Here is a 72,089-nt window from a genome sequence, read left to right as displayed (position 1 = left end):
GCCTGCTCTGGGGTCTGCTTGAGATTCTGTGTCTGGTTGATGTTTTCATGCCATCAGGCTACTTTAGATTTTGTGGGTTAGCAATACTTTACTAACACTTGGGTATTATTTCTCCCTAAAAAATCTCATTATTAGCGACTCTCCCTGTCTATCTCCCTGTAAAAAATGAAATAAAAGCTATTTTACATTTGATTTGGTGGGCTGATTTTTACCAAGACTGATAAAATTTTGTGCTCTTTCTAAAGATTACGTTTTTCTAAGATATAGGATATGTTTCTGGTTTCATGCTTCCAGAAGAGTTTATGGTAAATTCCCTCCTTTTATCTACTTAGGGAACTTTACGGCTGCTTACTTTGGTTTCCCACATATCTTTACTGGGCAACTATGAATCTACTAATATAAAGTTAATAGGGATAGACATGAAGCTTTGAAGGTAAGTCTTCTAGTCACATTTTTTCTCCATTTGTAACAGACTGCAACAGTTCGCTTTTCTTTCTTTTGTGTTGTTTTGTTTATGAAAACACATTATTACTTGATTGGTGCCACAATGGACAATTGAGCCTGGAAATTATTTCAAGATGCTTTTATTCTCTTATCCTCTGCCTATCAACCAATTAGAATTTTTCAAAAGGCAGCATAAAAGCCAAAGGCAGACTGAGTAAACTACTAAAGATATATTCATATTCTTTCACATTGAAAAGTCCATTATATGCTTAACCAAAGAAAGGAAAGCTAATCAGAGATGCCTGGTCCTTCTGTTCCCAGTTCCACATGTAAAAACTGATAACATTGAAACAAAGATGCTGGCTGACTTCAGGGTGTGCTTAAGGATCCCTCACAGTAGAGGAGCCAATAATAAGTAAGCTGCCAAGAAGCAGTTTGTTTTCTGCAGCTAAAATGAGCGAGACAGAGCAAATAGCCCCCTCTCCACTTCATCAAGACGTTGAAGATGGGTAAGAAAAAGAGAACGGGAAAAAAGGCAATTTTCTAGCATGTTTCTAAACCTGGTTCCATCCCTGGAACCACATGATTAGCCAAATATTGTCAAACAAAATTCCCAAGCACGGACTTAGTAGTAGCTCCCAGCACTGCCAGTTATGGCACATATCCCGCCTCAGGGATGTGATGAACAAGTGTTGTATAATGTCAACCAGAGGCGATGAAAAGAAAAAGAGGAAGCCAATGCTTCAGTGGTTTGCTAGTCTCTTGAGTTCTGAATATATCATAAGACAATTTACCAACTAAGAAACACACTGTGTTTTTAATATTTGCCTATGTGATATTTGTAGCTACTTGCAAGCTTCTAAATTACCCTAAAAGAATCATCCCCTAGTCTCTGGAGTTCATTTTGGGCTATTTAGAGACAAGCCCTCATCTTTTTGAGTTTTATATTTTCAGTTTCCTTGATATTGCTGATATCACCCCTGTTGTTTCTGAGCCTCTCAATTCCCCTTAGTCGTGTCTTAGTCATTTTATTGAAGACTTTCCAGGTAGGCTTAAGATGAAGGACAATTATCTGATTTCCAATACTTGTTAAAAGGAAACAAATTGCATGGTAGTATCGTTCTTCTAAAGTTTCCCCATTTCCAATGCATGGCTCTTTTATGTGGTCACCAGGAGAAATAAGGATTTGATGATCTATATAGCTGAATCTTCCCACATGATCTTCACCTCTATGCAGCCTTGTTTCTTTTCTTGAAATTGTATTTTCCTATCACTTAAACCATAGTGATCTCATTTTACATAAACCATATTTTCTAGATAATTCTTATCTCTCTTCACATTTTTTCAATCAATTACTCTAGTTCTTTATGTTTTTTTTTTCATAAGTTTCATAATTGAGTCTACTTTCGATTTAATAGAATACTGGACTATAGCTCAAAATTCTTAATCTTCTCATCTTCAACCATCAAGCTTGAGTATCTACTCTCATCAAATCTGTGAAGCACAATTCAGTGAGTAGAAAGAGGGTGAAGGAAGCGAGTAGAATGAATTGTAAGGGACCAATGTCAAACCATAGTGTTTTCCACCATAACATTTGGTTATCCATTTCATTAAAGACACACTTCATCCTCTGATTTAAAGGTGACACTTTATTCTTTCATTATACAACAAATGGGATTAATACTTTCCTCAGACTGGTGGAATTGGCCAAATAAGTTTGTGAAATATCTTAGGGAATTTTTTTTTATCATGGTTCAGAGTTCAGAACTAATACGGTGTTTTATTGAGAACATAATTATTTCTCTGTTTATTCACTAAACACACATTTTATTGCATGCTCTTTCCTGGGAAGCGGTTAGCCTTGTATCTGATTTTTTCACCCTAATTTCTGTAGAAATATTTGCACTATAAAACTTTGAATCAAAGGTGATGTTACAAAACACTAGTTCTTTAAATTATTGTGCAAATTTCAGCAAAGCAGTACTTATGGACTATTGTATCACAGATTAATAATATTGTAACTTGCGGGGCCAGAGAGATAGCATGAATTTTTGCTGTCATTGATGAGCCACTTGATTCATTGTGCAGGCTAGAGAAGAGTCCCATTTTTAGCACTGATATAATTTCTTAAGTGTGATGTTCTGATTGAGGCATTGGCAGGAGCTTCCAGGTTTATTAAGCCAGGCTGGGCTAAAGTCTGTACCTGGTGGAATAGTCATAGTCACAGGCAGTGAATTGCTCAATACAGCAGAGTGGTAGAAGTGGTACTCCTGTGTGAAGGCAGCAAACAATTGCAAAATGTCAGGACCCAAAGGGCAGCTAAATTTCCTGTCACGTCTACAGGGTCTGAGAGATCTCTAAGTCAAACAGATAATCTGGCTCTCAATTCTGTCTGCAAAGGAATCTCTCTCTCTGAGAGCTTAGAGAAAATATTGATTCCTGATTCTGCCCCCACACCACTTTGTATCAGCATCTCTCGGGTTGATTCTATATTTTTAACTGATTAATCTTACCTTAGTATCAGAAAGTAATTAAACTTGAGTAGAAGACCTTGTATTTCTCACTTGTTACAATAATTTCTCATTTGGTACTGTGGTATCCTTCCTGGCAAACACTAAGGACAGCTAGAGTTTTCAAAGCAAAAGAAAATTCTGCTATGAAATGCCATAATATTTTCTTGTAGATCTCTTTATCTTCCTCTTTCTGGACATCCTTGCTGATATTGTCTCTGAGTTGATGAAAACCACCATGATAGAAAGTTATTTAGGGGCCAGGTCAATAGTACACCTACAAAATTCTCTTGCCTTGTGCACCACTGACTCTGGTTCAATCTCTGGTGCCCCATATGCTTTTCTAAGCACCAAAGGAGTGATTCTTGGTTCCATAGATAGGTATAATCCCTGAGTCATCTAAATTTGGCCCCAAAATAAAACAAGGCTTTTTTATGTATAAGAAATTAATGTCTTTGGATGTGTTCAAATGTTTCTTAGATTGTTAAGGAAACCTCAATATCAGACATTTTAAAGCAGAGCTGCCATTAACTGAGAACATCTTCTGCTTCCACCTCTTCTATTAAAAGAGGGTCAAGTTTATTCCTCACAACATGCATGTTCTTTGAGTTTTATTTGCCCATGTCATGTTGCAACATACAACTCAATACCAAGGCAAATTATGTTTTGATCCCATCAAGCCAATTACATCATGATGTCATGATGTGAACTCATGACTCCAGCTCCAAAATCTACTCTGCCTCTGTTATTCATTTGTTTTAGACCTTTAAATTTTGCTCACTTCTGCTTTCTTTTTTAGCTTTATTTTACAAATGATTTTATTTTGCATTGCTTAAGAATTTATTGTTAATTAAATCCTTATTATGGATTTTTCTTTGTTATCTTCTAGTAATCTGAAATTTTTATTAATAATTTTTATTTTGACCAAAGTGGATTACAAGTTATTCACAGCAGTATTTTAGGTACATAATGATATTGAATCAGGGGCATTCCCACCACCAATGTTGTCCTCCCTCCACTCCTATAACAGCATGCATCCCATATCGCCCATCTTTTGCCACCCAAGCTGCTAGTATAAGTGGTCCCTTCTGAGTCTACCTTGTTGTAGATTGGGTATCGATTCTGCTGTAGTTGGCTTTGGATTTCCTGTTTATGTCTGATCATTTTTTAATTTATACTCGATGTCCATACAACTGTTTGGTCTTGGTGCCCTCCATTATTTCCCCCTCAATTTGCGAGGCAGAACAAGATGGTTCAAGTTATGTGGTTCTGTTTGAAGGTAAGAAAAAAAAAAGAAAAAAAAGGAAAAAAAAGGGAGGGGCAAAAATTCAAACAAGCAAAAGAATGGGAGGAGTCCCATTCTAGAGACTATAAGAATCAGTTAAAGAAAAGAAAGGGGAAACGAAAGGAAAACATAAAAGTAATACATAATAAAGCAAACCAAAAAAACCTCAAAAAAACAAAAACAAACAAACAAAAAGCCTGAAGAGCACCACAGCAATAAAGACAACAACCAAACATTAACTACAGCCCCGAAATAAAGATGAATCAAAGCACAGGGGGAAAAAAGGTTCCAAGATGTATGTTTGGGCCTCTATGCCAAAATGCATAATCTATTTTCTATAAAGGATCTAGTGCTTGAAAAAGATAAGAATGAGACTCCAGAACCACAGAATTTCCGAGTCCTTAAACATTTTTCTTTGATCCTTATCACTTCATAGTATCCACTGAGATAAACCTAAATAGAAGGAATGAAGAGAGGCAAGGAGAGGAGAGGAACAGAGAGGGTTAGAGAGAGCAGGGAGGAATCCCAATAACCAAGAGGGAATGAGTCAAGAATCTCTTCAGAGTGTTTAGAGATGAATTCTGATAAATGTTGATTAATGAGAACAGCTTATCATGCATATGGCAATGACTGGGTATGAGGTGATTTGTACAACATTCCTTTAAAACTCTTTATAACTCTAAATAAATTATTCTTCATATTCTCTATTTGCAATGAGGACACTGAAGTACTGTATATTGTAGCTTAGATTTGCAGGGCTAATGATGAAGGGACACAGATAGGAATCAGGCTAAGTTCTGAATCACCCAAGCAAGAAGGCGTGCTCTAAATTATCTCTATGATGCATCTGTCTAGCTATAAAAATAACTTTTATATGGTGAAAATGATATTGCAGTATTCAAATCCTGCATTCACTCACTAAGTTAGAAAAAGTCTCATCAATGTGTGTTTGTTTATGTATTTCTTAAAACATTCTACCAAGTCACATTTCTCATAGACACTCCATGAGAAATAGATTTCTGTCGTGAATAACATCTATGACAACTGTATGTTACATCATCTTGTGGGCTTTCATTATGCAAGTATACCTATTTCAGATTCTAAAATGTCCTTATGATATATGCATCTTCATATATGTGAAACCCCATGTTTAATAATTGTGCCGTATTACTTTAAACTTAGTACTTCCCACATTTGTTGAACAATGGAAGGCCCCTACCCAGTTACATTTTAATTCTGCTCAACTTGTTTTCAGTGAATTAACATGGAGAGATTCTGATTTAAATCATTCAGCCATTTAAACAATTTAATTATAAATTGAACAGCAGCCAAAGAGTACAGCTGAGAGTAGTTAAAAATCAAAGTATTATGTTTAATACATTTATCTTGAACCTTCCCCTCAATGCCCCTCCAAAAAAAAACCTTAAAAAAACTCATCTTTTGTATTTTCAGATCACATTGTGACTGACTACAATAGAAGGAGATTGCTGTAAACCCCTGGCTCTCACCTCCTCCAGTGACTTGCCACTAAGGAAAATATCTTCAGTGGCCCTAAAACTACTTGTACATTATATTCCCTATTTCTTGTTGCTCAACAAACCAATGACCCAAGCATCACATGAGAATTCAGCACTCTCAATGAGCACACATTTCCAACAGGCTTCTCTCAGAGAACCACTATAATATAAAGGTAGATGTATTTCTGCAAGTTGTCCAGCTCCTCTGAAGTGGGTTTGTTCCCCTCCCCAGGCCTCAGCAAATCACATTTAAAATTTTCCCAAAATCTGAGATCTCTATATGTCCGTCTACCCTTATCTTGATGTCTACTCCTAAGAGATTAGATAATAGCTGAATATAATGCTTTGGATAGTCCCAAAATTATTCCCTAATATGCAATCACAGCAAAGTCTTTACTTAACGAATTCCACCTTGGCATATGATTTTGATATAGGCATTTAAATGGTTGGCATTTAAACTATTAGTGTTCTTTGTTTTTGTTTTTGGGCCACAGTCAGTGGTGCTCAGGAGCTACTCCAGGATCTGCACTCAGGGATCATCTCTGGCAGTGTTTGAGGAAACATATGGTATGCCAGGAATCAAACCAGGGTTCACTACATGCCATTGTGCTCTTGCTCCTGTCCCTATTATTGTTTTCTTTTCTACACTGAATATCTGAGTTTATTTTGAAAAAGAAAGCAAAAGTAATGATTAGAGAAGAAATAAGTGAAATAGGGATGATTAAATATATAAATATTCATAAGACTCAGTGTTGGCTTTTAGAAAAATTTGACATACCTAAGCCAGTTTAACAATTTAAAAAGAGAAGATGAATTAAACAAAATAAGAATTGAAATAGGGACTCCTGCAACAGATACTACAGTACTAAGAAAGATATTAAATATGAGAGCCAGAAGAACCAGCTCACAATATGAAGCTGACCACAAAGAGTGGTAAGAGCAGTTAGAGAAATAACTACACTAATAACTACCATGACAAAGTTAATCAGTGAGAGAAGTAGAATGTCTATCTCAAATACAAGCAGGGGGAGCAAGGAAGGAGATGGGGGCATTGGTGGTGGGAATGTTGCACAGGTGAAGTGGGTGTTCTTTTTATGACTGAAACCAAACTACAATCATGTTTGTGATCATGGTATTTAAATAAAGATATTATTAAAAATTAAAACAATATTAAAAAGAAGGATCTTAAATAATGACCATGAACAAACACAAACAAAATGACATATAAAAAGAAGGACATTAAATAATGACATGAACAAACACATACACATATATTGTAGAACCAAACACTACAGCTGTCATGGTAAATGTACATGATATCAGAACTGAAGCAAGAAAAAATAAAGTCAGAAAAAATTAAGGGGTGGTGGTGCTGTAGCAATGATAGTACAGTGGATAGGATGTTTGCCTTGCATGTGGTTAACCCTGATTTGAGTTTCAGCATTCCATATTGCTCCTTGAGATATATATATATGTAAATATATATATATAATGGTGTTTAATTAGCAAAATTAGCAAACAGAGCCTACTGACCAAAACAATCAAACGAATAAACAAAACCCAGGTCAAGATGGATTTAGAAGTGGATTTTCTAAATATATGAAAAAGGATTGATAACCTTATTCAACTTCTCTCAAAATATTGAAGAGAAATTCTTTCAACTCTTTATAATGCTAGTATAACTCTGGTACAAAAGTCAAATGTAACAAAAGCGAACTATAGGCCAATATCCATGATGAATATTAAAAATTCTTTTCAAGATACTGGCAAACTGAATTTAACAGTACATGAAATGTTTTATATTAGGATTGTATTGAATTTATCTTTTGAGTGGCAGGAGCATTCCACATGTGAAAAATCAGGAAATGTGATATAGCATATTTACATAACAAGAAAAACAAATCACAATATCATCTTGTTAGGGAAAAACAAGTGAGAAGTTTACCATATTGAATGAGAAGAATACTTAAAAAAGTAGACTTCAAAGAAGTTCACACTCGAAATAGCATGTGTGACAAACCCACTGTTAATCAGAAGCTCTGAAACTACAAAATCGGAGAACAATATATATATAGAAAAACATTCTTGGATTGTATTTTGTTTGATCATTTATTTGTCTTTGTTGTGGACCATCCCCAGTGACGCTCATGGGTTACTCTTGACTTTGCACTCAGAATTCCTCATGGTGATACTCAGAAGACCACCTGGGGTGCCAATGATTGAATCCAGGTTAGCCACTTATAAGGCAAGCACACTAACTGAAGTACTATGGCTCCAGCCTATTTAACATAGGTTTTGTTAATAATTTCTTAGCTATAATTTAAAGATCAAAGGTAAAATAAATGAATGAATATGGGCAACATCCCATTAAATTAAAGTTTTGTAGAGTAAAGAGAATAATGGCTAAGAGAAAAAGACAACTCAGGCAATAGTAGAAAACATTTGGAAAACATGCACTTGATAAAGGATTAATATCAAAAGTTATTAAAATTTCTTTAAATTTTAAAACCCAGAATTACCCCCCTTTAAAATGCTAAAATATCTGAGGACATTTCTCAAAATGAAACACTAAAGACCACATATATATGAAAAGTTGTTCAACATCACTAATTATGATAATGAAAATCAGGGCAGAATAATATATACTCTCACACATCACAGGATGATAATACACTTTAAAAGGAAAAATTATGGTATGGGAGAAAGGTACCTGCCTTGGATGTGACTGGTCCAGATTCAATATTACTTACTCTATAGGTTTAGTTCCCTGAGCACTGTCAGGTTTGATCACTGAGTGAAAAGCCAAGGGTAGGTGTGTCCCAGATAAGGAAAAATTATAATTCTAATGAAAGTGCAAAAGATATGGCATTGACAAAGATTAGAGAAAAGGGAATATTTATGCAATATTAGTGAGAATAAAATATGTTTTGTCATTGTGCTAAGCAGAATAGATTTGACCAAAATTAAATAGAAAATTATATGTTATAAAAATCCTTCTGGGTAGATATCCAAATGAATTAAAGTCAGCACATTAAAAATATCTCTGTATAAGATGGTAAACAAAACAACGATGAGGGATAGAATGACCAGTCTGTGGTAGAAAGCTTGCTCCAAAGAGGGAGGGAGGGAGGGAGTGCACTTAGGGCATAAATGAGTCCACTATGATAATGATAGTTGGAAAAATCACTCTGAACACAAACAAGGAGCTGAAAGAAGATGGAGTAATATGCATGATACCCTTTTCCAGCAATATTGCAAATCATGGTGTCTAAAAGGAATCAAGGATGAGTGACAGAGACAGAAAGGGAAAATGTCTGCCACAGAGGTGGGAAGAAAGAAGGTCATGAAATGGACTGGAGACACTGGTGCTGAGAAATATGCACCATGAAGATTGTGGTACATTGTATAACTGAAATTGAATTAGGAAAAACTTTTTAAAAGTGTATTTAACAGGGCCCGGAGATATAGCACAGTGGTGTTTGCCTTGCAAGCAGCCGATCCAGGACATAAGGTGGTTGGTTCGAATCCGGTGTCCCATATGGTCCCCCATGCCTGCCAGGAGCTATTTCTGAGCAGACAGCCAGGAGTAACCCCTGAGCAATGCCGGTTGTGGCCCAAAAACCAAAAAAAAAAGTGTATTTAACAATGATTTAATTAAATAATTTATTTATAAATTTAAAAAAACTTAATTTATTAAAGGAAAAAATATAAAAAGCAACAGGGGGCAGGGAACAAGGTGATTCAGATACATTGTGGTGTTAGAGAATAATAGACCTAAATACTCAAAGCACAGAGTCAACAGCACTGAAATCATGAGACTACAAGTTTAAGAACAAAACTTAAAAACGAGCCTTCCAAGATGATTGGCTGGGAGAGGAGAGGTATGGAATTGACCCTGGGCAAATTGTAGGAGGGACGCTGACACTGATGTTGCAATCAGTGCTTTGACCTTTTATGTCTAAAACCCAACTATAAATAACTTGGCAAATCACGGTGCCTTAAAAATATTATTGTAAAAACCTCTGCATTCCACACTTATGGATTCATCAGTCACAATTGGCACAGCAGGAATCCATTTAAGAGTCCCTCAGTAGATCAGAAGATGTGATTCACAGGCATACTTAATAATTTTATTGGATTTCACTTTATGCATCTTCACAAGTATTGTGTTCTTTTTACCCAGTTGACCATCTTCATAAAATTATGGATTATTGAAGGCTCAGGTGAAGATTATTATTTTGTAGCAATAAAGATTTTGAGTCTACATTGTTTTTCTAAGGCATGTTAATATTGCACACATTATTATCATAATATAATAGTACAATATGCAATATTAGACTACATAACAGTATGAAAATCAATATTATACATATCAAAAAGCTGAATGTTGTGTGATTCACTTTATCATGATACTCATTTAATTTTTCAGTGTTATAAAACTGAACCAGCAGTATCTTTGAATGCTCCCTGTATAGATTTAATGGGATAGTATTATTCTTCAAAGGTAAGGAAATCTTGCCATTTGCAACAACATAATTGAACTTCGAGAGCATTACATTAAGTGAAATTATTCAAACATGGAATGAGTGCTACAAAATTCCAACCATAGAAAACAGTACGAGGGGAGGAGAGATAGCACAGCGGTGTTTGCCTTGCAAGCAGCCGATCCAGGACCTAACATGGTTGGTTCAAATCCGGTGCCCCATATGGTCCCCTGTGCCTGCCAGGAGCTATTTCTGAGCAGATAGCCAGGAGTAACCCCTGAGCGCTGCCGGGTGTGGCCCAAAAACCAAAAACAAAAAAAGAAAGAAAGAAAGAAAACAGTACTAGCTTTACTTTACTTACAAGAAGAATTAATGAAGACTCAGCAATGAGACACAGCTAAGAGAATTCTATTGCTTGGGGTGAGGCATAAGGTTGAAAACAATGAAACTCAGAGACCAATAAAAATAACAGTTGAAGGGATGTTAATAGATCCAGGCTATCAAACGACAAAAAGTTTGGTGTGGAGTGACACACAGAGTATGGTCTAAGACAAAGAGAATTTCAGCCATGCCAGCCTCACCAAAGGCTTTGGGTGTTGGAAGGTGGAGAGTAGATATGGGCAAATAATCAATTGACAAACCTGGTATTTGGGAGCCAAAAAAATGTAAAACAGCAGGATGCTAACAGAGCAGTAGCTCATCCAATATCTCCCATTGGCACCTATAACAGCCAAAGACCCAAAAGGAATTTAAAAACATATAGAAGGTCATAGTTGCTTGCCAGAAAACCAAAACATAAGAAACTCAATTCAATGTTAACCTATATTTACAGTAAACAAGTCAAGAACAAAAGGAAAGATTTACAAATGTGCAGATAGAAGAATGTATTAGTAGGAAGTAGACATCAAGATAATTAGAACACCCAGCTGCCTATGTCCCCCATCCGACAGACAGCCACCTCCAAAGCCAGTAAGCTCTACTGGGAACAACACCCCCCCCCGGAGCCCCTCGCAAGCCCAGACACTCCAACCTTGCAGAATCCACATTTGGGTGGTGAGGGGAAGTAAGGAAAAGATTTAAAGGTGGACCACTTATTTTATTTTTAGGTGGACCACTTATAAGTAGCACCTTCCCTCATGATACTCACTGTGTCTCAACCACACTAGTCAGAAGCTCATATCCTGATCTGGACATATCAGTGGGATCTGTATGTACACACTCAAGCCATAGTCCCCTTACCCCCCAAACCCTGCTGATACCTCGGTCTATACCAGACAATCCTAGGCAGTCCTTGTCCATATTCTTTTTCACTTAGAAAATATATAGCCCCCAAACCAAAAGAAAAACCCATCAAAATACATTGTAACATTTTTATCATACTTGATGAATCTTGCATACCTAGAATAAATAAACCCTAAAGTAGATCTACCAACACCCTGAAACTCCAGCATTTCAAACTACCCCATAAAAAGCCCAATGGTGAAACTAAGGACAACACCAGCAGTTGTGGATATAGAGAGGAATCTGAACAGATTTCCAAGCCCTCCAAAAAGCATGAACTTCATAGATAAGGACCTAAGATCCCCATTTAATGTCTTAGCAATGGAATTCAAAGAATCACTAACCAAAGAAATGAAGAAATTCATAGATGAACAATTCAACCAACTCAAAGAGGAACTCTATCAGATGATGAGAGAGTTTATATAAATGGAACTAAGGGTACTAAAAATCAAGCTAGCAAGCCACAGTAGCAGAATTACACATAGTGAAAGGACACCCTCTCAGCCCCTCATCTTTCACTGTAGCAAGAAGCTGGGACCACCACTGCTGCTGACTCAATCCATGTGGCCCTCTTTCTCCCACCTCATCCCCTCAATGTAGACTACTGCTTAATATATGACTCAGCTCTGTTCCCAGCTTGAGAACACTACTAGATCCCTTGGCTGCAAACCATTTCTCAGACTTAATAATACCACATTATGGGACAAAACTGTGCCCTAGATTTCATCACCCCAAAAACTATCTCAAAAGACTTAATGGGGATAGCTATATTTTCCTTGTATGTTTAATTTCTTAATAGAATACCTATTAATGTGTTTATTTCCAAATGTAAATGTATTCTCCTCCATATCTTTTTTTAATTCTAATTTTTATTTTTGCTTGTTTTGGTTCTGTTTAGTATGAAATTCTATTACATAGTCTTGTTTGGGATAAAAGCTCAGGTCAGAAGCAGGGCACAATGATTGTATAGCTTATCATTTTTACCCCCAAATGCACCCCAACAATATAATATGGCACTGTTCTTTTTTGTTTAGGCACATTAAAATGGAAAAGTATTATATAAAAAAACAAGCTCTTATCTACTAAGGATTAAGAACTCATAAATTTTATAATACAGGTTTGCTTTCCACTCTGAACATAAGTTATGGGGACTCCAATTAGACCTTATGTGATTGATCATTTACCATACAACCCTGAACCCCAGATCCCAACCTTAGAATTGTCACAGTTCCCTGCAGCAGCATCAGGAAGTAAACTCTGCTCTGGGAAGTCCCTAATACTGCTCTGGTACCAACTTGCCCAGGGTAGGTTCATACAGCATCCTATTGATGAGGAAACAACAATAACTTTATCTAATGGCAGGCTGCCCTACCTCATCACCTACAGTAAAATGATATCAGAAGACACTCTATCCTTTGATCTGTGAAAAAAACAAGATCAATAAATACAGAAGACTGACTGCAAGTATGACTGAACAGAACATCTGGAACCATAAAGAAAGACTCTATCCTAGACTTCATCCTAGAATCTTTGCAAACATCAAGATCTCTAATTACAGAGGACTGACTTTGACAACCACAACGAAGAGAACATTTTCTGGAACCACAAAGAAAAACTTTGGGGTTCGACAATGAACAAATCTGGAGCTGGAAGTTGGGCTCATGACAGTATGATTCAATGATGCAGACATCCTGTATCTTTTAGGTCAAGGGAATTTCCTTTCTAATTTCCCCAATACTTGATGTGCCTATACAAAAAAACCCCAAAACAAACAAAAAAAAAAAACACACACAAAAAACTCCTACCAAAAAAAAAAAAACAAAAATACCTCATCATACCATCTCCCCTTTTCTTCTTTTTATTTTTTTAAAAAATTGAAAATTGATAGTTATAGCTTCTAGTTAGGGGTTCCAACCCACTTCCTTTTTATAAATCAGAACCATAGAACATAAATCAATCATCTTATTCTGCCTCATATTTCTATGTCTTCCTACAAGTTGAGAAAAATAAAGTGGATGGTATCAGGGCCAATGTAGTCTCAAGAGCATTGAGTGTAAAAAAAATTATGAGACTTGAAGACTATTACACATGTATTTATCTTAATGCTTGAGTGGGAAGGGCCCACTTCCTAATTCAGTCATGTTGATGTTAGCATAATTTATCTACCCAAGTGGTGTAGAGCAAAAGTTCATGCTAAGAAAGCCACTGGCTATAGGATTTTCTCAGGTCTTATCTGTAAGGGCTTTTCTATAGAGCATCTTACAGTATGGCAGAGTCTTCTCTTAGGCAGTGGTCCTCAAAATATGGCCCGCGGGCCACATATTGTATTTGTATCTGTTTTGTTTCTTCATTGCAAAGTAAGATATATGCAGTGTGCATAAGAATTCGTTCATAAGTTTTGTTTTTACTATAGTCAGACCCTCTAATGGTCTGAGGGACAGTGAACTGGCCCCCTGTTTAAAAAGTTTGAGGACCCCTTAGAGTATGAAGAGAAAGTAAAGCAGGGCAATTATCCCAGTCTCTTATATACTATTACAGAACAATACTTCTGTATTCAATTCATTAGATACAATTTTCTGTATTTAATTTATTAGAATGTATTGCAGTTCTTTATTCATGAATCTGACCCACCTTCAATGAGAGATGATCATATGAAAGCATTGGTACCAGGAGGTGGGTGGGGGTCACTTGATGCCAGGTAGAAAGTGCTAATCACAATTAACTTACTGCAAGTTTTGTTGTCTTTCCCAAGAACTTTAGACTCCTGGATGGAGCTACTACTTTATACATATGTGCTTAATAAATATTTATTGACTAAAAATAAAATAAGGACAACACAGAAAGAGAATGACAGTTCTCTAGAAACTATACCTAAATACACAGCAGTTTATGACCTAAGGCACTAAGCATTTAAATCAGCTCTCATGATAGAGCTCAGAAGTAAACTAACAAAGGCCATCAAGTGAGCTCAAGAATAAAATTAACGAGTAAGAGATAGAAAGGGAAGCAATGACTGAAAAACTATCTGAGATTTCTGACTGTGAACAATGCAATAAATAGTTCCAAGGATGCTATCCAAATCTGTGGACAGAGATTAGACCTAATGTTAGAACAAATCATTCATCCTGAGAGAGAAATCTACAAATGACTCAGAAAGGAAAAGAACAAAATTAGTGAAGAGACGATTTGACAGTTTAGGGAAAGCAGCATTAATATCCTGTATATCTCAGTATATGAATAGAGAGAGAAAGGAAGAGTTTTGTCAAAGAAATATATTTCATAACTTGTTAAACTTGAAGAAAAAATGAATGCACATGTTTATAAAGTTAAAAGTATACCTGGTTATCTAACTGCAAATAGCATGACACATTATCACTAAAGCAACAAAGAAATAGTAAATGTAGCAAAGCAAAATAAAGTGAATTTATAAAAGTTGCTTCATTCATACTTTCATTAGACTTCTCAATAGAAGCTCTACAGGCTAGGGGAGTGAAATGGCATATTCCCAAAATTCAGTATTCATACATTACCAGCCAAGAATACTATACCGTGAAAAATTATCTTTCAGTTGTAATGGAGAAATGAAAACTTTTCTTGACCAAAATAAACTGGAGTTCAACACCAAGTACTAACTTCCCCAGGACTGTTGAAAGCAGTATAAAAGCAAGCCCAGGGTGGAATACCAATATAGCAGATAGATCACTTACCTTGGCTGCTTATAATATGATTTCAATTCTCCCTCCCCTATCAGCAGCATCCTATATGACCCCCTAACCTACCAGGAGTAGTCTCAGAACTCAGAACAGGTTAAGATAAACATTAACCATCAATGGTTGTGGCCCTCAAACAAAACATAAAAACAACAACAAACTTGACCACATAGAATTATCAGGTCAACAAATAAAATTACAATTGAGTAAACAAGAGAGTCTTGGGACATGGCTCAGCTATAGAGCATATGGTTTGCATGAGTGAGGTCCTGGGTTTAATTTTCAACACTAGACAGGAAAAAAACAAAACAGAAAAGAAAATATGAAAATGTCACAGCAAACATACATAATTTTGGGGGGATTAAAGACATAACCACCTGTGTTCAGTGATTACTCCTGGTTCTACACTCAGAAAATCATTCCTGGTAGTCTGTAGGGACCATATGGGATGCCAGGGGATCAAACCTGGTTCTGTCCCAGGTCAGCATCTTGCAAGGCAAAACGTGCTACTACTGTGCTATCTCTCCAGACCCAAGCCCATATAATTCAATAAGAATTTTAAGCAAAAATGGAGAGTGAAAGTACCAATCAAAAGGCCCATGCTTATTTATTGCCAGTATTTGAAAAATGGGAAAGGCGAGAGGTGTTGTTCAAAGGCTAAGAAATATAAATTGTGAAATATAAATAAGTCCATGGATTTTTTTAAATATGTATTGTGTACGATGAACAATACTTTAGTATGTACTTAAATGTTTGCTTTTTGGGTAAATATCCTTTACATATTCTTACTGGAAAGATAAAATGAGATATTTTTTGTGATGATGAGTTTACTTCTGACATTGATTTTGGTGAAGATTTCATGGTCCTATACTGATTGTCAAATTCATAAAGTTGCATGAAGTAAATGTGCACAAGCTTGTATGTCAACCATAATCTAAAGAAGTGTGTTCTTTTTTAGTTTAAGAAGAAACAAACCAGAAAATAGAAGGAAGAAGGTAAGGAACAAAAGAAAAATAAATTTTATTGACATGTAAACTTGATCTCTTTGCATACTCTAAATTTAGAGTCTAAAATGATATCAACAATAACTGCTACACCCCCTGTGTTAACAAATCCTGAAATCTAGGAAGGCACTAAGTTTATAAAGGCCCTAATTGCCAAAGGGAATTTTTTTTAAAGCTGTCTGCTATTACATAAACTTTTTCAAAGCAGTCTGTACTCACAGAGAGGACATCTGAAAATATTAGCACCTGTAAGAAAAGATACTTGAAAAAATAACCTGTACTCACAGCCATTAGAGCTTTGAAAAAATCTTGGTTGTCTGTCCATGATACATTCAGAAAATAAAGGGATGTAGCATAAATATTAGTTGAGACATACCTTCAGCTGTCATTCTAAGATTACTCAGATTTAATATTTATATGGATTCAAATATTCTTTACCTAATAATTATTACTCACTTTTCTTAGAGCCTCTCTTAAAAATTACTCAGGTATATAAATATACCTTATGAGGAACATTTGCATAGATTAAAACATTTTATTTAGTCTTAAAGAATTATTACTCACCTTCAAATCTAACTTTGCTTTTAACATATGTGCAGCCATAGTAAGAGTTAACATTTCGGGGCCGGCGAGGTGGCACTAGAGGTAAGGTGTCTGCCTTGCAAGCGCTAGCCAAGGAAAGATCGCGACCGTAATTCGATCCCCCGGCGTCCCATATGGTCCCCCCAAGCCAGGGGCAATTTCTGAGCTCTTAGCCAGGACTAACCCCTGAGTATCAAACGGGTGTGGTCCGAAAAACCAAAAAAAAAAAAAAGAGTTAACATTTCAGGCCCCAGTTCAGTGTGCATAAAAACAAAACAATTCTCAAGTGACCTTGCTACTGAGAAACTATTGATAGCAAGAAGCAACCTCAAAAGTGAAACTATCCTGCGTCAGAAATATGCTTTGAACAATTTGCCCCTATGCCTTTTTTGGTAAATTAGCCTTATGATCTGTCAAGAAATTGAGTATAAGTATTCTACTTTGTGCCTCGAATAAATGGAACAGAGCTTGAACTCAACTTGACTCCTTGGCCTCTGTTACCCATTATCCTACTCTGGTACATACCTTTCAAGGGACCTCAGAATATTGCTTTATGTCAAGACCAACCAGTCTGTTGAGCATTAAATAAACTTTGATAATATGAAATCATTTTCCATTTGCCTACTCAATGGTGCTCTCTAAACCAATTTTTATTCGTTCAATGGCAAATATTTACTGAATCATATGTCTCAAACTTTGTTTGGGTGCAGGAAGAAATACAGAACTTTTAAAAGTACATAACTAAATGACCTGGTCACCAGTATAGATACAGATTTATTGTAGGACAGTTATGGGTGGTGTTCAGTGTACCCTAACTGTATCTACATCTTGTTGTGTGAGGGTGTAAAACGTTGGATTTATAGAGGATGTGATACCTGAACCGAACTGACTTGAAGAGTCAATAAAAGTCAGTGAGATAAATATGTGATATGAGCTTTCTAGCAGAAACAAAAGAAGGGAGAAAGAGGAGACAAATCAGTGGGGGAAAGTAAAGTCAGCATTGCATATTTGGAAAGTTCTAGAGCTGTGTTGAATTAGGACATAGGAATGCGATAGGGGGTAGGGGAAAACACTATCTCTATATGTCAAATTTAAGCATAGAATATAAAATGTTGGCCTCGGATAATAGTACACTAGGTAGGGCACTTACCTTTTACACAATTGACATGGATTTGATACCCAGCACCCAATATGACCAATAGAGACAAAAAGGGGGGACAAGAAGGAAATTATCATGGGAAACTAGAGTCAGCATTGCATATTCAGAAAATTCAAATCTCTGTTGAACTAGATGAACAACTCCTAATCTTGCTAGTACTGATTTCTAAGATCATATCCAAGAGTATACTCAGGGCACCAAACAAGCTCCCAATAAATCAATAAAGTATAAGTATAATAGAATAGAATATAAATAATAATATAAGTTTACAATCAAATAGAAATAGAAATACTTAACAAGTGTTCACATAATATGTACATGATGTTCAGCTTTGTGAAACCAACCTGAAGACTATAAGTAATTAGTTTCTATTATTCTTTTCCTGTTTTTGATTTGATTTCTCTGGAAATGGGAGGGTAGTGAGTTCAAATAAAATTGATTTGACAATATTTAGAGAGTGACAAGATGGCACTGAGAAATAGAGCATTTGATGTGTGTATGCGATTAGGATTTACCATTATCCACACCAAATAGTTTTAACCAACTAGAATAACAGGAAAGCAGTCAGTAGTGGTGATAGGTAATCCAGATTATTGGGACTCAATAAACAACGTTCACCAAAAAATTGTGCCAAATAATAATTATTTGCTTTCTACTTATCACTCATTCAAAGTACACATGATTTTTTTTCATTTTGAAGATAAAGAGCCCTATTTTTTTTAAATGCCTCTGTTTGAGATGCTACCTCTAAATGGCATAAAATACCTGTTCACAAAGATGAGACCAAACAGTACCACATTACTTAAAATGGCCGGAAGTGAACAAACAGCTTGTACAAAGCCAGTTGGAGAAGGTTTAGCTTGACAAAAAAATGTCAAGTTGCCATAGAGCAAAGAGCATAACAGAAGAGCTTTTAATTTAAAACAAAATATTTTATTGTTTGTTTTTTGTGCATGTTTTTATAATTTTTATTTTCAAATTCAGCTAAGAAACTTAGAACCTTTTAGGGATGGAAAAACCTTCCTTCTGCCATGTCCATTTAGAAATTTATAACATCCTTTAAATTGGGGAGGCACACGACCACAAATTTTCAGGTGTTATTCCTGGTTCTGAACTTCTGGAAGTGTCTGAGGGACAGAATGAATGTCAGGGATCAAACTCAGTTCAGCTGCATGCAAAGCCTGTGCCCTATCCACCCATAATTCTATTGCTCCTCACCAGAAATATATAAATCCATTTGTGGGTCAAACAATATATTCAAAAGGTCAGGTCATAGGTCACAGGACAAAGCTAAAGAGAAGCATATATAGGGCCAGAATGATAGTGTAGCAGGAAAAGCATTTAATTACCACTAGAACATTTTATCCCACTTCTTTACCCCCCCAAAAGGGAAGGATATGTGTCTGTCAAGTCATGGATTAGAGACAAGTAATATCCAAGGCCTTCTGTGCCCTAAAGGCACATCCCAATTTTATCTTTTGTTGAAAGGATATAGGAAAACATATCCTAGAAATATATAAATATCTGTTATTTAATATTTTATTTGTTATTTGATATTTTATGAAATAAGCTTCTAAATGTTTCTGAATGACTAATGATAATTCTAGGCTTAAATAAATGATCATATTTTGGATATTCTAAAAACAAAGAAAAATTGTTTTTGTTCTTTAGGAACCATACCAGAATTTGCTCACGGCTTACTCTTTAACCTGTGCTCAGAAATCACTTCTGGTTGTGTTCCAGGGAAGACATGTGATTTTGTTTGGTCACATATGGGACAAGTGTCCTTCCAGCTGTACTATCTCATGGATCCAAACAAAGAGGAATTGTTATGTATGGTAAAATATTGAAAGTGCTGTATGATATGGCTCAACATCTAAAAGTGTACAGTGTGGAATTACAAAGAACAACCCAACTTACACTATAATAAAAGGAGCTGACCAGGAAGAACACCATCTTCTTGGGCAGAGCTAGATGACTCTTTTTAAAGTAAGTAGTCTAGCTTCAAAGTCAAATAGTTCTCTTTTTTTGGTTCTATTTGTTTTGCTTTGGGGCCACATCTGGAGGTGTCCAGGCTTACTTCTGGCTCTGCCCTCAGAGATACTCCCAGAAGGCTTATATGAGAAGCTGGGAGTGAACAAGGCCATTTGTGGACAAGGTAAGCATCCTGCCTCTTGTCCCATTGCTCACCATCCCCCAGAGGAGGTATTTTTTCAATGGTAGAATATGATGCAATATATATATATTTTTTTATTTAAACACCTTGATTATATACACGATTGTGTTTGAGTTTTAGTCATGTAAAGAACACCACCCATCACCAGTGCAACATTCCCATCACCAATGTCCCAAATCTCCCTCCTCCCCACCAAACCCCGCCTGTACTCTAGACAGGCTTTCTGTTTCCCTCATACATGATGTAAATTGCTGATTATTTTTGGGGTGGAGGGGTGCACACTCAGAGGTGCTCAGGAGCTTTCTCGCTCTATGCTCAAGAGCGACCTCTGGTGGTACGCGGGAGATTATGACCTTCTTTGGTGCTAGGGGTCAAACATCGTTAGAGGATGCATGGAAAGGAAGCACTTTGTACTTTATCCCAAGCTCCAGAAATAGCATTGATATTTTTTTCTTTTTGATTATATTCTTTAATTTTCCTCCAATATGTTTATTTTGAAAATGGGGAGCAATATTCAGAGTGAAGGAATATAGAATGTTGTACCTAAGAAAAATCTGCCATATGACATGGCAAAATCAAATCTAAAATATACAAGACAAAAAATAATTTTTGTAAGGGTGGTTACCAAACCCAGAAAACAATATTCAACTTTCTTTTCTAAGTTTTCCATTTTGTTTAGCATTATTCATATACATATAAAGATATATAGACATGCATGATAATGTTTAAAACTTTACTTAAACACCATGATTCACAAATTGGTTCATATTACAGTCATTTTAAGTTCTCAATGTTCCAACAACTATCTCTTGGCTATCATGACCGTTCCTCCAACAAGGTTCTGCTACACACCCCACACACTCTCCCCTTAGTTGGAACAAAATAGTTTCTACTACTTGTTACAACATTTATCTCAAAATGGAGTTACTGAAGTCTTAGTCTGAGGATATACTAAGATGTTCTGTGTTAGTTAAGCCTTCTGTGGACGGTAGTTATTTCACTCATTAAACAAGTGGGATTCTATAAAACTTCCCCATCAGATTTTCTGTCCTCCTAATAGGCTGTTAGTACTATAAAATTTGGAGATGTCATAAGGCCATGTATATGGCAGTGAGCTCCAGGAGAATCTGTAGAACTGGGATGATTCAGCAGCATGGTGTCTTCATACACCATTTGTATGACAGAGGCAGTTGACTATAGGTGGAGTTCAGGATCCTTTGGTAGGGCAGGAACTCTGTCCAACCTTATCTCAAGAAGGTTCAAGAGATCTTGGTCTAGATACAGGGTCTACCTGAGCAGATTCAGCTTTATGTCTCTCCAAAATTAGTCATGAAACTGAGTCCTATGTATTGCAGGGGAAGTTAGGTGCTGAGCTTTTTTTTTTTTTTTCATTTTTTTTGGGGGGGGGGCACACCCATTTGATGCTCAGGGGTTACTCCTGGCTAAACGCTCAGAAATTGCCCCTGGCTTGGGGGGACCATATGGGACACCGGGGGATCGAACCACGGTCCTTCCTTGGCTAGCGCTTGCAAGGCAGGCACCTTACCTCTAGCGCCACCTCACAGGCCCCAGGGGTGCTGAAATTTTTAACAGAATGGGGTGATTCATATATTGTCCATTATATTCATTAGAATTAAACTGCAACACATTCATTTTAAGGGGATTATGTGTTACATATTTCTTTCAACGGACCTTAATCCCTTTCTCTCTCTCTATCTCATAGTTCTGCAAGTTAAATTAACACACGACATGCTAAGTTTAATTATTTCTAAACATTCATATATATGTATATTAATATATAAACATATAGTTAAGTTAATTTAGTCAGAATTGTATAACTAGAGGGCTCCTAAATAAATGGGATTATTTAAATCATTGCTTGTTTTTATATTTCCTATGATAGCTATTATTTTTTCAAGTATCATTTAAAAATATTTGGTTTCTAAAAATAAGGAAGGAAACTCAAAGGAAACTCAAAGAAATCCTTGAAAGCAAAGCTATAAAGCCACTCTTCTCAGTCAGTTAAGAAATATAAACTATACATAAAGTTGTCTGTGCATTATTTTCATAATTTGGGGCAACATTTGTTGCAGAGGTGATTTACCTACTGTAACTTGTCTACTTCTATACAATATGTTGAATACAGTGTCAATGGATGGTTTTTGTTGGAAGAAAGAATTAGTTTTTTTCTTATGGTTTTGAAGTTTGAGAGTGCAAAAATGTTAAAAATATGACTGAGGTGATTTTGAATTCAGATTCGCTTAGCTGGGAAATCTGTTCACTTGACAAAGATTTTGATATATCATCTCTATAGCGCTCCTCATTTTCTCTTAAGGTCAGTTTGGATATGAAATTTGAACATGCATATCAGGAAAACCTCAATGGTTATAAGTGTTCCTTTATTAAAGACACTTCACCTTTCTTCATCAATCAATATAAAACTTTTGGCAACACTTTATATTCTGGTACATATGAACATTGTATGCCAGATCTCCTGAGATTTCAGGAGTATCTTTGAATGTCAGATTCTCAGCCTAAATAGTCCTAACTATCCTATTAACATTGTCCCATACACTTATTCCGATCCAACTCTCTCAGCTCTTTCTACTGATTTGTCTAGGTAAAAATAGAGCTGTGCCTACTTAAATTTCAGAGGATATGAGATGAAAATAAGAGAAAACTAAAAATATACCCCATTTCTATCAAAACAGAGATAGCACCCCTAACAAAGACAGTTTCTTTTTTACTGGGACCTGCAGAATCTTCTAGGTCTCTTGTATATTTAGCAAAGGAGAAGGATGAACATGTATTTAAGCCCTGTTTCCATCTTATTCAAAATAAAGTATTTTTGTCTAATTGACTTGGGGAGATTCTTTTGAATATTAAAAGGACTTATCTATTAAAAGTATAAAAGAGAGAACATTAAAACATCAAAAGCTACAAGTATGGTGAGATAAACATTGTATTCAGTGGTAGACTATGAAGGTGATAAAACATTATAGTTAGGAATATTTACTAAAAGAATCTGTAATGCTCATCAGCAAGTTTGATGGAGTTAGATCTTACTGCTGTATTTTGCAAATGTCATAGAATAGAACTTATGAATGTAATGAATTTCTCATGTTATACAATTCACAGTTTGGAATCCGAGATAAATCAAGGGTTATAATATTTCCCTGCATTGAGCCAATGTAGAGTCAATTCCTGGCACTGCATATGGTTTCTGAGCAAAAAAACCAGGAGTAATTCAGGAACATACTTGGTGTGGCCTTCAAAATAAAAAGTAAAAGCCACATGCTAAAGGGAGAAATTTTTGGAGGGGTCACACCCGGTGGCTCTTGGGGTTTCTCCTGGCTCTGCACTCCAGAAGTCACTCCTGGCAGGTTCAGAGGACTATATGGGATGCTGGCGATTGTACTTGAGTTCGCCCTGGATTGGTGGCATGCAAGGCAAACCCCCTACCACTGTGCTATCACTCCAGCACCAAAGGGAAATATCTTACACAAGCACACAGGCATTGATTTCTATAGTTATTGAGGTGGGAAGTTTTAATTTGGCTTCTACTTAGTTTCTATGTAATTTGATTCCTATTAAGGATCCTTTTCCTGGTTAACTAAATTACAGAGAACTATAGGGAGGAAGAAAAGAGAGAGACAGTTTAGTGTGTGTATATATATACATATATATGTATATATATATATATATATAGAGAGAGAGAGAGAGAGCCCAAGCATTTTTATCATGCTTACTTTAATCTATCTTTAGTATGTGATCTATCCTGGAGCATATTTCACTTAGAGTAAAGAAGAATGTACTCAGCTTCTTGGGGGTGAAGAACTTTATATTTGTTCAATAATGCTAGGCTTTTACTTGTGCGACTTTATAACAAAGTAGACACATGGTCAAATACAAATACAAAAGTTTACTGGTGAGGTGCTTTAGCTACGAATAAGTACAAATTAGAGACACTTTGACATTAGAGATAATGGATTTAAGAGAGCCATTGTGACCAATCCTGAGAATGATAATGTGGATCTTCTTGACATCAGCTGGTAATATAATAGAAAATTGGAAGCATCATTATGAACACAGTGAAATAGCACGTATTTATGGTCTTTTATATTTTTTATTGTATTTTCACCTTTTGTCTCTATGTCATTTGCAATCTTTTAATGAACTAAAATATATTCAGCCAAAAATTTTAGCAGCAAGAAATTCATTCTCAAAATGTAAGGTGTCTTATAGAACTTTTCCCTCTTTTGAAAATTTACATAATTTTCTACATATATGCACCCTTTTAAGTATTTATGATTTTTAAAATCCATTATTGCCATACTAGCTCAGAATGACAAGTATATCTTCCTACATATTTTCTCTCCTCCAGTGTGTTATTCATATTTCTTAATTTTAGAAAACTAACTATAATAGAATAATATTTATTGACAAAATGAGTTTATTTGGAGAATAGATTTTCATAAAATAGTGTGAAATAAGTGATGCCTACGGTGTTGGTGCATTCAACTATTTTCCCTCATACCATTAGCCAAGCAAATGGCATAGATTTCAACTTAACATTTCAATAAAAATCATCAGCATGTATTGTTATATGTAAACTACCATGCTAGATTTGGGGAAAGAGTAAAATTCATGAATCCAATAGTAAACTGTCTTAAATAAGATGTACAATACATACTTAGTTTATAAAAATATGGAATGAAGATATTGTAGAAAATATGGGCCTAGGACCTGCATCTTTCAAAATAGATGGAGTTAGTTTATTCCTCATTGTTTTTATCTTAAAGGAGCAAAATACATAAAGACATAAAATTTGTAAGTCTCTCAACTTTTTTTTTGGGTCACAGCCAGAGGTGCACAGGGGTTATTCCTGGCTGTCTGCTCAGAAATAGCTCCTGGCAGGCACAGGGGACCATATGGGACACTGGGATTCGAACCAACCACCTTTGGTCCTGGATCGGCTGCTTGCAAGGCAATCACCGCTATGCTATCTCTCCGGGCCCCATCTCTCTCAACTTTTAAAGAGAAGAAATGCCTCTTCCCTCCAATAGTGTTCAAGTACAATAGAGGAAAGACAGGAGGGTTGAGAACTTATATTCTATGATATTTTTATGAGCATTTGGCCACATATACAAACGTGGTTCTGACCCCATGACTGTGATCTTAATATTATCCCTGTAAACTAAGGACAAATAGGGATTTAAAATAATTATAGAATCAAGACTTAATGTTTTAGAAACTAAAAATACAACGAAACACCCTCTCATGACTGATTCTAGTGCATTCTCAGCACATCAAACATAGGTTAAAGAAAACTCTCAAAAGACAATGTCCAACCCCAGTCTTTCAGAGCTAGGTGTATCCACTATGAACCAATTTGACTTTGTATAGGATCAATTTGATAGGAAAATATGTTAAAATAAAGATAACTGAAAGATATCTGTATTGTTTTTACTCATTAGAAACATATTCAAGTAATTATGTAGAAGTTGACCTAGTTAATAAAGGAATTTCAAAGTGTTAAATTGTTCTTGATGTGACCTTTATTACATGATCTTTACATTATAGCGTTTGATAATTTCTCAAATCAAACTCAAACACTGAAGTCAAACACTGCCTCCTCAAGTGAACTTTAGTAACTGCTTGAAGTAATGAAAATTACCTCTAGTCATCTAGGACTTTACCTCTATGTGTCTAAGAAGCATTCATTGCATCATTGAGTGTGCCTCAGGTTATATACTATCAATACAAAACCTCTGGGTTCTAATACACCAGTAAATGGTTTCATCGCCCTCCGGGACCACTAAAACTTCTTACCAAATTTCCAGTGGACATAGAATGCAATAAGCTTTGGGGCTAAGATAAAGAAGATTGATGTCTGAAATGAGCCATCACCAAGTTGAAATAGTCAAATCTGTTTGCTTCTTACAACAAGATGAGGCACATAACAGGAACTTTAGTGAGATATAATGAGGTTTAACTGGTTCTCTCCAATTTTCTTTTGGGTAGATTTCTTTGCTCTGAACAATGCTGCCAGGATGCTGGGGATTCAGCATTGCATTTCATAATACATTAGCCTACAAAACTATCTGCAGAGTGTTTGGAGTTTGAGTGATAAATGGAGAAATATAATCATAGGTATGCCTTTAATATTGTCCTAATCCCAGTATCTGATTTAAGAACACTAAGTGCAGCATTATCCAATGTATATAATTATATCCTCCCTATTATATATCTGATCATATTTTTTGCTATTGATTTCCTAAGTATTCATTAGAATCTGTTCCCCCCCACTAACACTCCTTTGTTATAATGGTGTTTTTCATTTATTAGTTGTTTAGAAGGTGTGTTCACAATTCAATATGCCTTATTTTGCTCATATTTTATACTATACTCATTCATCCATAACTCTATAAACAAACATTTTTATGAATTATCATTCAACTTCATTTCTAGCTTCACATGGAAGAACTATCCTATTCCAGTAGGAAATAACACAATGAACTTCCCCAAGATGATGTTTTTTAATATGATAAATATTGACTTTGTCAGACTGATTTAGCCATGAAGATGAAAATTATGCTTCATACATTAATATTCCTTTCCTTTTGTCCATCACTTATCTCGATTGTGTTATCAATGATAAAATGTGGTACAAGAAATCCAGAGTGCACCTCTCTGTAAGGAAAAATAATCTATGTGCCAGTTTCCCAGGAGTCACATTAGGTTTGAAGTAGTCAGATTTGATATCGTGGCAATGGTTTCTTGTCACCAGCTGGAATTAGGAGGCCACATTATATGACAAACAATATTACACTTCTTCTGGTTAACTACAACACCATATAAGCATCCATGTAAGTATTTTCTAATAGAAACAATGAATTTATGACAGGAGAAACAAGACAGGGAAAAAAGATATCAGAGAAAGAACATGGAAAGGAGTTAACTAACTTCAAATTAAATAACAACATTCTTTTTTTTCTATTTTCAGATATAAAATTTTGTGCCAATTGCTTTTTTCTGACAGTTATTATGGAGTAGATCTGGTCGTTGCCAATTTTTTTTGTTGAAATGAGATAGTACATTATTGTGGAAGAAAGCATCCACCTGGGCCACCCTGTGGGAAGAGTAATTACGCATCAATGATTCATGGCAGGATTAAACAATACGTTTATATTATGCCAGCTCAATAAACCTTCCCTGTCTATAAAATCAGACCAAATATCAAAATTAAAAAATATTTTTTCCAACATAAAATTACACTTTGATTTAAATTAAATTTCCTGGACATGTGTCAGTAACTATGTCTATACCAAAGTTGTATTAAACTTTATGACAATATAATACAGCCACTCACTGGGATAAACTGAACACTGTTTCTTACTATACTCCTATGACTATAAACTGTATTTGGCATAACTCTATCTCACTTGTTCCTTCTTTCACAAATATTTACTCTCAACTACCAGTCATGTACTTACTATTCTAGGGTCATGAGGTACATAAGTGAGTATAGTAGATGAAACCTTTACTTTTGAGGGTTGCAGAAAGAGATAGACAGTAAATATACAATACAGTGTTGAATGGTGAAAGTAAAAATGCAATGGAAGGAGGGACTGAAAACTTTAACACTGGGGGATAAACTAATTTAAGATCATGAGAATAACTTCATAGGACTTATCCCTCTGAGTATACAGAAGTAATGTAAGCAGAGAAAGGGAAGTGCAAAGATTAAGACAGGAGATATTCTGGCATGCTAATTAAAAGCAGCTATAGAGAGTCATTGAAGAATGTTGAAGCTGAGATCAAGAGTTGATGAATGAAGGAATGGGCAGCATATACAAAAAGACCTTGGGTCAACTCTCATGAGATGTGATGAGAAACATTAAAATAATTTGTGTAATAAGACCACAATTCTCATTATGCTAATATCACTGAGGTACCTGGACTCCAACATGATGCCCACTGATCCCTGCTTCCTAGCACCAGGAACATATGAACCCTCCCCACATTGTATCAAGGTTTCATGTATAACTAACTAACTAACATAAAACAGGTGTATTGCATGTTTTCATGGTTGTGAATTTTAAGACAGACTAGGTTACTTTGGCTTCTGTTTTCCTTTTCTTCATAGTTTTCTTTATGCATTTCTTTGGTTACTTTTGTTTTGTTTTGGGGCCACATTCAACAGTGCTTTGGTGCTCAAAGGACCAGATTCAGTGGTGAGAATTTGAGTCACATTTGGCCACATACAAGGTTAGCACCTTGCCTTTCTCTTGCTTTGGCCACTTACTCTGAGGAAAAGCAGCAACCGCACTCTTTGTCTGTTATGATTTGTAAGTTTTCCCAGTGAAATATTCCTGTTTGGAAGATATAAGAGCAATTCATTTAAGTCATATAAAATTGGTTAGAAATATGAATTTCTATTTTAGGTAAAAATGGACAAATGTTGTCTTTTCTTTTTTTTGGTTTTGTTTTGTTTTTCAGGCCACACCCATTTGATGCTCAGGGGTTACTCCTGGCTAAGTGCTCAGAAATTTCCCCTGGCTTGGGGGGACCATAGGGGATGCAGGGGGATCCAACCGTGTTCCTTCCTTGACTAGCGCTTGCAAGGCAGACACCTTACCTCTAGTGCCACCTCGCCGGCCCCAAATGTCTTCTTTTCTTGATTTTTATATATTATATTTATTAGGATGAGGTTTACAGTCATCACTCTAACTTGATATATCATAACGGAATAAAAATTATTGAAGTCACAGGGCTGGAGCGATAGCACAGCGGTAGAGTGTTTGCCTTGCACAGGACTAACCCCAGACAGACCACGGTTCAATCTTTGGAGTCCCACATGGTCCCCCAAGCCAGGAGTGATTTCTGAGAGCATAGCCAGAAATAACCCCTGAGCATCACCAGGTGTGGCCCAAAATAACAAAAACAAAAATTAATGAAGTCTGGTGTGCAAGTTGAAACATTGAAATTCAAGGTTGATTTGATAGCTAGAATATTAGCTTAATAAGAAATCTGTCTTAGAACAAATCATCATGAACCTAATGATTCTGACAGACACAGATTTAAAAAAATATTTTAACAGCATTCTCAGTCTTGTTCTTAACATTTAGATTCTGATACTGCTAGAACTTTGATTGGTAGTAATTTTTATATAGTGCATTAATTCAACATATGCTTTTAACCAAATGCTATGTATTAGGATCTGGTACAACATTTACATTGGTTTAGATTACTAAACCAAACTGATTTTAAAAATCTGTTTCTTCCTGGAACATGCGTTCTGGTTGGAAGAGATAAGTACTAAAAATTTTATTATATTTGGAGTTCATAATTACTATTAGTCATAGAAATATAGAAAATGGGTACCAACATTGTTACCAGATTTATTTTTATTTTATTTTATTTCATTTTATTTTATTTTATTATTATTTTTATTTCAACACCTTGATTACATACATGATTGTGTTTGGGTTTCAGTCATGTAAAGAACACCACCCATCACCAGTGCAACATTCCCATCACCAATGTCCCAAGTCTCCCTCCTCCCCACCCGACCCCTGCCTGTACTCTAAACAGGTTCTCCATTTCCCTCATACATTCTCATTATTAGGACAGTTCAAAATGTAGTTTTTTCTCTAACTAAATTCATCATTTTTTGTGGTGAGCTTCCTGAGGTGAGCTGGAACTTCCAGCACTTTTCTCTTTTGTGTCTGAAAATTATTATTGCAATAATGTCTTTCATTTTTCTTAAAACCCATAGACCAGATTTATATTGGATAGATGGTCAAGTATTCAGGGAAGAACTAACTGTTGCCATATAGGCACAGGATTAGTGGAAGTATAGAACAAGCTATTTAATTATCAAGGAGAGTGATTTTTAAAGTCCCCAAAGTACCTTTAACAGGTATAGAGCATTTTTAAAAAACAGGAAAAAGGTTAATGTGACTAGAATAGAGTAAGCAGAAAAGAACAGAAAGAACAAAGATTATTTCCATAAGAGAAGTCCCTGTCTTACTGCCATGTAGCCATTACAAGGATTCAACAGTCACATTGATCTAGAAGACCTCAGTGCAATGTTCTAAACAATACTTTGAAAAATCACTGAGGCCAAAGTGTTGAGAGCAGACTAAAGAGGACAAGGTTGGGAACATTTATGTGACAATAAATCCAGTAGTAATCCAAGTTTGAGTTAATTGGGATTTAGATTACACTGGTTTCAATGGAGGTGGTAAGAAGTGATAGTTGCAATTGGAATGTGAACTAATCCACCTTGGTCGAAGTGGCCTGTATACAATGAGAAAAAATGATGTTCCTAGAGAAAATTAAGAGGAACAATAAGTAGTCAAGGGTATTTCTTTTAGAACTAGACTATCTTTCTTTTGAAAAAAAAAATAGACTAGAAAAATAGACTATTTTTCATTTAAGTTGAAAAATTTGTTTTCAATGTTGTGGACTGTATCTTCAAATTCTTATACTCTTCATTGTGTTTTCAAAAGTATTTCCACAGCACAATACCACCTCCAGGGTGTGTATTTACCTGCTAATAAACTCGTACCCAAGCCTGTACTGATTGGCATATGAGCCCTTACCCTGGGGTGTGTTATTGCTTGCATAATTAGCCATCAATTATCGCCAGTTACGTTTGCACCTGTTCCATGTGTGAATCTCTGGAATTTCAAGCTTGTCCAATTAGCATGTTCTGAACATTTTCCCACTTGTGAGAAAGTGGGATGGATAATAGTTCCTTATTTGGGAACCTCTCCAGCAGCAGCAGCAGCAGCAGCAGCAGCAAAAAAAAAAAATGGAATGTTTAGCCAATCACTTTGAAGTTACTCGTGAAGATGTTAGTCTGTCAAAAAGCAATAAATCTATTTTGTTTACAGTCATTTTTAAAAAGGAGTTTGAAAGGGCTCTTGATATTACTTTCTTTTATGGATGAAGAGAGTAAGCCCTGAGAAATGAATATGCCTTTTTTCCATATCAAGTGCCATATTATTGGCAAAGCCAGGGCCAGAGCCTAGTTAATTCTAGCTGAATAAAACTCACCTTTTATTCTAACTCAATTCGAGCCCTCTTGTTTTAAGACATATAATGTATGGAACTATCCAGCATATTGGTAATTATCCCTTTCTTTTTTAGCTACATCAATTGCTGGTTATACTAAATTTAGAATAAATGATCTCCCACAAGTATGATATTCTCTTTATTATGAAAATTTGGTAGTTACATATATATGGAAATATTGTAGCAATAACACCAAGCTTCTCTTGAGTCTTCAAAGCCAGGGTGTACTTTCACATTTTTCCCTTTGGTTCATTCTTGAATGTAATTTATGGAACCAGTTCTTTCTAAGGAGTCTTATTTTGATTTTTCAAGGAATAGTTTTTTTCTAGTCACACTGATAGATAAGGTGAACTTGATTGCTAAAATTCACAAGAATTAATATAAGTGTGTGTTAATTGTACTAGAAAAATAGTCAGAAAAATTGTACTTCTGATTTTTGTATTTCACTACATCTGCAAAGAAGGCTTCAGAATTTTTGGATTACAGATCGTGACACCCATTCATTTTATGAATCCTTAAGAGCTGACATTTTTTTTGCAATTTTTGTAAAGGTATTTTGAAACAGTTCACTCTCCAAAGGGCACATCTGCATGAAATGTGCTTGGTAGTACAGTTAGTTTAAGATTCTTCCGCAGAACACTCTCTGTATAAAATTTAGTTACAGTTGTTACAATAAGTAATCATGATTAAATTCTATGGAGAACTATTTTGAGTTTTAAACTATTAACTTTTAGTTCAATAATTGTGAGGGACACAATCACAAATGTGCTCATGATTGTTTCAGTCCTACAATGTTTCAACATCATTCTCACTGCACATTTCCTGCCACCAATGTCCCGAATTACAATGTCATCCATCCCCCTGAATTTTTGGAAGACTTTTTCTTTTATTTCATTATTTCTTTGTTTCTTCCTTTCTTTCTCTTTTCTTCTTTCTTCTTCCTTTCTTCCTTTCTTTCTCTTTTCTTCTTTCTCTTCCTTTCTTCCTTTCTTTTTCTTTCTTTTTCTTTCTTCTTTCTTTCTTCTTTTTCTTTCTTCTTTCTTTCTTTCTTTCTTTCTTTTCTTTCTTTCTTTCTTTCTTTCTTCTTTCTTTCTTTTTCTTCTCTTTCTTTCTTCTTTCTTTCTTTCTTTCTTTCTTTCTTTCTTTATTTCTTTCTTTCTTTCTTTATCTCTCTTTCTCTTCTCTTTCTTCTTCCTTCTTTCTTTCTTCTTTCTTTCTTTCTTCTTTTCTTTCTTTTCTCTTTCTTTCTTTCTTTCTTCCTTTCTTTCTTTCTTCTTTCTTTCTTTCTCTTTCTTTCTTTCTTTCTTTCTTTCTTTCTTTCTTTCTTTCTTTCTTTCTTTCTTTCCTTCTTTATCTTTCTCTCTTTCTCTGTCTCTTTCTTCCTTCCTTTCTTTTCTTTCCTTCTTTCTTTCTTTCTTTTTCTTTCTTTCTTTCTTTCTTTCTTTCTTTCTTCTTCTTCTTTTTCTTTCTTTCTTTCTTCTTCTTTTCTCTTTCTTTCTCTTCTTCTTTTCTTTCTTTCTTTCTTTCTTTTCTCTTTCTTTCTTTCTTTCCTTCTTTATCTCTCTTTCTCTTCTCTTTCTTCCTTCCTTCTTTCTTCCTTCTTTCTTTCTTTCTTTCTTCTTTCTTTTTTCTTTTTTTCTTCTCTTTCCTTTCTTTTTTCTTCTTTCTTCTTCTTTCTTTCTTCTTTCTTTCTTTTTCCTTCCTTCCTTCCTTCCTTCCTTCCTTCCTTCCTTCCTTCCTTCCTTCCTTCCTTCCTTCCTTCCTTCCTTCCTTCCTTTCTTTCTTTCTTTCTCTTTCTTTCTTTCTTTCTTTCTTCTTTCTTTCTTCTTCCTTGCTCTTTTTATCTCTCACACCTTTTAACCTTTTGGGCACTGAGGTTCACAATACAGTTACTAAGTAACATGCATATCATTTTATCTTCTTTCAGCACCTAGTTTTGTACAGAGTGATAATTTCCAACTCTCATTGTCCTAGTGGTCTCTTTTCTTCTCACCTATTCTTTGTGACAAGCTTACAGCCATGGGCTGGTCCTCCTGGGCCTTAACTTTATTGTCTTTGGGCATTATTACCATTCTATTTTTTAAATCTCAAAAATAAATGTGATCATACTATGCCTATACTTCTTCTGATTCATTTCAATGATAATCACTAATAATGTCCATACTCATGTACAAGCATGTTTGATTTTTTCTAGTAAATGTAGTAACTGTATAGTAATCCATTGTGTAGATATTTCTTTATCCACTCATCTGTCCTTGGGAACTTAGGTTATTTCTAGATTCTACCTATTATGAATACTGCTGCAATGAACATAGGAGTGCAGAAGAATTTCCTGCATTTCATTTTTGTGCCCCTAGGTTGTATTTCTAGGAATGGTAGTGCTGAGTCAGAGTGCTCAATTTCTAGTTTTATAAAGAATGTCCATGTTTTATTTCCAAAAAGGTTGGACCAGTCCAATTTCCATCAGCAATGAGAGGACCTTTCTCCCTGTATCCACACCAGAACTGGTTGTTCTCTTTCTTTGTGCTATGTTCCAGTCTCTGTGGTATGAGATAATGTTTAACTGTATTTTTGACTTGTATTTCCCTGATGAATAATGTTGTACAACATTTTATTTGGGGGTTTGGCCACACTCGGTGACGCTCAGGGGTTACTCCTGGCTATTTGCTCAGAAATCGCTTCTGTCTTGGGAGAGCATATGGGATGCTGAGGGATCAAACCATAGTCCATCCTAGGTTAGCACGTGCAAGGGAGTTACCATACTGCTCTTGCCAACGCTCTCACACCATTGTACAACTTTTTTACATGTGCCTTTCTTCTTTGAGGAATTTTCTGTTTATCTCTTCTTTCCATTTTTCATGGTGTTGGATGCACATTTTTGTAAATTTCAACTACTGCCTTATATATATTTGATATTAATCCCTAACAGAGGAGTGGCTGATAAATAATTTCTCCTAAGCCATGGGAAGTTGTACTTTCCTGGCTCTCATGTCCTTTGAGATACAGAAAGTTAATTAAATAAGTTAGTGTAGTCCCACTTGTTTATCTTTGCTTTTATTTGCTTAGTCAGTGGAGTTTCATCCTTGAAGATGCCTTTAGATTCAGTGTAATGAATTGATTTGCCTTTGTTTTCCTCTATGCACCTTACGAATGCAGATGTTATTGATGGATGTCTTCAATTCATTTTGACTTGACTTTGTGTATGGTAATAAAGAGTGAACTGAGTTATTTATTTATTTATTTTGAATGTAGCATACTTGAGACAGAATTGAAAGCAAAAAAGGAGGGGACTGTCAGTCTCCCCCTCCCCATCCAACACAGTGTCCCTAGAAACAAGAGAGATAGCATCAGGTCCCTCATTATGACTCAGAAGCATCATTTCTCCCCTTGGTCAGCACGTCTCAGAAGGCCTGGTTACACAATATGTCTCTTCTTGTCACTCAACTATACAAAAACATACAAGAAACACCTCTACAGAAAATATTTTTGTTTGCAAAGCACTGATCTCAAAGGAAACTATAGGCAAAGATTGATGGGAATGTTGCACTGGTGATGGGTGGTGTTCTTTACATGACTGAACCCCAAACACAATCATGTATGTAATCAAGGTGTTTAAAAAAAAGATTTAAACTTATTAATGAAGTTTAAATTAATATTCCAAATATTAGTAATTTGGTGTTAAATTGGTGCTATAATTATTTGTAAATAAATTGAACCAGAGAGGCAATTAGTAGAATTAAGATAAATATAAATTTACAAATATATTGAAAATATAATATATAATAATGTATATTAATAAAATCATGCATAATTACATATAATATATTAATGTGTATTAATCAATATATTAATTATATACAATATTATTGCATGATTAATACATATATTATCATATTATATAAGATGTGATATGATTGTATACTTATGGTTATATACAAAATCTATTATCAATTGTGTATAATATAATAAACTAAATATAAATAAATTGATAGGAAATAAATTGTACCAAAAGATGGATATGGAAAGTATTATGCTGAGTGAAAGGAGTTAGAGAAAAAAGGATAGACAGATAATCTCATTCATTTGTGGAATATAAAAATAAAGACTGTATGGTAATAATATCCAGAGATAAAAGAGGTGACGGCCAGGAGAACCAGTCTAGGTGGGAAGCTTGCCACAAAGAGTCAGGGAATGCAGCTAAGCAGAGAAGAAATCACTATGACAACGAGAGGTGGAAATGATCACTCTGGAAAAAGAATTAGGTGCTGAAAGGGGATAAAGTGATACGCATGGTACCTCTTGTTTAACAAGAGTGCCTAAAGGAAAATAATAAGAAAAGAGAGAGAGAAAAAACTAAAATATGTGCCCCCGAGTCAGACAGGGAGGAGGGTAACAGAAAAACTGGGGTTATTGGTGGCAGGAAATGTGCACTGGTGTACAATGGGTGACTGAAACTCAGTCATAAACAACTTTGTTACTGTGTAAAAAATATGTGAACTTAAAAAAATATAAAGAGTTCTACTACTTACAGGCTGATTTTCTGTGTCAATTGGAAATTCAGTTGTGAGCTTGCTTTGAGAATGAAGCCAACCTTTCACTAATTTAGGATGTTGTCTTGTACCAACTGTTTAATCCTTTTAAGCTTTAGCGTGTTCATCTGTAAAATGAGAAATTATTTGATTGCAAGGTTTGCTGTATTAGATAGTTTGTGCAAGTATTACCTGACTTAGGAATTACTATTAATTCCATGAGTATCCAAGAAAAGAAGCATGAGATTAAATTCAGAGTGTGTTGAATGAGGAATGAAGCAAAAGAGAATTTGTCAATTTAAGAACATCTTCCTTTTGCTAAGATATAGGAGGGGAGTGCTGCTGGAAAAGATTCCAGAAAACAGAAGAAAAATTCTGCTCTAAGAACTGAGGTTAAAATCCCAGAATTGCAATAATCAAAATTAATATAAAGTTTAAATAGCTTAAAGATATAGACATTGTAGATATACCATAAATATCCGGAATGTTCCTCAACATGGTTACATATCTCTGGCATATATGTATCATATATCAAAGTAATGAGAATACACCAATAAATGTGACACTAGAATCCTATAAGCTTAGCTAGTTATATATTTATATATATATATATATATATATATATATATATATATATATATATATATATCTCAAGTTTTATGAATAGCATTGCAGTTCTTGTGAAATAAGAAGGGAAGTAATTAATTTGGGGGGTTGATATTACCAGGACTTTTTGGATCAAGTTTAGACACCCTAGTCCTGTATCTTCCTTGTTCTGGGAAGCCTGGCAGCTATAATCACAGCCACAAAAGTAGTTGCCATGGGGCCGGGTAGGTGGCGCTGGAGGTAAGGTGTCTGCCTTGCAAGCGCTAGCCAAGGAAGGACCGTGGTTCGATCCCCCGGCGTCCCATATGGTCCCCCCCAAGCCAGGGGCGATTTCTGAGCACATAGCCAGGAGTAACCCCTGAGCGTCAACCGGGTGTGGCCCAAAAACCAAAAAAAAAAAAAAAAAGTAGTTGCCATGTTTGAACCAGGTCAGCTATATAGACTCACACTTTTCACCACTGAGATGTAAACCAAGCTACAGAAAATCGTAAGTATACTAGCCAAGCAGTAGAAAGCTTGATCTCAGGAGAGATGGGTCAGGCTTCCATCATGCCAAAGCTATGCCTGCTATATCCATCACCCAGAACCACCATTTTGCCAATGCCCCACATTTCTAAGATTCTCTTCCAGCACACCAATCTAACCAAACTTCAGGTATAACCTATTTTGGGCTGATATCACCAGGACGTCTAAAAATGAGTGCAATCACCCTATCCCAGCATTCTGCTTTATCCAAGAGAGCACACAGGTAAGAAGACCACGTCCCATGACAATATAACTCAAGGGTGGAAAATCCCTGTATCTCTTAGGCCAAGGGAATTCCTTTTCGAATGACCCCTATATTTACTGTGCATGTGCAGGAGGGAAGAAAAAAAGGCAAAAAGCACAAAACAATTTTTTTATTTATTTATCTAGTTTTTGTCAATTTCTTTGTTTGGTTTGGCTATTGAAGTTGTTGTCTCCATTTATATTTATTTATTTTCTTCTTTTCTTTTCTTCCTTTATGTGCTCTGCCATGTTTTTTATCTCAAGACCATGACTTTTATATGGTGCTTATCTTTATTGTTGGAGTGCTCACTAGATATTTTAGTTGACACTTCTCTTTGTACTGTTGTGGTGTTTCACCTTCTTTTTCCCCTTCATCTCTCAAACCTAGGATGAGAGCCTCTAAGGACTCTGCCCATTTTCAAAGTATTTTATTTTTTCTCCAGTTTATTACTTTTCTCTTCTTCAAACAAAACCACATTACTTGAACTATCTGGTCCCGCCTGCCACTCAGAGGGGGAAATAACGGAGGTACCAAGACCAAACAGGTGTAAGACCACTAAGTAGTAAGCTAGGCGCAGAGGGGACCACTTATTCTAGCAGCCCCAGGGGTGAGGGAAGAGAATATGGGATGTAGGATGGGAACGGAGGTGGAGGGAGGACAATTCGGTGATAGGAATTCCCCTGATTTTATGTTAATATGTAGCTAAAATATTATTGTCAATGATATGTAAGTCACTATGATTAAAATAAACATTATATTAAAAAAAGAACACATCCCACAAAAGACACAATAACAGTAGTAGTGTTTTGAATTGCTGGACAACTTTATTTGTTTAATAGTTTCATCCTTACAAGAGCACAATAACATAACAGAAGGGGCATCTAACAATAAGAGTTTCTAAAACTACTATTGTATTAAACACTTCACTGGAGATACAATAAATTTCAGATATGTGCTCACTACTGTGCTTTACTCCTCCCTCCCTCCCTCCCCTCCTCCCTCCCTCCCTCCCTCCCTCCCTCCCTCCCTACCTTCGTTCCTTCCTTCCTTCCTTCCTTCCTTCCTTCCTTCCTTCCTTTCGTTATTTCATAAATAGTGATGCTTGTGTCATAGATAACTCAAAGGACAAGCGTGTATACTGACATGAGTAGGTCCTGTTGTCAGTCACCATCACAGAATGACTCACTCTGCACACACTGTGTAAAACCATGATGGCCTCATGAGCACTGTCTAGTATGGTGATGTTGGAACCCAACGTCAGTACACCTAAAATGTATCCCTCTGCTGCCACTGAGCAATCTGCTCCTGTTGGTTTAATCTCATTACTTGAGGGAACTCTTAAAAATTTATGTGTTTTCACTTAATGATCATATTAAATTTACATTAGAAGTTATTTTCTGATAAAAATCAAAGTATATGCTTCCTGTCCCCCACTATTGCTCTCTATCTCACTCACCCCCCCTTTTGTGTTAGTTGCAAATGGATCATATCCTTTTGGTTGATGTTTTTTTCCTGCATACGCCTCTGATGGTGACAGAAGTTTAAAACTTTAGTGTAAATTTGTTTTATAATTTTAGAGGATAGATGTTTATTTGGAAAATTAAAAACATCTTAACAAAATTAATTTTAATGAAAGACATATCTCTGTAATTAACAGTATTGCCTCATCTGATTTTCACTCTGGTACAAGAAACTAATTTTGATAAATAAATTTACCATCAACTATTTTACTCATTTTGTATACATATATATGTTTAAAATATTTAGTTATTTCTTCCTGAACAGCAGCAACACAACCTTGTATGTAACAAGATAAAATATTTTTGTATATCAATAAATAATATTATGTTTATATTCCTCATGATTATTAAGTTGTTATTATTATAAAGTCAAAATGAAATACTATGATTTCATCAAATTGGGAAAATTTTTTTAAATAATATCTTTATTTAAACATCTTGATTACAAACATGATTGTGATTAGGTTTCAGTCATGTAAAGAACCCATCCCTTCACCAGTGCAACATTCCCACCATCAATATCCTAAATCTCCCTCCAACCCACCCCACCCCCACCTGTACTCTAGACAGGCTTTCCAGTTCCCTCATTCATTCACATGGTTATGATAGTTCTTAGTATAGTCATTCTCTAACTGCACTTACCATTCTTTGTGGTGAGCTTCATGAAGTGAGCTGGAAGTTCCAGCCCTCCTCTCTTTGTCTCTGAGGGTTGTTGCAAAAATGTCTTTCATTTTTCTTAAAACCTATAGATGAGTGAGACCATTCTGCATCTATCTCCTTCCCTCTGACTTAGTTCACTCAATAGATTCCATGTACATCCATGTATAGGAAAATTTCATGACTTCATCTCTCCTGACGGCTGCATAATATTCCGTTGTGTATATGTACCACAGTTTCTTTAGCCATTCATCTATTGAATGACATCTTGGTTGTTTCCAGTGTCTGGGCATAGTGAATAGAGCTGCAATAAATATAGCTGTGAGGAAGGGATTTTTGTATTGTTTTCTTGTGTTCCTAGGATATATCCCTAGGAGTTGTATAGCTGGATCGAAGGGAGCTCAATTTCCAGTTTTTGGAGGAATCTCCATATCGCTTTCCATAAAGGTTGGACTAGACAGCATTTCCACAGCAGTGAATAAGAGTTCCTTTCTCTCCACATCCTCGCCATCACTGATTGTTCTCATTCTTTGTAATGTGTGCCAATCTCTGTGATGTGAGATGGTATCTCATCTTTGTTTTGATGTGCATCTTCTTGATGATTAGCAATGAGCAGCATTTTTTCATGTGCCTATTGGCCATTTGTATTTCTTTTTTATCAAAGTGTCTGTCCATTTCTTCTCCCCATTTTTTGATGGGATTAGGTGTTTTTTCTTATAAAGTTCTGTCAGTGCCCTGTATATTTTGGAGATTACCCCCTTATCTGATGGGTATTGGGTGAATAGTTTCTCCCACATGGTGGGTAGCTCTTGTATCCACTTCAGTAAAATTTAAAAAACTCATCTTATAGCATACATGAAGGCTCATGTATAGATGCTTAAAACCCACTCACCAGCATTGCTTTCTTAAACATTGTTGAAGCATTTCAGGAAACATTTGAATGAATGGTGAATATATTAATTAGAATAACTCCTGGGAGTCTAATTGGTTTTACTGTTTCAGACAGTATGTAGCAGTAGATGACATATTTATGAAAGGCAGTCTTTTGAGATTGATTTAATCATGTATGAATGACAAATTAATGAGAATGAGAATATGTTCTAATTTTAAATGCTGAAACTCTCTTAGGATTCAAGTGGTAACCTGTGATAATCAATGTTTTTAGATGTAATATTCAACATTAAATACAATCTTTATGATCAACACACCTAAGCAAAATAAAGAGTATATGCGAATATTCACCATATGTAATGAATATGATCATTTTCATTTAGAGTACCTAGTTGTTTTCTTTGGGGAATTACATTCAGTGGTCTCCTGGAGCTACTTGAGATGTAGTACTTGAGGCCACTCATGGGGTCAGCCGCATGCAATCCACTGTGCTATCGCTTTGGCCTCAGAAATGTGTTTTTAATGATGCTATAAATTGACACTTTAGTAATAATAAAATGTAAATTTTATATCCTACCAATTTCTTATTAAATTCCTAAATTTCCTCTGGAGAATGTCTATATACTGGGATGTATGTTATTAAATAAGTGGATAAATGGATAGATAGATGATAGATAGATAGATAGATAGATAGATAGATAGATAGATAGATAGATAGATAGATAGATAGATAGAATCACACAATAAGATGGAAATAGAAATTAGTTTATTATTGGGGCCAGAGAGATAGATTGAGGTAAGGCATTTGCCTTTCATGCAGAAGGTCATTGGTTCAAATCCTGGCATCCCATAGGTCCTCTGAGCCTGCCAGGAGCAATTTCTGAGCATGGAGCCAGGAGTAAACTCTGAGCACTGCCGGGTGCGACCCAAAAACCAAAAAAAAAAATTAGTTTATTATTATAATTAGAGAACAAATTTAAAATAAAAATACTCTTTTCATGGGAAATAATGTTTTCTTGAATAGCCAGACTATGAAAAGTGCTGCCACAACTATTATATTAAAACAAATCAAGGCAGATGTGCCAAAAATTTGACCACTTTCCATGATACTAGATTTAATAAAAGTGAATTAAATAATGATCCATTGGCATTATGTAAAGAAATATGTACACAAAACTGTTCTATATATGTCAGTTTGTTAGTGAATTACATAGAACAATAATTAAAATGTGAATATATGAAAAAATAAAATTGCAGATTCCTCTGAGATGTTTATTTAGAGCAACATAGCAAAGGGTATTAGAGTATCATGGATTAAGAATAATTAATTTAAAATTTTTAGTATTTAAAATTTATTTGGACAAATAAGTAAAATAATTTAAGGAGAAAAGTCCTCCAAGTACTCTTTGATTCTATGTTTTTACATCATGTATAGGTGATAGGGATTATTTTATATCTGTCTTTTGAAAGACCATATCTACTAAACCAAAATCACAGATATTTGGGGAAATGTTTTGTTTTTGTTTTGTTATAACAGTTATTACATACATCATCAGCTTTTAAATTTAGGATTATCTCTATGCTTTTCTCAGTAAATAATTTTATTGATAATTTTCAAAATAATTAGAATAATACTTGCTGCTACATTTGAAAATGATTATGATATTACTAGAATAATGATTCTGACAATTTAAATTCGAAGCACTGATTCTCTCTCTTACTTGATATGAAATCCTATAGAATTGTATTACAGTTTCAATATGCATTTTATTCTCTAAAACATCTCCACTTTGGAGATGTCATTTGAGTGTAAATTTATAAACTGATCAAACCAACAATTTTTATTTTTGTGTTTTGGGCCACACCCTTTTAATGCTCAGGGCTTACTCCTGACTAAGCACTCAGAAATTGCCGCTGGCTTGGGGGGATGTCGGGGGATCGAACTGCAGTCCTTCCTTGGCTAGCAAAAGCGTTTGCTAGCCATACCTCTAGTGCCACCTCACCAGCCCCAACAATTCTTATAATCATTCACATTTATGCTTTTATACTTTATTTGTTTGCCAAATCATTGCATATAATATTACTTTCAAATAATTATATCCAAGATGTATTCACTAACTTTTCTTTTTGTTAACTTACTAAATTATATACAAAATTATTGAGTGCAGTTTGAGAAAATTTACTTTCATTTTTCCTTATTTAATAAACTTTATAACTGTGAACTTCATTTTATAATATTAACCATATTCATTGAGCTTGTATGTATAAGATTATTTTATAAAAACTTCAAAATTACCTATTTAATATCTTTCAGATTCCTTTTGGTTCAGTTGTTATTTCAAGATAATTTTCTTCAATTTTGAAATTACTGAATTGTAATTTGATAAACATAGATATTTAAATTCCTTATATTTTTTCCAGGGACTATATTTACATATATACATAGATATATACATAGATATACATATATATATTTTATGCATGTTTTATGTAGATAAATACTTTATGTAGATAAATATTTTGTATGTGTAAATATTACCTTTTATATAATACAAATTATATGCTACCTACCTATTATAAATTTACTTCTAATATATTCAAATAACTTAAAATACTTTATTATATTTTATTTTTGGATTTTGGGCCACACCCAGTGAAGCTCAGGAGGTAGTCCTGGCTGTGAGCTCAGAAATTGCTCCTGGCTTGGGGTTCTATATAGGGTACTGGGACATCTAAACGCGGTTTGTCCTAGGCTAGCATGGACAAGGCTTTCGGCTTGCACCATTGCACCATTGCACCATCGCTCCAGCCCCCACATTTTATTTTTATCATTGCTAATTTAAAGATTATTGATAAAAGTTTCCCATCTAGGCAACATTTCTCTGTTGTATTGAAATATTTCTAATTTATCCTTTTGTTTCATTAGCATGCAAATATCAAGATCATGACATCTGCAATTCATTAATGAATTTATTATACAAGTCATTGACATCTTAGCACATAATTAATATTGATATAACCTTGTTATGAAATGTCATCTAGTCAGGAACACTGCATTCTCTACCATTTTCAATTTCAATAAGATATGAATATTTTACTGTTCTTTTTAAAATTAAGCTGCAGCATTTTGAACTGATTTTCTAGCCTAATCATGTAGATATCCCAGTAAAAAAACATATGACATTTAGATATTTGTGAACATGTCATCTTGATTCTTTTTTTAAAATATCACTATATTCATGTTGATGATCTCTGTAGTTTCTGTAGCAAAGAAAAAATCAAATCTTTGTATAAATAAAACTAAAAAGAGGCATTGGACAATTCTTTTTAGAATTATAACCAAATAAGATTTATCACTTTTGTTAAGTCTGACACAACTTATTCATTAGGGATCAACAAGTGCGCACATCTGTATATTTACATCCTAAAAATAGTTGTTCAAGCAACAAAAGGTTGCTTAGAATACATAACCTCTTACTCGTTTAAATTATATGTTTCTGAGTAGAATATTATGATCTTGTTTTCAACTACATGTATGTGACTACCTAATTACAAAGGAGACGTTTTAAACATAGTGTTTATTTCAAAGCATTGTATCTCAGAATAAAAATGCATTAGAAGCAGTGATTAGCAGGCAAGGGAGGAAAACATATATGGAGCATTGGGCATAAGCATTGAGGTCTGCATCTTCCATTCTCAGTAAGCATTGTTGAGAATAAATGCAGCCACTGCTCTGTGAAAATGTGCACAGTATGGTCAATGAATGAATAAGCATGGCACACTCTTTTCATTGTAACTAAGAGTCATTTTTATATGTTATTGTAAATTATGAGGTAGAGAGCTAAGGCAAGGATGACACTGTTGATGACAATATTTCTCATCTCTTCCCTTAGTCAAGTTGGGAGTCAATTTTCATGGTAGGGCTTGCTGCTAAATATAAATAATGTGCCTGGAGAGTGGGGGTCCAAGTTTAGAGGAGTTGACTTTAGTTCTGAGAATCAAGTGGGTCAATTTTATAGATGTAAGGGTATTTTCATTTTATGTTTGCAAGTCTTGTGGTTTTAGTTCTTTTCTAGCAAAATCCCACTGATGGTGTAAAGAATGGAGAAAAGGATAAAGAACAGCAGAAGAATACACCGAACTTAGCTTTCTAAAAGGATAAAAATAAAAGCAAGTAAGTGGGTGATAAACATTTAGTCTAGAACTGTCTGAAATACAACAGAAGAAAACTATTCCTGTCACAGAGGGCCCTGATACCCTGGTCATTGAGGTATAGGCTTTGATCTAATAAATAAATGGTCAAATTTTAGCTCTAGATCCCACATGATAGTTTCCTACAGATTTTATATATGCTTTTTCCTAAGAGGAAGAGCTCAGAAACTCCCTGTCACTGTCTAGGTGGAGCTCCTCAGTGCCTGTGAGGGTCTGGAAAGCTGGGAAAGATAAAGAGAATTCACTCTTTTTTGGGCAGCCAAACAGTAACACATCAATCATGTGGCTAACGAATGACCTCTCTTGGTTCTAGGCACCTTGTGTTTAACTCGGAAGAGCTGGAAATAAAAGTAACCATGGATTTTAGACAGTATTTCATATGAATTAATAAGAATATCAAATATCACCCATGGGTAATTTTAAACAAAGAAATAAGTATCAGTATTCACCATGTACCAGTGGCACTTAATCTGTACAATGTTTAACACAAACCTGGAGGCCTCAAGGAGTCATTCAGTGTCCTTACAGTGAAAATGTTTATGTCGGACAAACGATGATTAATCAGATCACAAACATGTCAACATAAGTGAGCTCTACACCTCACCATGAATCATCTTTGTCACAGTGAGTAGGTTCCCATTATATGGCATTTTATTGCTTTAAATGTAAAATACATGGATGCAGTTCCTCTAAGACCACAGGAGTCCTAATAAGTCATCATAAGAAAGATTTTTTTCCAAGTTGGTTATTGTTAATTTTTGGAGGGAATTTTTTGGGGGACACACTTAGCCATCCATACACTGTGGGGTTTTTTTCCATCAGTCTTCACAGCAGTGATCAGGAGACCATGGACTGCTGAGAATCAAACCCAGACAATATATGAGGAATATGCTCCAGCCTCTTGAGCTATCTTTCCATCTCCAATATATGGTGGCACTTTTGTTTTGAGAATGAGAAGTGATACATTTATTACACTGTTCAATAGGTCCCTTATTTCTAGACATCAAACAGGGCACAGGAAATCAACATCGAAACCCTAGATGAGGCAGCCATCATTGGCTCAGGAAACTGCCATGAGGAGCTAAGTCCCTACCAGGATTCTTGAGCAAGTGTCTGCTCCCAGGCAAGCAGCCAAACATTTACTTGCAGAAACTACAAAATGCTTCTCAGTGGGATGCAAGTGGCCGGTGAACAAAAAGAGGCCCAAGTGTAGATGGTTGTTCATAGGTGGGGAGATTCACAGGGGAAATATACTAAAACTAGAATAAAGAAAAACAAGAGGGAAACATGCTTGTCCTTTCTCTGTAAGCATCCTAATTCCCTAATAAATTTTCCAGCGCAAAATGTGGAATCCAAATCCATTTTCAATCTGTTTATACACATTTCCTCTTTAGTCTCAAGCTATTTGCAGCCACAATTGAATTTTTAAAAGGAATAATTTTATTCATGAAAAATTGCTTGCATGCCTTTAGCATCGTGTAAGTTCCATTTATGTAGTAATGAAACAATAGTGTCATTGGCACACATTTTTGTTCTTAAATATCTATTATTGAAAAATATGCTGTTTGCTGGGCCTGACCTTTGGCAAAGCAGAAAAAAGCTGATCCCTGTATACAAGTCTCAGATAAAACTGGCAAAATATGTAATCTACTCTTGGAACAAAGTGGATCTTGAAAATCTTTATTCTAATCAATTTAAAAATGTGACAGATGTTTTCCATAACTAACTGAGTCTTGTGATACTAATCTTCATAAGTATAATGCAACATTACTTTACATTATTGTGTCATGTGATTTTTTAAGTGTAGATTAAATAAATGGAAGATCGAGCTCAATTTTAAGTTGGAATTATGACCTTTAAAAAACGGAAAAACTGTGTTTGACAGATAAAGAGGTAACTGACGTGTTTCTTTCTGGGGAGGGAGTCATGAGTTTTGGTTGGTTTTTATAATTATACTCAGATGTTCTCAGGGGTTATTTTTGCTTGTTTCTTCGAGTGGGGGGACAATTTGGGTCATGCTCTAGGGAGCATGTGGGGAATTGAGTCCTGGTCTCCTGCATGTAAAACATGAATTCTAGGGTGTTCAGTTATCTCTCCTGTCCCTAGAAAAGACAAATTATGTCATTATATTCTGGAAGTAAGTTTGCTAAAAGATGGTGAGAGAGAGGAGGTGTATAGAGTCATCTATAGAGAAATTTCAGTCATTGCTACTCTTAATCATTTCATAAAGATAAAACAAACTACCTTTTCTTGGAAAAGACTAGTTGTCAGCATGAGTAATATTTCTCAATAAATAGAAATAAAATTTAGGATTTACCAAGTGACATGGAAAGGAACATTAGGACTCAAAAATGAATTCAAGATGAAAAGCCAGAGGGGACATACCCAGATTGGTTTCAGAGTACAGAGCCAGGAAGGAGTTAGCCCTGAATATCCCCAGGTGTGGCTCAAAAACAATTAGTCAGAGGGACAGCAAACTTCTGCCCTTGAATAATGGTGGTACTTTCCTCTTGGTGTGTTTTTGAGAAGCTAACAATGGGAGAAGTAAGTTGTAAATGTTAACTATGATATTACTTTAGATGAAGAACTTAGAATAGGAAATGCAATGATGTAAGGTCACTTGACTCAAAAGTGAATTAACAAAAGTTAAATCTTACTTAGATGTTGACTATCAGAATAGTTAAAATATTGTGAAAACTAAAAGTTTTATTGTCCAACTATTTACATAAAGAGCAATTTATTGAAATGAAAGAAGCCATTAGAAAATTTCTTTTTAAAGATGTTTGCATCAAAACATATTAAACACTGATATAATAAATGAATAAAATAATAATAATAAGGGCCATGAAATGAAGCAAAATGTGTTTCCTATATTTACATCAGTGCCCCCCAAACTCTGTCAAAAATAGCAAAATAAATGCATTTCTGAGAGAGTGGACACCCATTAAGTGATTTCTGCAAGTGATAGAATACTTTGATTCATGTTCAGATAGCAATTCAGGATATAATTTTAATTCTCCCAGTGATTATGATTTTCCCAAGTTCCCCATAAACATCAGGTTTTTTTAGAGAGTAATCAATATGCATGGTGTTTCTCTCATTTGGTTGGAATTACAGATGATTGCTTCAGCACCAGTGTTCTGGGTTTTATTTTGCAATTGGGACATTGACTGAAATATGAAGACCATTGGAGTCCTAGCATTCGTATAATTTGCATTCTGGACACAACAAGTTCTGCTATTATAAGGACAGCCTGATCAGTTCTCTAATCTAGCAATTTCAAATATACTAACACGGGTGCATATTTTAAAAAAAGAATTAACTAGTGTCCTAGGAGAAAGAATACAGGGATGACTAGGATTTTAAACTCGTTTCTGTATTGTAGTGTGTGTTGTGAACTAATCATTTGTTCTTCATATAATGTTCTTTTTTCTTTTGTAAAGAAAGATATTTCAAGTGATTCATAATCTTCAAGAGGGAATATCCGGAGGAAGGATAGGGAATGTACTAGAAAATCTTGCATGGTGTTTTTCAAACTATGTGTCTTCATGCCATAATGATAAACTGCTTATCCTCTGTCATATGATGTAATATTCTTTTATGAATCTCACCTATAGAGCAACACTGAGGCCAATGTATGGCTAAATTTATGGTATTAGATATTATCTGGTAATTTCTTATATACATTGATGCTAAATGTTCATATTTAGATATACTATTCTTGCTTTAAAATACTGTTCTAGAAGAATTAAATACTATTCACACTCAGAATAGCCACATTATATGCTGTGCTTTGTGAGTACTGCATCCATTCTTTACAATCATGACAATTGAATGCAAATTTATTTATATAGGTGTCAATATTTATCCACAGAATATCTATTCTGTTAACCAGTGAATGCTTGTAACCACAGATAGTACTGCTATCAATATATTCTGTTTGACATGTATATTTTATGCATAAAAGAAATGAGTGTAATTTACAAACTAGATACAGTACGATAACTAAATATAAAACTTGTAACTGCATTGTGATGAAAGTTAATGTTATCCCTACACATCTAAAAATGTTTTATTGTACTTACAATTTTGGCGCACAATTGACCATAGCTATTGAAAAAGCAAAATGTAGAATTATGAGTGAGTGAAGTCTGTTGTCCACAATATGTTCAGTGATGAGTGATATAACAGCAGAGGGAAGAGGAAAAAAAAACATATCAAGTAGGGATCTCTTACATTGGAAATTACTCTGTCTGGGCAGAAAGTCAGTACCAAACTCTGCTTACTCCTATTAATATACAGTAGTTTTCATTGCCTATTGTTTAGATAAGAAATGGAAAAATGTCTCTGTTTTGTGATATGTAGTCAAACAGTCATATTATTTCAGTTAAAATTATATGTATTTTTGTAGAATGAACTCATTTTCTAAATATGAATTCTACTTATCATATAGAAAATATTTCAACCCAACATTATTTAGAAATAAGTTATTTTCTTTTTAATCTTCTGCACATTATTATAGTAATTTTTCACATTAGTTGAAGGACAACTGATCAGATGTACTTTATTTAGATCAAATGGATCCATTTAAATATCCTCAACTCATAGTCTATACATATTTGTTCCATATGTATTTAGTATAAATTATTATCAAATTTTAATGTATTTTAAGTATCATCACTGGAGTAACTTTGTAAATGTCACTTATACAATATATTATTATATAACATTTTGTTCAAATATATTTAGTGCATATTACTTGTTTTGACTCAAGATATAATTGAGATTATGTATTATATATAATAAACAGAATAAAAGAAAAAACAGAACTTCCAAGGTTCTCAAGTCACTTGATTCTATCCTATATGTTCTTCATATTGTATATAAACTGGGCATTAAGTTAGGTTGTCATTGGTATAAGATAAAACATCAAGCATTTCTTTAGTGAAACATAGTGATAACTTGCAACGTATTTATGTTTATTTTAATGGTATCTAGACCATATATTGTTGCATTTTTCCTTATGTAGTAATTATTTACTTACTTTATCATAAAATTTTGCTAAATTTAGGGAACAGCTAAAATTCTTTTACTGTCTATGATTAAATTAGCCAGGATTCAAGGTAGCTCATGGATTGCTCATGCCATTGTAGTCAAATATCAACAAGGACTTCATTGATTTGAAGGCTCAAGTCAACTAGACAACTCACATGATTCACTTATATAACTGGCAGCTGATTCTGAAGATAGAATGGAATTCCAGTTAAGACTAGTAGACATAGGCAAGTGAAATTTATACATACCAGCTAAATTTCTCCATGAAAGTGTCCTTAGGAAAAAAATATGGTCAAACTTTCCAGGTCATTTCTTCTGTGGCTTTGTAAGTCATGTAAATTGACCTATGCTGCCTTCTAATTCTCAAAACAGTCATGGGTTAGAGAGTATGGACCAAAAATTCACCTGGTAATTTTAGGAATGTCAAAGTCACGTTAGAAAAAGTAGATGTGGAATGGGAGACATATTGTGTCCATCTTGTAAATGTTATTGCCACAATTGATATTTTGAACAATTGATAATATTGTCATCATTGACATGCCTTGCATGCCGTCATACTGGGTTTGAACACCAGCACTACTTAAGGTTCTCTGAGTAGCCCATAAGCAAAGAGACTAGCCTAAAGTCAAAAATGTCACAGGATATGACCCAATCTTCCCCACATAGAAATTAAAAAATGAAATGCGTTTTCTTTTGTTGTGTGGTCCTGACTTTTGGGAAATTTTTATCTTGGTTAAATTTTTTCCCAACTTTGAATAGTTTGAAATTTAGTATCAAAACAGGTCTAACTTCCAGTATTTGTACTACTGTTCCAATGTTTTAGGGTGAGTAGAATGCCTGGTTTTTTTTTTCCACGTCTTATGTGCAAAAAAACATGCTGTAGTATCCAAAGCCCCTGACATCTCTTGAATACTATGCTGCAAAATTCACACCTAAATTGAAAATTTTACAGAAAGCAGAGACAGAATGAAAGAACAGTACAAAAAAAACCTTAATATATTTTAATAGAAAGACTATAATAGCTATTTATCTCACTGCTGAAATGTCTTATTTGGGGTTTGAGTTCCCTGCTTGGTATTCTCATTAACCTCCGAGGCAAGAAGTCAGTGATTTAATTAGTTACGCAATTCTGTTTTACTTCTCTGAATATTTTCTTTTATGTTCAATCACATTTCTTGAATCAGGAGATTTCCACAGGCAAGAGGAAAGCTGAGGATTTTATGGATTGATTTGGGTTTCTAACTAAGAAGGAATGAAACTATTATGAGTTTGAATAACAATTTAGGTTAAATAGTATTTGAGTTCTTCAGGCACGAGATGGTAATTTGTTTCTTAGGCAATGGGATATGCACTACTTGGAACATGTTTTCTTCTAGAAATAGCTTTTTGAATTATTTTCTTCTACAGTAATGTTAATGATGGTGGATTGTCTAAAATTGTTCAAGGTCTAAGGCAAGCATCCTTTAAGAACATTGGTATGAGACTATAACTTTTTTTCTTTTCTTTCTTTCTTTCTGCCTTTTTTGTTTGTTTGTTTGTTTGTTTGTTTTTGAGCCACACCTGGTGGCACTCAGGCATTACTCCTGGATCTGCAATCGAAATCATTCCTGGCAGGTTGGCAGGTTTAGGGAACCATATGGATGTCAGGCATTGAACCTAGGTAGGCTGCTTGAAAGGCAAACACACTATCAGAAAAAGAAAGGAAAAAGAAATGGAAAAACAAAAACAAACAAAAAATAAAAAAACAAACAAAAAACAAATAATGACAAAAACACAGCAACAACAACAAAATTATCAACAGAAGGACAACCACAGGAAAGAAAAGAAACACTGAAGGGTTGCCATCAGCAGTTTCTGAGTGAATAAGCAGAAGTAACCTGAGTACTACTGTATGTATCCAGAAATATGCAGTGTTCGAAGCCATCTATTGCAGTAGAAGGCATTATCTAGATAAAAAAGTATAATTGAAAAAAATGAGGTCATGAAAACCATAGATAAGTCAATATTTAAGGGATTTTTAGAGAAGAACGTTCACAAAGGAAAATTAAATCCAGTATTTTAGAAAAACTTAATAAAAATGAGAATGCAGAAGTGTGAGGAGAACACAGAATAAATCAACACTACGCAAAAGAAACATCTTCAAGAGTCTATCTTTCTTCTCTTTCCCAGTGTAAATATAAGTCCTGATGTGAGAAATGTTAGAGATAACTTCTGGTTCTCCATATATATATGCCTAATTCCTGACTTTTCTTTGATCTTTGATCTGTGTCCCAATACTAAGGAATGCTAGAATCCATTTTGTGTTTAATATTAAACTATTCCCTGTCATGGACTGGTGGAAAAGAACTAAGCCCATGCTCTTGGGAGTGATTGCTGATAGCTGTTTTGGGGACCTCTAGAGACAGATACTGCTAAATGACTTCTGAGAATCTACAATGAGCGGAATGTCTTCCTCTCTTTAACTTGTGATTCATTAGACCTCTGGGTGGGCACTGGTTTAAACTCCTCTCTCAATGACTTACTATGACTTTGCTTTTTAAGTTATACTCCCAACTACCCCTTCCTTTATAAAATCCTAACCCCAGACTAATGATCTGATGTGGAAGGAACCAATACATCTGCTACTTTCTCCTTCAGAATAAATCTGTTTTACTCACACCAACCCTTGTCTCCTGTATCAACTTCCCTGTGGTGATTATCTATACTTTTTGCAATTTGGTATAAGTCCCTTGTTTCTGTATGCAAAGTGATGTATATAAGTATCTAGCTGAAGTAAAAAATTTTGAGTCCACATTCAGTGGGTCTGGTAATTTAATAACACCAAAAGAAAAGACCTAGCATTTAGAATATTTTTCCTAGGTCTACAAATTGTTAAATATACAATATTTATTAGCATTCATCTATTATTATGTAATTATATACATGCTTTCATAAGTTTATATGGAATGACATAATTAACACTCCATATTATTAAATTAAGTTTTCTAAGCAATATGTAACATTAAGAAGGCACTATTAATTGGAAGTTATAGATTTTTACTGTATACTCCAATATTTTAATTTATATTACAAAACTTTTAAAAAGATTTATTGAAATAGTTCAAAAAGACTATTCATAATAACATGAAAAACCTTCGAGTATTTAGGAATGAACTTAACAAAAGGGGCAAATGACCTTTATCCAGACAAAAAATTACTTAATAAATAATAAAAGAGGGTCTTGAGTTAGAGTACAGTAGATTAGGCGTCTATTTTACCTTTGTAATCTGAGCACAGAGCCAAGAGTAAGCCCTGAGTACTGATGTGTGTAGGTCAAAATAAAAAACATTCAATAAAAGAATCAATAAAATAGGACCTTAAGAAATGACAAAATATTTCTTGTTCATGGATAAACAGCATAAAATTCTTCATTGTGTTTCTGTGCCCCGTGGGTATATTCTGAATAGTGGTACTACTCTGTCGTATGGAAGCTCAATTTCTAGTTTTTTTTTTAAATAAATTACATTGCTTTTCTAAAATGCTGGACTAATCTGCATTCCCAACAGCAGTGAATGAGAGCATTACAACCCTATGTTCATTGTAGCACTATTCAAAACAACCAGAATCTGGAAACAACCCAAATGTATGAATGAAATAAAATGAGTGGATAAAGAAACTATGGTATATCTATGCAATGGATTACTAGGTAATTGTTAGGAAAAATAAAGTCATAAAATTTGTCTAACGTGGATGGACAGGGAGAGCATTATGCTGAGCAAAATGAGTCAGAGCAAGAGGGATAGACAGGGAATGATGGTACTTATTTATGATATATATACATACATATATAAGATAGTACAGTATTAATATCCAAAGAGAGTAGAGATGAGGGTAAAAAGGACCATTCTATGTTAGCAAGCTTGCACAAGTAGTGGAGATTTGCAGTTAGGGAGAGAAGTGACAATAATAGTTGGAAATGATCATTCTAGACAGGAATGTCTGCTGAGAGGAGATAAAGTTATATTTGTGATACTACTTGAGCAACAATATTGCAAATCACAGTGTCTAAAATAAAATAAGAAGAGTGAGAGAAAAATGTGTGCAAGAGGAAGGCAGAGAAGAGGGTGGGAGAGGGAAGGGGAGAGGATGGGAAGGAGACTGGGGACATTGGTGGAAGAAATGTGAAATGGTAAAGGGTGTTATACTTGGTATGATTGAAACTCAGTCAAGAACAACTTTGTAATTTTGTATCACATGGTGAGTAAGTTAAATAATTTACTTATTTCTAAATTAAAACTATTTAAAAACATGGTCAAAATTACCATTACATACAAGTTGCTATACAAATTCATTAATATTCTCATCTATGTTTCAATGACTTTTCAAGAACTATGATGATAATCAATGACATATAAATGGAAACATGATGTACCTCAAGTGGCCAAAGTCAGTCTGAGAACTAAAAAATTACTTGTCTTAAAATTCATAAGCTATAGTAATCATGGTACTGCAATAAGGATAGATTGTCTGATTATGATAGGGTTGAGAACCCAGTGATAAATTCTAGGTATGGGTACAGCTAATTTATGACGGAAGTGCTGAGTCCATAGAGTGGATCAAAGGTTACGTCTTCAACAAATGATGTGGGGAAACTAGATTAACACATGCAAAATTTAAATATCAAAGCCACTGGATCAGTAAATGCCTCTTACATAAAAGTCAATTCAAAGTGAATTAAAGACTCTGAGTTTAGACTTAATTTCATTAAATACAATGAGGACAATGTAGGCAGAATGCTATAAGATTTGAATTTCAAATGCTTTTTCAATGCTATGATTCCATTAACAAAGGTTGCAGATATAAAATAAACAGGATTATATACAACTTTATTTACTTTTTCTTTGTTTTGTTTTATTTTGTGGCCACACATGGCAGTACTCAGGGATCCTCCTGGCTTTGCTTTGAGGGAGCACCCACGGTGGGCTTGGGGGACCACATGGGATTATAGGGATTGAACACATGCCTCCTGCTTGCAAGACAAATACCCTATCAATTATATTAATACTCTGGCCTGGAACACATTAAATTTTAAACTTTCTGCATTGAGCAAAAGATACAATTATTTGACTGACCTCCAATGAAGAGCAATGAAAACTAAACAATGTAAATTACTATCAATGGTGGTTAAAGCAAAGCAAGTAACTAATGTTCTAGGTCTTCAAGGATGTTATAAAACTGAGCAGAATAAGTTAAAATAAACATTAACCGTTTCCATTTCCTACACAAAACTAACAGTGATGCACAAATTCTCAAGCTTGGGTGCAATTGTTCCTGAAACATTTTGTTGAGAAAGCAAAATTTTAAGTTATAGCCTTCATTTTCAAGAACAACTTTAGTGTTTTGAAAGCAATGTGGTACTTGCATCTCCAGCAATTTTTTTCACACTTAGTGCTCTAGCGGTTTTGAGTGGAACTCAAGGCACTTTCTTAAAAATGAGATCAATATTAAGTTCTATCTTCACCTCTTATACAATGAGGACACAATTAAGATAGTTTTTATTGAACAGAGATGTGTGCTTTGCGAATTCATGTGCATCAAAAGAGAGTCTCCTAATGTATTTGCCACTTCAAATCTGTAATCCCAAATATGGATGTGTTAAGAAATTGACCTAGACTTACCTTGGGTCAGACTGAATACTCAGACCAATTGAACCCTATTGTGAAAAGTTGTCTATGAAACTATTATTTACTGTGTGATATTAGATAAAAATGAAAGGACTTTCATTTCCCTAAAGTATAATAGGTAAATACATTTTAGCCCCTATAAAATTGTAGATATTTCTTCACTTATTCATGCATTTTTTGAGAGTAAAAACTATTTTCAGTGGGGCCGAAGAGATAGCACAACAGAAGGGTGTTGGCCTTGCCTGTGGCCAACTCGGGAGGAATCTGGTTTAATTCCAGCATCCCATATGGGCGCCCAGCCTGTCAGGGGTGATTTCTGAATGCAGAGCCAGGAGAAACCACTGAGGGTATCCAAGTATGGCCCAAAAACCAACCAACCAACCAACCAACCAACCAACCAACCAATCAATCAATCAATAAAGTTAAAAAATGAAAACTACGTATGTTTACGTTGGGTTTACTATATTTGTCAGTAAACATTCATTATCCCTTGAGAAAAAACTGCATTATCACCCAAACTGGAACTACTTTTTAATTAATAATTTTTTATATATTTTATTTAAAAACATTGATTACATACATGATTGTGTTTGGGTTTCAGTCATGTAAAGAACAACCAACATCACCAGTGCAACTTTCCCATCACCAATGTCCCAAATCTCCCTCCACCACACCCGACCCCCACATGTACTCTAGACAGGCTTTTCATTTCCCTCATACATTCTCATTATTAGGACAGTTCAAAATGTAGTTATTTCTCTAACTAAACTCATCACTCTTTGTGGTGAGCTTCATGAGGTGAGCTGTAACTTCCAGCTCTTTTCTCTTTTGTGTCTGAAAATTATTATTGCAAGAATGTTTTCATTTTTCTTAAAATCCATAGATGAGTGAGACCATTCTGCATTTCTCTCTCTCTCTGACATAATTCACTCAGCATAATAGATTCCATGTACATCCATGTATAAGAAAATTTCATGACTTCATCTCTCCTGACAGCTGCATAATATTCCATTGTGTATATGTACCACAGCATCTTTAGCCATTCATCTGTTGAACGGTATCTTGGTTGTTTCTAGAGTCTTGCTATGGTAAATAGTGCTGCAATGAATATAGGTGTAAGGAAGGGATTTTTGTATTGTATTTTTGTGCTCATAGGGTATATTCCTAGGAGTGGTATAGCTGGATCGTATGGGAGCTCGATTTCCAGTTTTTGGAAGAATCTCCATATCGCTTTCCATAAAGGTTGAACTAGATGGCATTCCCACCAGCAGTGGATAAGAGTTCCTTTCTCTCCACATCCCTGCCAACACTGTTTATTCTCATTCTTTGTGATGTGTGCCATACTTTGTGGTGTGAGGTGGTACCTCATAGTTGTTTTGATTTGCATCTCCCTGATAATTAGTGATGTGGAGCATTTTTTCATGTGTCTTTTGGCCATTTGTATTTCTTCTTTTGTCAAAGTGTCTGTCCATTTCTTCTCCCCATTTTCTGATGGGATGAGATTTATTTTTCTTGCAAAGTTTTGTCAGTGCCTTGTATATTTGGGATATTAGCTCCTTATTTGAAGGGTGTTGGGTGAATAGTTTCTCCCACTCGGTGGGTGACTCTTGTATCCTGGGCGCTATATCCTTTGAGGTGCAGAAGCTCCTCAGCTTAATATATTCCCATCTGTTAATCTCTACTTTCACTTGCTTGGAGAGTGCAGTTTCCTCCTTGAAGATACCTTTAGTCTCAATGTCCTGGAATGTTTTGCCTGTGTTTTTCTATATATCTTATGGTTTCGGGTCTGATATCGAGGTCTTTCATCCATTTGCATTTTACCTTCGTACATGATGTTAGCTGGGGGTCTAAGTTTAATTTTTTGCAAGTGGCTAGCCAGTTTGCCAACATCATTTGTTGAATAGGCTTTCTTTGCTCCATTTAGGATTTCTTGATCCTTTATCAAAAATTAGGTGATTTTATGTCTGAGGAACATTTTCTGAGTATTCAAGCCTATTCCACTGATCTGAAGGTCTGTCCTTATTCCAATACCATACTGTTTTAATAACTATTGCTTTGTAGTACAGTTTAAAGTTGGAGAAAGTAATTCCTCCCATATTCTTTTTCCCAATGATTGCTTTAGCTATTCTAGGGTGTTTATTGTTCCAAATGAATTTCAAAAGTGCCTGATCCACTTCTTTGAAGAATGTCATGGTTATCTTTAGAGGGATCACATTAAATCTGTATAATGCCTTGGGGAGTATTGCCATTTTGATGATGTTAATCCTGCAATCTATGAGCTGGGTATGTGTTTCCATTTCTGTGTGTCCTCTCTTATTTCTTGGAGCAGAGTTTTATAGTTTTCTTTGTATAGTTCCTTCACATTTTTAGTCAAGTTGATTCTAAGATATTTGAGTTTGTGTGGCACTATTGTGAATGGGGTTGTTTTCTTAATGTCCATTTCTTCCTTATTACTATTGGTGTATAGAAAGGCCATTGATTTTTGTGCATCCCATATCGCCCCTCCTTTGGCCCCTGGGCTGCTAGTATAAGTGGTCCCTTCTGTGTCTAGTTTGTTGTAGATTGGATATTGATTCTGTTGTAGTTGGCTTTGGATTTGTTATTTAAGTCTGATCATTTTTTATTTCTACTCAATGTTCATAGGAGTGTTTGGTCTTGGTGCTCTCCATTATTTCTTCCTCAATTTGTGAGGCAGAACAAAATGGTTCAAATTATGTGGTTTTGTTTGAAGGTAAAAATAACTATTTTAATGGTGAAATGAGACAATTAATACTTATTTTTAAATATGGGTATAAATGAGAACTGTTATGTACAAAATTTAGAGGTTTTATGACAGCATAAAGTTCTTAGAAATTAATATGCCCTGTCTGTGTTAATCTTACATGAGGAAAAATTTTTATCCTTTCTTCCAAATTTGGTGCAATAATCTCCCATAAAATGTACATTTGGTGGATTTGTTACCAAACTCATTTCAGGATGTGAACTAGTTTTCTAACTTTATTCTCTATTTCTGTATGCTTTTTCTGATATGGGCTACTAAGAAAGATAAGTTGTTTTTTTCTCCTTTGCTCACTAATAAATTCTGAAGGTATTATTTAGCACATTGAGACATTTTTATGTTCTCTTTTTGGTTTTTGGGCCATACCCAGTGACACTCAGAGGTTACTCCTGGCTAGGCACTCAGAAATCACTCCTGGCTTTGAAAGACCATATGGGATGCTGGGAATTGAATTCAGGTCAGTCCTGTGTCAACCCTGTGCAAAGCAAGTGCCCTACCGTAGTGCTATCACTTCACTCTCTATCTTTATGTTTTTATATATTCAGAAAGCAGTAGAGATTTATATCCTCATAAATAAGTATGCTAATTGTACAACTTATCATACAACCATATGAAGAATTACAATTATTTAATGTTTCATCAAGTATTAAGACTATGAATCCCACAGCAATTATTACTTAGAAAGGATTTGTTTGGAAATGTGGGCTATTCTGTTTGGAAATAAAAGAATATTGTGGATTCTGGGAAATATAAATATTGGATATGCTGGACAAATTATTTAAAAAAGTCAAATAGACTGTTGGACCAAAAAGTAATACAAGAATTGTGGTGGAAAGTATTGAGCACGGTGATGGTGGCAAAGTGCAATAACTACATCAAAGACATAAATATTAACCCTATTATAACCATGCTATGTAATCTAGAGTAATAAAAATGTAATGAAAGAAATAACAAAAGTGTTAACTTTGCGATAAAGAAGGATAGCCATTGGCTCATGAGAAATACATCTTTTTTGGTATTAAGTAATTTTCTAATTTAAATGGAAAATATCACAATTCACTACAGTCATTCTATATTAACAGTAACACACACCTTTTAGTGAGCATTTACTTCATACCAGGATTGATTATAGGTGCTTTATCTTCATTCACTCATCAAGTCAACAGTATGATTAGAATATGTAGTACTTGGAGCCAGCGTGGTGGTGCAAGGGTTAAGGGAGCTGCTTTACCCATGCTAACCTAGTTTGGACTGTGGTTCATTTCCCCGGTGTCCCAAACCAGGAGGGATTTCTGAGTGCATAGCCAGGAGTAACCCCTGAGCATTACCGGGTGTGGCTCAAAAACCAAAAAACCAAACAAACAAAAAAAGAATATGTAGTACTAGGAACTGCAGTGATAGAACAGTGGTAGGGTGTTTGCCTTGCATGCAGCTGACTGGGGTTTGATCGCTGGCATCTCATATGGTCTTTGAGCCTGCCGAAAGTAACTTCTGAATGCAGAGCCAGGAGAAACCCTGAGCATCGCCAGGTGTGAACACAAAACCAAAAAAACCATATGTAGTATTAAAATATGTAGCAATAGACCAGTCCAGTGTGAAAAATATGGGTCCTTCTCAGATTGGGGGTGAGTAAATTCTCTTTTATGCCAGAAGGCCCAGAAGTTTCCACCTTCACCTGGCATAGAAATGTCCCAGCTACACAACTAACCTAGAAAGAATGCCAAGCTTCAGAATCACTCCAAGGAGTCTGGCTATTTTTTGAGGACTTTGGGGCCTTCTTGAAATGAAGGTGGGCAGATTCCTCTCCCTGCTGGAAGTTCCCAAATTCCATATTCTTACCTGACATTATGTGATATAGGATGATCCAGCTCCAAAACTGAACCTCACCACAAAGTTCCCGAATAAATACAGTTCTATAGCTCCTGGAGTACATGACTACATAGGCCAAATTTCATTTTACTGACAGCCCAGTAGTATCACAGCAAATTTGTTGGGAAAGTTTGGTAGAAGCCCACCAAGTTCAATGAATAAAATAATAACAGAAGTTTCAACTAGCACAAATCACAGCCCAATAAACTTTCAATGACTTTAATAACTTCAGTCTGAGATACAACAAATATAACAAATTAACTTTTGTTGCTCTACTTTTAGATAATTTTATTTCCCTTATTTTGTAACAAGGAATATGAAGTAAATTTGTACCTGCACAGGGACAGGCTTTTTTGGGTGTGGTTTGGGAAAATGGAGACTGGGTGGAAGGAAGATCACAGTGATAGTGGGATTGGTGTTTTTGGAACATTAATTATATCTAACAAATTTTTTTGTTTTTTAGGGGGGGGGCATACCCGGTGACGCTCAGGGGTTACTCTTGGCTATGCGCTCAGAAGTCGCTCCTGGCTTGGGGGACCATATGGGACGCCGGGAGATTGAACCATGGTCCTTCCTAGGCTAGCACTGGGAAGGCAGACATCTTACCTCTAGTGCCACCACGCCGACCCCTATATCTAACAAATTTATTATGAAAAACATTTTAGATAACAATGCTATATAAACATAAAATATGTTAAATGAATGGAAAGAAATAAGAGAGTTTTTTGTTTTTTGTTTTGGTTTTGGTTTTTGGGTCACACCCGGCATCACTCTGGGGTTACTCCTGGCTCTATGCTCAGAAATTGTCCCTGACAGGCTCGGGAGACCATATGGGATGCTGGGATTCGAACCACTGGTCTTCTGCATGCAAGGCACATGCTGTACCTCCATGCTATCTCTCCAGCCCCATAATAGAGTATTTTTTATAATTACATAAAAATGTGGGCTCTAAGATAGTACTTAGGTAAAGATTAGTTTAATAAAAAAAAAGCCTATGGTTCTGTATCCCAGAATTTAAAAAAAAATTAAAATTAAAAATAAAAAATTCATATCTTGTATAATAAAAATATGCATTATTGGTGATATCACCCCACGCACCGTGTTTCTAGCCCCTTAGGTGGATGGGTCTGATGAAGCTGGGTAGTGGCAGAGAAATAACACCAAGTCAGTCAAAAGATTAATCAGTCAGCTTGCTTTTTGCTCATGTCCTCTCTCTGTCATGTGCACTCTCTGCTAAGCCCCAAAGCCAGCACTCCTTTATTCATTCGAAACAACTCCCATTATCAGGAGGGGGGATGTCTAGTCAGATACAAACGTAACTATACAGTGGACTTTTACATTTCAAAGGAAAGATTACTGGGAAGTGAAAATTGGGGGAACATCTTTGTTTAGGCATTTATATAGGCTCACCTTACAATGACCTTTTAGTGATATTAGAGTTAAACCTATATAATTGAAAAGTCCACAGGCAATGAAGAAGCAGTCTTTTTTGATATTGTATTTTTGTCCTTTTCTATGTGTATAGTTTTTTTGTGTATCGGGTGGGATGTTCAGGACCACCTAGCTATGACCAGAACTTATTCTGTTACTCCTAAATGTTCTAATAAATCAATCATTCCTGGCAGGTTCTGGGAACCATATGTGGCTCTGGGGAACGATGTGAATTAACTGTGTTGCAAGACACAGGGTTTTGTCCTACTCACTATATTATCCCTCCAGCCACTTGAAAAAAGTTTTGAAAAAAAATCTCTGCATAATATCTGGTTTCTAATAAATTTTAGTACATTCTGAAGGCCAGTCATATAACTTAATGTGTAGAATAAATTCTAGGGTGATCTTGTGACTTACAGAGCATTTCATTGTCTACACTTACCAGTATATACTATGAGTTGAATAACAACAAATTTCAGACTCTAAAAGAATTTGGTCATATTCTCAGATCTAATTTTAGATCTGATCATATTTAATTCAGAATCAGCCACACAAAATAGGGAACCTCTTTTGATTTGAAACCTGAAGTAATAGTACTGACTCCAACCTGGAGGTGATGAGAGAACAGGGAATAATGACAATCTTAATTTTTTAAAAAAGCTTTCCCTCATAAATGGATTTTTAAAAGTTCAAATTAAATACAAAAGAGAATTCATTCACAGATAAGTGAGTCAATGAAACACATTAAATACTGAAGCTATGAAACATTAACATGTTATTTTAAATATTTTTTCGAAAAATATCAGATTTAAATTTCAGTAAGATAATGTAGTATATTTAATGTTGTCTTTGAATAAAGACCCATTTAATGACTCCAAGTTGAGAAAATAATTTTTGACATCTGTTTCAATATTTTGTCTGTTTTTCTGACAAGTAAAATTTTAAAGGTAGTTCAATAGAGAGATCATTCGTTATGAAAGGAACTTGAAAAGACAATGAACAAGGTATTGAAACATCCTTTGGGATAGGTGGCAAATGACTTTTCTTTCTAAATAAAAAAAAATCAAACTGCTAGACAAAGGAAAGGATTGTTTCATGGATGAGAAATCTAAGTGAGTATTTTTTGTTCAGCTCATTTAGGCAAGGCCTTTGAAAACAGAAATTCACAGATAGAGACTTGAATTTCATTGTAATAAATGTCCCTACTTTACGAAGTTAAATGTAGGAATTCTAGCAAACGTATCAGTGAAGTCTAGGCAACGAATTCAAGTAGGAAGGAACCCATTTTTGCAGATACATTTCAGAAAATGCGCAGGGTCAATATATGCCCATTCCTATTCCATTGCTGTTGTTTCAAATACTTGGTTGTGGGGTTTGTACACTTAGCTGTGCTGTTTATCGAACTATAGCTTTTTTATTTGCTTGTAGGGGGTTGCATTCTTTTTTTTTCTTTGGTTTATTTTTGGTTTTTGGGCCACACCCAGCTATGCTCAGGGGTTACTCCTGGCTGTCTGCTCAGAAATAGCTCCTGGCAGGCACGAGAGACCCTATGGGACACCGGGATTCGAACCAACCACCTTTGGTCCTGGATGGGCTGCTTGCAAGGCAAACTCCGCTGTGCTATCTCTCCGGGCCCGGGGTTGCATTCTTGAGCTGTAATGATCACACATATCTTTGGCACAATGTATTCCTGTGTCATTGGTCGCACTGGTCACACCCTTCTCTTGCATGAACACATTTATTCGTTGTAGAGTTTACAAGCTTTTTTGAAATATTGAGGATACCAAATGCCATCATCACTGGGATCGTGCTTGGCCCATATAGGGTGGTACTGGGAAATGAACTTGCGAGGAAGTTGCTTTGTTACTAAGCTATGCACAGGCCTCTAGATTTACCTGACTGCTTATAATGTATGGATTGTTTATAAAAATAATGAACAATAAATTAATGACAGTAATCTGTTGAAGTATCCAAGTAATATTGTGTTGCTATCTCTTTGCCATCATGCATCATTAGGCTGCACGTATTTGAGAGTTTGAAAATGTGCATCAGCATAAATAATTATTATATCTTCTTGGTCTATTAAAATTGTTATCATTATATCATATCACACCTCTTATGCCAGTTTTTATTTAATATCTACTTTTATATATATGTATATATATGCCTGTTATCGTTGAGTTAGCACTTTAATGAGCTATTTAGTTCTGTATTATATGTTCATCTTTTGCATGTCCCTTGATCTAAAGTGAATCTCTCCCGGATGGCATTGAAATAAACTTTTTTTAAAATATCTATTCAATTAAACCTTGTATTTTGACTTTGACATTTGACACACAGTCATTTAAAGTAATTACTGATAGAAGTTGAAGATAGAAATGTCATAAAGTGCTTACCTTATAAACATTGATGTGGTTAAGGCTATAAGTTTGATCTTGTTTAGGATAGGATTCAGAGAGATAGTACAGCAGGAAAATCTTGTATACCACCAACCAGGTTCAATCCCCAGCACTGTATGTGATATTTAGAACCCTGCCAACAGTGATTTCTAAGTATGATGAATTGACAGGTGTGGTTCAAAAACAAAATTAAGGGAAAAAAATCACCAAAAACTTATCAGAGCAATAGAATCTTTCTCTGGAAAGATTATTTTTTTTCACAAAAGCAATAAAACTAGGAATTAGTAGCTTAAGTAAAATAAAAAAATCCACAAATATGTAAAAATTAGGCAGTTCATTTAAAAGGCTAGTACATCCAAAAAATCATAAGGGAAATCAGAAAACACAAGAGAAAGGAAAATTTAAATATGACTCACCAAAAATCCTGGAATATAAAAATGGCATTGCCCAAGTAAAATTCAGAAATATATGGAAATAGGGGGCCAAAGAGATAGCATGGAGGTAGGGCATTTGCCTTGCATGCAGCAGGGCAGTGGTTCGAATCCCGGCATCCCATATGGTTCTCCGAACTTGCCAGGAGCGATTTCTTTTTTTATTTATAATATCTTTATTTAAGCATTTTAATTACAAATATGATTGTGATTAGATTTCAGTCATATAAAGAACAGTCCCCTTCACCAGTGCAACATTCCCACCACCAATGTCCCAAATCTCCCTCCATCCCACCCCACCTCCCCTGTACTCTAGACAGGCTTTCCAGTTCCCTCATTCATTCACAGGGTTATGGTAGTTCTCAGTGCAGTTCTGAGCGTAGAGCCAGGAGTAATCCCTGAGTGCTGCCGGGTGTGACCCAAAAAACAACAATGACAGAAATAGAAATATATAAAAATCAGGGTCAGAGTGGTGGCACAACTGGTAGGGCGTTTGCCTTTCACACAGCTAACCTAGAAGGGAACATGGTTCGATCCCCTGGCATCTGATGTGGCTCCCCCAAGCCAGGGGCGATTTCTGAGCTCATAGCCAGGAGTAACCCCTGAGTGTCACCTGGTGTGGCCCCAAAACCAAAACCAAACAAAAAGAAATATATGGAAATACTTTCAAACCATATTTTTTGAACATTTGAAAAAGAAAAAAAAACTCAAATTAATGTAACTTTTTACTTAAATGCACTGCACTCTTTATTTAAAGGCTATTTAATTTTTTGTTTGTTTGTTTTTGGGCCACACCCGGTGACACTCAGGGTTTACTCCTGGCTATGCCCTCAGAAATCGCTCCTGGCATGGCGGACCATATGGGAGGCCTGGGGAATGAACCGCTGTCCATTCTAGGCTAGCAAAGGATGCCTTACCCCGTGAGACACCTCTCCGACCCTAAAGCTATGTAATATTTAACTTCAAAAGCATTGAAAAATAAATGAGACTAGTAAAAATAAACTTCACAGAAGAAGGAAAGTGATAAAACTGTTAGAGCCAGGAAAAGTTAAATTAAAATGCTAAATTTAAATATATCAGTGATGGTAAGAGTAGATAAAAAAGAATATCAACAAGCTGTTAGCTAAAATAACAAAAAATAAGACTCAACTAAAATTATAAATGAAAATGAAGACAGTATCATTGATGCAACAGAAGTGAAAAATTATTATTAGGTTATATTGTGAACTTCCCATAGATATACAATCACTATAAAAAAAGATACAGCATTACTAGAAATAATTTTAAAATAACTACTTTATGATTCAGCAATTCTACTTCTTGGTATATATCCAAAATATTTCTAATTGTGTTCTTTAAGAAGTATTTGCCAACCATGTTCAAACAGTTTTATCCACAATAGTCATAGACTAGAAGCAATATGAAAGGTAGTCACAGGAAGACAAATCCTGGCATTTTAACAGATAACCATGAAGAGTGGGGGAATAGAAAAGTCACCCTGTGACTAAAAGAGCCATTGTTCTTTAGTTGTTTTTAAATAAAAATGTATTTACTTATTTATTTTTGGGGGCCACACCTGGTGACCCTCAGGGGTTACTCCTGGATGTGAGCTCATCAATCGATTACTCCTGGCTCGGGGAACCATATGAGACTCCGTGATTCGAACCAAGGTCCATCCCGGGAAGCCGCTAGCAAGGCAAACACCTAACCGCAGTGCTATCACTTCTGCCCCTCGAAATAAAAATGTTTAAAATGAGAAGGTACCTGATACTACTGAACTGTAAAGTTAAGAATTTTTAGAAATCTAAATTTATTTTGTGTAAATTTTTTTGCCACAATACAATTTAAAATAAATAACTCATTTACTATCTTATGATATGGAAGCCACAGAAAAGAATTAAAATGAGTTGATATATGCGTTTTTTACAAATGTGTAGAGTGTGTTCACTATTAAATTTTGATGAAACACCTACTCACATCAGTAGAAAACCCTTATCACTCTTAGTCTCCAAGGACTAAAACATTAGACATGATTAGTCAGACTACGCGAGCTCATAAATGCCAACCTTGGATGGAGAGAGACACATGCCATATTGTAAAATATTGTTACTAATGCCAAACTATGTGTTACCTGGAGAATAAGCATAGGATAAAGTCCTCAATTTATATTTTCCCTCTTGCCTTTTATCTTCTAGGTACTGTCCCATTAGATCAACACAAATGGAAATAAACAATTGTTATTCACTTGGGAGCAATTAGCTTTTCCAGACATAAAGCAGGGGGGTGATGGATAAAAGGTAAATGTGCAGGGGGTAATCAGGAAGCATCATATCCTCCCAATCTCTTTTCTCCTCATTAATATGGGAATGAATGCACTATCTGTGTTGATCATGGGGCCCTTGGTAGATGAAATGAGAAAGCCATGTGAAGCATTTGATGCAGTGTCTGCTGCATAATAATTACTCAATGCTGATCACTACTTAACTGTTGTGTGCCTAGAGAGCCAAGTTTCTATAGTTCTAGACAAGTGCTTAGAAACTCAAGTTTACTGCAGAATCCCTATGCTTTCCCCAGTATCTGAGACTACTCTAAGGAGCAAGAGAACAAGTCATAGTTTACTATATTGAATTCAATCCATTTCATATCTTTTATTTGAAACATTTCTAAAGGCCAGACTTTGAGATTTTATATAAAATATTTTAACATATTTTTTGAAATTCACTACAATTATCACACTCAGTTTTATGTTTGCCTTACTAATTAAATCTTAAAATCTCAGAATTACAATTAAATCGCAAATACAATTAAATCCCATAAATCTCAGAATTACAATTTATTGCACTTTGGGTGAATCACATTTGGGACATCAGTGAAAATTTGTCTATATAAGAAAGGAAATAATGTCTGTTGATATGGTGATTTAGAATATTTTGAAGTATGTCAATGACCAAAAGCAAAGGTAGAATATTTGTGAGAAACCAGTGAATTGACTATCAATGCATTAGATCTTAAAGCTTACTTTGGTAGTCACTTACCATTCATTCACTTTTTAATATTAATCAATCCTGAATGTAACTTCTCAAAATGCTTGTGGATATAATTGTTTTAATTTTGATATTTTGTGCCTCAATGTAACTGTACAAGCCTAAATTGGTATTTATCTAGTTGCTGTGGAGAATGTTTCACTTGACATTCAATTGGCTACAACATTGTGTATCACCTTTTCTCTTATTCATGAAGAACACATTTCTACCCAATGACAACTTAAATTCAAACTGATGCCTATATTTGGCAGTACAAAAGAAAACACCCCTTGTGGCTGCAATTTATTTTCTCCCCATATATGTTACACATACTTGATATGATTAACTTCTCTGCAGGAACAGAGAGTAAAAAATGTGGAGCTAGAAAGTAGAAAATATAAATAGAATACATTATTAAAACATCAACAAATTAATTCTGAAAAGCAAGTAATCCTGAGAATTCAACCAAAAAAATGATAAATAGGACTCTTCTTGTAAAGCATATCATTTAATCACATACAGAGCAGTCAAGAACTTCCAGGGATACAATACTAGCTGGCAAACCCCTTGGAAAGATAGATTTGTATTTCTTTGCACAGTCAATAGCATCTTCTTTTTCACTATGTGAAAGGTTAAAACATATACTTTATTTGTCTTTCTGCCAAGACCTTCAGGTCCACGGTATCCTTCTAAAGCTTTCCTCCTAAGTACATAACCTGGCATATCATCAGTATACCATAATTATTCTATAAAATAATGAACTACAAGAAATAAAATGACAAAATTTTTAAAACAAAATGCATGATTCACAAACTTCTAAATTAACTTATGGTCCAAAGAGATGAGCCAGTAACACACTACTATTACAATCTGGTTTTTTTCTTAACATTTTTGAGAATAATAATGCATACATAATTTTTATTTCACAGTGTACCGTATGTTGAAATTTTGCTAGAGATACTATATGATGAGCACTCTGTTAGAAACATGATAATGCCAATATAGGATCAGGCCTTAGGAAGCTTATATCATATTGGAATTTAACCTTAGAGAATGCCCCAAATACAAGTTCTGTTCTCCAGTCTTAATCCATGTATGTTTTATCTACATGTTACATGATTGTATGGGGTATTGAAGGATAAATAAACCATTATTCAGAATTCCTAATATTTATAACAGAATTAAAAAGGAACAAGTGTATTTTCATTCTATGATCTCCTGTATCCATTCGGTTTAGTTAGAGAAACATGAGATAGAAAATTAGTAGACAGAACATGTAGTTGAGCATCTGGCATATTTAGTTGTATTAGAATTTTAGGTACATTGAGTCTATAGAGCTAGCTGAATGTAGACATCGTGACTATGTAATGTGGGTGTGTTTTGGGTACATGCACCCAAGCCAAAAATGTCCTGGTCTCCCATCCAAGTACAGGCCCGACCCTGCTTAGCTTCCGAGATCAGATGATATCAGGCGCGTTTAGGGAGGGAATAGCCCCTGAGTACTGCCTGGTGTAACCCTAAAACAAACAAACAAACAAACAAACAAAAGTCCTGGTGACGTTAGACCAAATACCAGCATACCTGGAATTCTGGTCAGATTGTTGTCTCAGCAAATAACCGTAGTGTAGTGGTCAAGCAGCGCTATTGGCAAAGTCAGAGTTGTGGGTAGTGGATGCATCTGGTTCGATTTTGGCAGGGCAGGGACTTGGCACACCTCTCTTTCCACGATTGCCAGTTTTCAGCTACATGACCAGTGCACCCATAATTTTTATGGCTTCATTTACATCTCTTCTGAACATAGATTGAATCTATGGAGGTAGCTAAATGCAGACTGGCAATGATGTTCAGGAGGCATGGCCCAGTTTCAACACTCTGCAGAAACACCAATCTGACCAGAACTATAGGTATTCCAGTATTTGAGCTTACATCACTAGGAATCTTTTGGAGTCAGTGCAGGCAACCCTCCAACTTCTTGTACTTCCAGAAGACCTGACAACCAAAATCCATGCTCCACAAAAGCTACAGAATCAGTCACAGTGTTTGGAATTCCTGAACCACACAACAATTACAAATTAAATATTGTTATCCCAGTAGTAACACATCGATTTAGGTGCTTGCATGTATTTGAAGCAACCTTATGTTCAGAAACAAAAGTAACAGAATGATCAACTAGCACCAAGAACTTAATAAACCCTCTGACAATGGCTTAATAATCTCACTGTAAGATGCAATAATTTTCACAAATATACTCTTTACTGTACTCTTTTATTTTCTCATTTGTATTTCATCCTTTTATTTTCTTTTTTAAAAATAATTTTTCTTTCACTTTCTTGGAAAAAATGCATTTTGCTCAACTATATAATACATGGAATTTATATAACTTATGAATACAATTAAATTTAGGTAAAATGAGCTTCTTAGTCTGTATGTCTATTTTCTCATCTGGGTAACATGAAATTTAATCTAGATGATATTACAGGGGCTCAGGAAGCAGAAATGTTTATTGATTTCATACATGTCAATTAATTATCTTTATAGGTAGAGAAATACAGCAACTATTTACTCACATAAATCTTTGAATACAGAATTGTACAAAGAATGGCAAGAAGTTTGAAATTTGTGCATATGTTTAGTTCATAGCATTGTAAATGTTTTCATCGAAATGTACTGTATGACAAATCTCAGACTAATCTTTATAAAGACTACCTTATATATCTTACTGTCTTGACACAAAATCTTGATCTATAAGATAAATTACATGCTCCAAGTTTTTTCTGGTCTTCAATATTTTGTAACTTCCTCTCTAACATCATTTACTTTGTATATATTCCTCATTAATCATGTTTATTTAGGTCATTATTCTTTGAAGAGATCAACTCTATCCCAACTTTCTATTTTTGCTTACTTGTTAATTTATCATACATTTAAATAGAACATTTACCTAGAAATTTTTTGTTTGTTTTTTGGGGGCCACACCCAGCTGTGCTCTGGGGTTAGTCCTGGCAGACTCATTTTTAGTTTGTTTTGTTTTTGTTTTAAGTAAATATTTTCTTTTTATTTTTGGTTTTTGTGCCGCACTCAGGGCTGCTCACGCTGCTATTCATGGCAGGTTCGAGGGACCAGCTGGGTTGTCTGGGATCAAACCTGGGTCTGTCCCAGGTTGGCAGCATGCAAAACAAACACCCTAACCCTGTACTATCACCCCAGACTTAACCTAGAGTTATATTATATTCTCAAAACTAAGGATACTGCGTGCCAAGTATACATAATACAGAAAGGTGATGGACACAACCTTATAAAACATTTCCAAATTGGATAGGACTCATCCTGGACTCATGTCTTCTCCCACTTCCATATTAAATAATAGAAGTCAGTGTATAAATGAATTATAGAATGATATAACATTCATTTTTGTGACTTAAAGTTAAATGGGTGAAGAAGTTATGGCCTACATAAACAATGGAATACTATGCTGTTCTAAGAAAAAAATGCAATTCGCAGCACCATGGAAGTAACTAAAGGATATGATGCTGGTGAAGTCAGTCAAAAGGAAGGGGAAGTTTCAGGATATCTCATATGTGGGACTTAAACATATATATTGAGGTAGCAACAAAGACTCAAAGGAAACATAATAAACATAAAGAACTGATTCAGTGACTTGAGTAGAGGGGGAAGGGTTTGAGTTGGACATGAAAATATATATATATACACACACTAGTGATGGATTTACTGTTCGAATTATGTCCCTGAGGATCCATTATTAATAACATTGTATAGCAAACAAAATGGAATTCAAAACTTTCAAAGTATATTAGTAATGCAACAATGTTATGCCACAATAAATTATTTAAAATAGTTGTCTCTATAATAAGAGTATTATCAAGTATTATAAAGCCTTTTGCTAGGATAGGTCATGTCGTCAAACGTTTTTTAAATTAGATTTGGAATGATATCATTTGACATTATATTCAACTTATTGTGGCCACTTACATATGATCTCAGGTATTGGATTAACACTGAAACAAATAAATTAATATTTTTGGAAAAGTTTAAAAGTTTGATCCTGGGGTCTCTTTTAGTTCCCAAGTCCACTAAAAACAGTTATATTTAAAAAAAGCCTAAGTGTTTTTGTGGTCAATGGGCCAAGTAGACATGATTAATGGGAAATAGTCATAAAAATCTTGACAGAAATCAGAATAGGAGAGCTACTTTTCATCACTGTGAATGGGAGTTGGTAAAAATATGACTGTAATTGAATTAATCATGATGGATATATCATTTTAATAAGCTGGACATTTAAACAATAATATTCAGATAAAAAATATGCTGGGAAAACTGTGAATTTCCCATGCTAAAAAAGGACAGCATTAGAGATTACACTCTTTTTGCTATGCAGTAGAGTATAAACTTGATTATTTGCATTACCTCAATAGCAAACTTGAGTTTAATGGGTTACATTGGGAAGGTAGTTATAACTTCTTTTCTATTTTTTAAGCTTAACTTTCATTTGGTTCCTGACTCAATGTTTTTTATCTCCTAAAAGATGTCTATTAGGGCCTGGAGAGATAGCATAGCGGCGTTTGCCTTGCAAGCAGCCGATCCAGGACCAAAGGTGGTTGGTTCGAATCCTGGTGTCCCATATGGTCCCTCATGCCTGCCAGGAGCTATTTCTGAGCAGACAGCCAGGAGTAACTGCTGAGCACAGCCGGGTGTGGCCCAAAAAAACAAAAACAAAACAAAACAAAAAAAAGATGTCTATTAAACCTGGTTCAGAGAAAGTTATTCTGATCTTTTGCTATTCTGGTTTCCTGCACCATTTGCATAGCTCTGTCAATGACTGCCTGGCATGTTTTGGTACTTATTTGTTATTATCTTTACTCTTTTATAACTGAGTGTTGAGGCTAAAGTACAGAAAAGAAACTACCACTCATAAAGCATCTGCACTGTACAAGGAACATTTTATATATATATACATAGATATCATAATTTACATTCTTTATAGAAAGTTCTTGAGTTGA

This window comes from Suncus etruscus, chromosome X, assembly GCF_024139225.1.
Source record: "Suncus etruscus isolate mSunEtr1 chromosome X, mSunEtr1.pri.cur, whole genome shotgun sequence".
NCBI classification, from domain to species: domain Eukaryota; kingdom Metazoa; phylum Chordata; class Mammalia; order Eulipotyphla; family Soricidae; genus Suncus; species Suncus etruscus.
Note: the sequence above shows the minus strand (reverse complement) of the source record.